The sequence below is a fragment of the Gossypium hirsutum genome, chromosome A03 (assembly GCF_007990345.1).
Source record: "Gossypium hirsutum isolate 1008001.06 chromosome A03, Gossypium_hirsutum_v2.1, whole genome shotgun sequence".
Classification (NCBI taxonomy): domain Eukaryota; kingdom Viridiplantae; phylum Streptophyta; class Magnoliopsida; order Malvales; family Malvaceae; genus Gossypium; species Gossypium hirsutum.
In genome coordinates, this window is record NC_053426.1 from 95713957 (window position 1) to 95786045 (window position 72089).

The 72089-nt window shown below is 35.6% G+C and overlaps 1 protein-coding gene, 1 long non-coding RNA gene and 1 pseudogene across 2 annotated transcripts; all 3 read right to left on the reverse strand.

Moving 5' to 3' along the window:
- Nucleotides 1-23242: 23242 nt before the first annotated feature.
- Nucleotides 23243-25798, reverse strand: LOC121219820 (uncharacterized). The gene is made up of 3 exons (XR_005916762.1): nucleotides 25570-25798; nucleotides 25322-25446; nucleotides 23243-25125 (listed from the first exon to the last, which is right to left on the reverse strand). It is a non-coding gene; the product is annotated as an uncharacterized lncRNA (long non-coding RNA).
- A 7151-nt stretch (nucleotides 25799-32949) lies between these two features.
- Nucleotides 32950-35674, reverse strand: LOC107888206 (E3 ubiquitin-protein ligase RGLG2). Its single transcript, XM_016812318.2, has 11 exons — nucleotides 35371-35674; nucleotides 35115-35199; nucleotides 34872-35012; nucleotides 34666-34779; nucleotides 34475-34572; nucleotides 34140-34219; nucleotides 33958-34063; nucleotides 33707-33834; nucleotides 33445-33610; nucleotides 33237-33293; nucleotides 32950-33109 (listed from the first exon to the last, which is right to left on the reverse strand). The coding sequence occupies exons 1-11, from the start codon at nucleotides 35632-35634 to the stop codon at nucleotides 33029-33031; spliced, it is 1320 nt and encodes a 439-aa protein (XP_016667807.2). The 5' UTR covers nucleotides 35635-35674; the 3' UTR covers nucleotides 32950-33028.
- Nucleotides 35675-65274: 29600 nt separating this feature from the next.
- On the reverse strand, nucleotides 65275-67396 carry LOC121203488 (equilibrative nucleotide transporter 1-like; annotated as a pseudogene).
- Nucleotides 67397-72089: the final 4693 nt, after the last annotated feature.

The window sequence follows — 72089 nt, forward strand, 5'->3', positions numbered from 1 at the left end:
AAGAGAAAGACGATACAATGAGAATGTGCATAGATGATCGTCAGTTGAACAAAGTGACTATCAAGAACAAGTATCCTCTGCCTCAAATTGATGATTTGTTTGATCAGTTGAAAGGAGCTACTGTGTTTTCGAAGATAGATTTGAGATCAAGCTATTATCAGTTACGAGTAAAAGATTCAGACATTCTGAAAACTGCATTCAAAATGAGGTATGGCCACTATGAGTTTTTGGTTATGCCTTGTGGAATAACAAATACACCTGCTATCTTTATGGATTTGATTAACAGAATTTTTAGACCGTATTTAGATTGATTTGTTGTTGTATTTATTAATGACATATTGAATTATTCGCGTGATGAATTCGAGCATGACGAGCATCTGAGAATAATATTACAGACTTTGCGTGATAAGCAATTATATGCGAAGTGCAGTAAATGTGAATTCTAGTTATGAGAAGTCGATTTTCTGGGCCATATTGTATCAGCATCAGGTATCCGAGTTGATCCAAGTAAAATTTTGGCTATTCTGGATTGGAAGCCTCCAAGAAATGTTTCTAAAGTCCGTAGTTTTCTGGGACTTGCTGGTTGTTACCGAAGATTTGTAAAAGGCTTTTCTATGATTGCAACTCCATTAACGAAACTACTTTAGAAAGATGTAAAGTTTGAATGGTCTGAAAAGTATTAGAAAACCTTCGATTAATTGAAAGCCTTATTGACTGAAACTCCAGTGTTAGTTAACCCGAATCAGGTAAAGAATTTGTGATCTACAGTGATGCTTCGTTGAATGGTCTAGAATGTGTTTTGATGCAAGAAGGCAAAGTCATTGCTTATGCTTCGAGACAGCTAAAGCCACACGAAAAGAATTATCCTACGCACGTCCTTGAGTTAGCTTCGATTGTGTTTGCTTTGAAGATTTGGCGCCACTATCTGTTCAGTGAGAAATGTCACGTATATTCTGATCATAAGAGTTTGAAATATCTAATGACTCAGAAATATTTGAATCTACGATAGAGAAGATGGTTAGAATTGTTAAAAGACTACGAGTTTGTTATTAATTATCATCCGGGAAAGGCAAATGTTGTTGCTCATGCTTTGATTCGAAAATCACTGTTTGCTCTACGTACGATGAATGCTCATTTGGTTCTGTCCGATGATGGTTCGGTTTTAGCCGAATTAAAAGCAAGACCGTTATGCATTCAACGAATTATTGATGCTCAGAAAGTTGATAATGAGATAATAGCAAAACAAGCTCAGTGTGATTTAGATTCTAATTTAGAATTCAGAGTTGATAAAGATAATTGTTTGAGATTCTGAGATCGAATCTGTGTTCCAAGAAATCTAGAGTTAATTTAGATGATTTCGAATGAAGCTCACAACAGTCGTTTATCTATACATCCGGGTAATACAAAAATGTCTAATGATCTGAAACAGCTTTATTGACGGTCTGGTATGAAGCATGATATCTCTGAATTTGTTGTAAAATGTTTAATCTGTCAGCAAGTTAAAGCTGAACATCAAGTGTCTTCTTGTAACACCCCGAACCCGAGACCGACACCGGAGTCGAACACGAGGTGTTAACAAACTTTAAACCCCTTATAAAAAAATATTTCCCAGACACTGCCAATCTGTGTACTAGTGGCTTTAAAAATCATATCTTGAGTTTCACAACTCGAAAATCAGTTTCGTGATTTTTCCCTAAAACTAGACTCATATGCCCATCTACATATTTTTTTCTAGAATTTTTGGTTGGGCCAATTAGTACAGTTTATTAGTCAAAGTCTCCCATGTTACAGGGATCGACTACCCTGACCTTTGCGCATTACGACTTGGATATCTCCTTGTAAAGGGCTCCGATACTGATGCCGTTTGTTTCTATAGAAACTAGACTCAGAGAGGAATCTATACATATATGGTATGACTCCTAATTATCTCTGGTTAATTTATAATGAATTTTCAAAGTCGGAACAGGGAATCCAGAAACCGTTCTGGTCCTGTCTCACGAGAACCTGAATATCTCTTAACATACTGTCCGTATGATTGTTTCGTTACTTTCCTATGAAAGTAGATTCATCAAGGTTTGTTTACTTAATTTATTCACTATTTAATTCCATTCCTACTATTTTTAGTGATTTTCAAAATCTACATCACTGCTGCTGTCAACATCTGCCTTTAAGGTAGACTTTACCTATTTCATGGTTTCCATGATTCAACTAGCCCTTTTTGCATAAATAGCACAATTTATGAAAGTGATTAACCATCCCCGTGGCCAATCCTTGTCAAGCATATCCACACCAAATGATTATAACATTATACTCAAACACATATAAGCCATTTTCGCATGGCTATCCAAAATTTATACAAGTCCAAAGGGTCCACGACCCACAACAAACGGGTAGTCCTATACATGCCATTTCGAAGTTCAACCAAAATTGTACCAAAAGGGGGGGCTTTGATAGTGTGGGCGACTTTGACTTCAAGATCCCGAGTCCGATAGCTGGAGAACCAAATCTATAAAACAGAGGAGCAATGAAACGGAGTAAGCAATTTATGCTTAGTAAGTTTTGAGCAAGGAATTCCAGCACAACAAAAGTATAGCATTCATATAGCTAAACGGATAATTTCATATGCACAAATTTACGATATCGTACTTGCTTCACATTCTCAACCCTTATGTACATACACAAAAGATCAACTCAGCCAAAGGCCGGTAGCTCATTTATCAACTGAGCGAATACTTATTTGTAAGGGCTCAACTAAATTCAAGCACATACGAAACATACCTCAATGTTGGGATGTTTCGAGAGTATTAACTGGAATTTTACAGCAAGTTCATTCATTCCCAAATCACGTACCTTCGGAATTTAACCGGATATAGCTCCTCGTTCAAATGCCTTCGGGACAAAGCCCGGTTATAGTAATTCGCACAAATGCCTTCGGGACTTAACCTGGATTTAGTAACTAGCACAAATGCCTTCGGGTTTAACCCGGAATTAGTATCTCGCACAAATGCCTTCGGGACTTAACCCGGATTTAGTATCTCGCACAAATGCCTTCGGATCTTAGTCCGGATATGGTCACTTAGCACAAAGCCTTCGGGACTTAGCCCAGACATCATTCAAATAACCATGCACATTTAACAATAAATCATGGCACATTCGTATTTCGTTTTCGTTAGCAAAACTCAAACACAAGACATTTATCATTCTTGCAATTTCGGCTCAATAGCCACACACAAAGAGCATGATTTTGTTTGCTTAGAACATGATTTAATCAAATCTTAATTTAAGCTCTCTTACTCAAGAACTTACCTCGGGTGTTGTCGAACGATTCCGATAGCTATTCGACCACTTTTTCCTTCCCTTTATCGGATTTAGTTCCCCTTTGCTCTTGAGCTTAATTAAACAAATAAATTGATTTAATCATTTGAGCATCGAAAAGAGGAACACAAGGCACTTAGCCCATATTTATACATTTGACATTAAAGTCACATATGTACGGAATCATGAATCAAACTCAACATTTTAGCTAATTTTTCCCCCTTGACCGAATATGCATGTCTATTTTGGGGCCGATTTCAACACTTAATACATTCTACAAGTATGGTCACTTGTATTGACTAAACACCCTTTTGTTTCAAGTTCAAAACTTGGCTAATACACACATATACACACTAGTAAAGCATCCTCTCCCTTTCCATCAATTTAACACATGCATTGCTCATTAACATGCAAAAGTTATATTCGGCCTTAGCACACAACTTGCTAGCCGATTCTTCTCCATTTAGCAACCAATGCACATATGTGCTCACTCAAAAATGCTAAAAAGGAGGTTCAAGAATCATCAAGCCACCATCACATGCATCATTAACAAGCTTCATATTTAGCATGCAATGGCATTAACACAAACTCCACCTAGGCCGAATCTTAACTCATCCTCATGCCTCATCACCACAACAACAAACATCAACCAAGAATGATGCATCCATGGCCGAGTGTCATTTCCATCACATAGCAAGATTTAGACCATGGGCTAGGTAGAACTCAAGCTAACAACTAAAACATGCATGCATCTCATGGAACATCATCAAACATACCTTAGCCTAGCTACATGCATGGCCGAACCTCTTCAACCTTTCTTCTTCCTTCCTCCTTAAAATTTTTGGCCAAGGATGAACCAAAGGATGAGCATTTTTTTTCTTTGTTTTTTTCTTTCTAGTTTCGGCTAAATGAAGATGAGAAAGGATGAACAAAAATTTTCTCCTTTCTTTTCTTTAGCTCACGGCAATGGGGGGGAAAACAACTACACGCATTTTTTTTGTATTCGTCATACTCCTTTTCATTATTTTATGCCCATGCCCCTTATTTTATTTTTTTCCTACATACCTCACTAGGCCAACATGTTCCCAACATGTTTCCACCCATAGCATGGCCAACCACTAGCTCAAATTTTGGGTAATTTGACATGCAAACCCATCATTTTCACAACATGCATTAATAGACCATTTTAAATTAGCCTATCATATTTTCACCATGTCTCATATCAATCCCTATTTAATAATTTCTCATGCAATTGGCAAAATTGGAGAATGAAACTTCCACATACTCATGTACACACATAATAAGCATAGAATATGGAAATCAATTATTTTTATGACTCGGTTTTGTGGTCCCGAAACCACTTCCCGACTAGGGTCAATTTTGGGCTGTCACAACTCTCCCCCACTTAAGAAATTTTCGTCCCCGAAAATCTTACCGGTAAATAGGTTTGGGTATCGTTCTTTCATCGAGCTCTCGGTTTCCCAAGTAGCTTCCTCGATCCCGTGTTTGAGCCATAACACCTTCACTAACGGAACCCTTTTGTTTCGCAACTCCTTCACTTCACGAGCTAGGATATGCATCGGCTCTTCTTCATAACTCATATCGGCTTGAATTTCAACCTCTGATGGGCTAATTATGTGCGATGGATCAGATCGATAGCGTCGAAGCATCGAAACATGAAAGACGTCGTGAATCTTTTCAAGCTCAGGGGGCAAAATCAATCTATACGCAACCGGACCAACTCGTTCAGAGATTTCATACGGCCCAATGAATCTCGGGCTCAACTTGCCCTTACGGCCAAACCTGAGTACCTTTTTCCAAGGCGAAACTTTAAGGAACACTTTATCTCCCACCTGATATTCAATGTCCTTTCGTTTCAAATCCGCATACGATTTTTGACGATCTGTGGCTGCTTTCAGACTTTCACGGATTACCTTTACTTTCTGTTCAGCATCCTTAATCAAATCAACTCCGAAAATTTTACTTTCACCGAGCTCGGTCCAAAACAACGGTGTACGGCATTTACGACCGTACAAAGCCTCGTAAGGTGCCATCTTAATACTTGATTGAAAACTATTATTGTAAGCGAATTCAATCAAAGGTAAATACCGTTCCCATGAACCACTGAACTCGAGGATGCAACATCTCAACATATCCTCAAGTATCTGAATTATCCGCTCAGATTGACCATCGGTTTGGGGATGAAAAGCAGTGCTAAAATGCAACTTGGTACCCAAAGCTTCTTGCAATTTCCTCCAAAATCGCGAGGTGAATCTCGGATCTCTATCCGACACGATAGAAATAGGTACCCCGTGTAATCTCACAATCTGAGAAACGTACAATTCAACTAGTCTATCCAATGAAAAATCCATACACACGGGGATAAAGTGAGCCGACTTAGTCAGTCTATCAACAACAACCCAAATCGCATCTTTCTTACTTGTTGACAATGGCAGTCCGGACACAAAGTCCATTGTGACTCGATCCCATTTCCACTCGGGTATCATGATCGGCTGAAGTAATCCTGAAGGCACTTGATGTTCCGCTTTCACTTGTTGACATATTAAACATCTCGAAACAAAGTCGGAGATGTCTCGTTTCATGCCATGCCACCAAAACCAACGTTTCAAATCGTTGTACATTTTCGTACTCCCCGGGTGACTTGACATTCGGCTACAATGGGCTTCGTTCAGAATCATCGAAATGAGTTCCGAACTCCTTGGAATACACAAACGACTTCTGAACCTCAAACAATCATCATCATCAATTTGAAACTCTGATTCCTTGTTCGGAGCACACTCAGCCCGTTTTGCAACCAATTCATCATCAACTTTCTGGGCTTCACGAATTTGATGAATCAATAATGGTTTGGCTTTTAATTCAGCTATTAACACATTGTCGGGTAGAACAGACAAGTGCACATTCATCGCTCGTAAAGCAAACAATAATTTCCGGCTTAAGGCGTCCGCAACCATATTAGCCTTTCCCGGGTGGTAATCAATGACAAGCTCGTAATCTTTCAACAACTCAAGCCAACGTCTTTGTCGCAGATTTAAGTCTCTTTGAGTCATCAAATTTTTGAGACTTTTGTGATCCGAAAATACATGGCACTTCTCACCAAATAAGTAATGTCGCCATATTTTTAAAGCAAATACGATGGCAGCTAGTTCAAGATCACGGGTCGGATAATTTTTCTCATGTGGATTTAATTGTCTCGACGCATAGGCCACCACTCGACCTTCTTGCATCAATACGCAACCCAACCCAAGTAGGGATGCGTCACCTATAAATGACAAACTCCTTGCCTGATTCGGGTTGCACTAAAATTGGAGCTTCAGTCAAATAAGTTTTTAGTTGATCAAAACTTTTCTGACATTTCTCCGTCCATTCGAACTTAACATCCTTTTGAAGTAGCTTCGTCATTGGTGTGGCTATCATCGAGAAACCTTTAACAAATCATCGGTAATAACCGGTGAGTCCCAAAAAGCTCCGAACCTCAGTAATATTTCTCGGAGGTTTCCAGTTAAGTATGGCTGAAATTTTGTTCGGGTCAACTCGAATACCCGATGCGGATACCACATGACCCAAGAAGCTAACCTCTCTTAACCAGAACTCACACTTACTGAACTTAGCATATAACTGCTTATCCCGCAAAATTTGCAACACTAGCCTCAGATGCTCAGCATGTTCGGTCTCATCTCTTGAATAGACCAAGATGTCATCAATGAACACAACTACGAACCGATCCAAATATGGTCTGAAGATCCGATTCATCAAATCCATAAATACCGCAGGGGCATTTGTGAGCCCAAACGGCATCACTAAGAACTCGTAATGACCATATCCCGTTCTGAAAGCAGTTTTGGGTATGTCCGAATCTCGAATTCGCAACTGATAATAGCCCGATCTCAAATCTATTTTTGAGAACATTGAGGCTCCCTTCAGTTGGTCGAACAAATCATCGATACGCGGTAACGGATATTTGTTCTTTATCGTCACTTTATTCAGTTGACGATAGTCAATGCACAACCTCATGGTTCCGTCCTTCTTTTTCACGAACAATACTGGTGCACCCCAAGGTGAGAAACTTGGTCGAGCAAAACCTCTATCCGTCAATTCTTGCAACTGAGCTTTCGGCTCTTTTAACTCGGTTGGTGCCATACGATACGGAGCTATCGAAATCGGCGTAGTCCCAGGTACAAGCTCAATACCAAACTCTACCTCCCGAACAGGTGGTAAACCCGGTAATCCTTCAGGAAAAACATCCGGGTATTCACAAACCACCGACACAGATTCGGGTTTCTTGTCTAATTCTTTGTCATCCAGTACATACGCAAGGTATGCTTCGCACCCTTTTCTTACATATTTCTGGGCCAACATTGCTGATATTACAGCTGGCATCCCCTCCAAGTCCGTAGACTCAACTCGGATTACTTCGTTATTTGCGCACCTCAAATCAATAGTCTTGCTTTTGCAATTCACAACCGCATCATGCGCGGTCAACCAATCCAAACCAAGAATAACATCAAATTCATCAAACGGCAAAAGCATCAAGTCCGCCGGAAAACAGGAACCTCGAATTTCTAGGGGACATTTCTTACACACTTTGTCGACAAGCACGTAACGACCCAAGGGATTTGACACCCGAATTACGAACTCAGTAGACTCAATAGGTAAAGTCTTACTGGATGCTAAGGTTTCACATATGTAAGAATGAGTAGAACCGGGGTCAATCAAAGCAATTACATTAGTATCAAAGAGAGTAAAAGTACCGGTAATAACATCAGGCGAAGAAGCATCCTCGCGGGCACGTATAGCATAAGCTCTAGCAGGCGCACGAGCCTCGGATCTGGTCGTAGCATCTCTAGATCCTCTCTGACCACCACTAGCATTGCCCGTATTTCCAGATGGTCTACCTCGAGCAGTGGTAGCACCCGGTTTCCCACTCTGATTTTCATTCTGTTCAAACAACCTCGGGCAATCTTTAATGAAGTGGTCAACTGATCCGCACTTGTAACAGGAGCGGTCAGGGAATCTACAACTCCCCGAATGCCATTTACCACAATATCGACATTTCGTTCTATCTCGACGTTCATTCCCAACACTGGCGACCGAAGTGCCTCGTGTACCCACAGGGGGTCGATCACGATCTCGTCTAAAAAGGCCCGAAGTGCCTCTAAACTGGCCCGCATCATCTCGAAATTTCTTCGATGCCTGTTGAAGAGACTTTCTCGAAGATCTTTTACGAAACTCTCCAGTTCCCACATCAACTTTTTGTTTTTCTTTTCTAAGCTCTTCGGCTTTACAAGCTCGCTCAACCAGTACTACGAACTCTCGTATTTCAAGAACGCCAACGAACATTTTTATATCTTCATTCAGCCCATCCTCGAAGCGTTTACACATGATAGCCTCGGACGAAACACATTCCCGAGCGTATCTACTAAGTGTAACAAATTTTCACTCGTAATCAGTAACTGACATGGAACCTCGCTTAAGCTCAAGAAATTCCTTCCGTTTTTTATCAACAAATCTCTGACTGATATACTTTTTCCGAAACTCAGTTTGGAAAAACTCCCAAGTTACTTGCTCTCGGGGCACAACAGAAGTCAGAGTACTCCACCAATAATAGGCAGAATCATGTAGCAAGGAGATAGTACACTTTAGGCACTCATCGGGTGTACAAGATAGCTCATCGAGTACCCAGATAGTGTTGTCCAACCAAAATTCAGCTTGCTCGGCATCGTCGCTATCCGTAGCTTTAAATTCAGTAGCCCCATGTTTTCGGATTCTGTCAACTGGGGGCTTATTTGACCTTATTTGGTCAGTTACCGGAGGTATTGTAGGTGCGGGGGTGGTATTAGTTGGGAATGGAGGTTGTGGGACAGCCATATTAGTTCGAATGTATTGGTTGAACCAATCATTCATCACGCTATAGAAAGCTTGTCTAGCTTCATCATTCGGGTTACTAGCATTAGGTTAAGAGTCCGCCGGCGCTGTCCCTTGTGCGAGAGCAGGCGCTACACTCTCAAGATCATCAGCTACCTCTCGGTTGGGATCGAGATCCATTACTATAAATAAACACATTTACAATTGTCAGAAATCACCACACTATCAAGTAATCACATAAAATGGCATGTATAGCAAGACCCAACGCATTACGGTAGTCCTAGAATCGACTAAACCGTAGCTCTGATACCAATCAAATGTAACACCCCGAACCCGAGACTGACACCGGAGTCGAACACGAGGTGTTAACAGACTTTAAACCCCTTATAAAAAAATATTTCCCAGACACTGCCAATCTGCGTACTAGTCGCTTTAAAAATCATATCTTGAGTTTCACAACTCGAAAATCAGTTTCGTGATTTTTCCCTGAAACTAGACTCATATTCCCATCTACATATTTTTTCTAGAATTTTTGGTCGGGCCAATTAGTACAGTTTATTAGTCAAAGTCTCCCATGTACATCACTGCTGCTGTCAACATCTGCCTTTAAGGTAGACTTTACCTATTTCATGGTTTCCATGATTCAACTAGCCCTTTTTGCATAAATAGCACAATTTATGAAAGTGATTAACCATCCCCGTGGCCAATCCTTGTCAAGCATATCCACACCAAATGATTATAACATTATACTCAAACACATATAAGCCATTTTCGCATGGCTATCCAAAATTTATACAAGTCCAAAAGGTCCACAACCCACAACAAACGGGTAGTCCTATACATGCCATTTCGAAGTTCAACCAAAATTGTACCAAAAGGGGGGGCTTTGATAGTGTGGGCAACTTTTACTTCAAGATCCCGAGTCCGATAGCTGGAGAACCAAATCTATAAAACAGAGGAGCAATGAAACGGAGTAAGCAATTTATGCTTAGTAAGTTTTGAGCAAGGAATTCCAGCACAACAAAAGTATAGCATTCATATAGCTAAACGGATAATTTCATATGCACAAATTTACGATATCGTACTTGCGTCACATTATCAACCCTTATGTACATACACAAAAGATCAACTCAGCCAAAGGCCGGTAGCTCGTTTATCAACTGAGCGAATACTTATTTGTAAGGGCTCAACTAAATTCAAGCACATACGAAACATACCTCAATGTTGGGATGTTTCGAGAGTATTAACTGGAATTTTACAGCACAATGCCCGGTTATAGTAATTCGCACAAATGCCTTCGGGACTTAATCTGGATTTAGTAACTAGCACAAATGCCTTCGGGTTTAACCCGGAATTAGTATCTCGCACAAATGCCTTTGGGACTTAACCCGGATTTAGTATCTCGCACAAATGCCTTCGGATCTTAGTCCGGATATGGTCACTTAGCACAAAGCCTTCGGGACTTAGCCCGGACATCATTCAAATAACCATGCACATTTAACAATAAATCATGGCACATCCGTATTTCGTTTTCGTTAGCAAAACTCAAACACAAGACATTTATCATTCTTGCAATTTCGGCTCAATAGCCACACACAAAGAGCATGATTTTGTCTGCTTAGAACATGATTTAATCAAATCTTAATTTAAGCTCTCTTACTCAAGAACTTACCTCGGGTGTTGTCGAACGATTCCGATAGCTATTCGACCACTTTTTCCTTCCCTTTATCGGATTTAGTTCCCCTTTGCTCTTGAGCTTAATTAAACAAATAAATTGATTTAATCATTTGAGCATCGAAAAGAGGAACACAAGGCACTTAGCCCATATTTATACATTAGACATTAAAGTCACATATGTACGGAATCATGAATCAAACTCAACATTTTAGCTAATTTTTCCCCCTTGGCCGAATATGCATGTCTATTTTGGGGCCGATTTCAACACTTAATACATTCTACAAGTATGGTCACTTGTATTAACTAAACACCCTTTTGTTTCAAGTTCAAAACTTGGCTAATACACACATATACACACTAGTAAAGCATCCTCTCCCTTTCCATCAATTTAACACATGCATTGCTCATTAACATGCAAAAGTTATATTCGGCCTTAGCACACAACTTGCTAGCCGATTCTTCTCCATTTAGCAACCAAGGCACATATGTGCTCACTCAAAAATGCTAAAAAGGAGGTTCAAGAATCATCAAGCCACCATCACATGCATCATTAACAAGCTTCATATTTAGCATGCAATGGCATTAACACAAACTCCACCTAGGCCGAATCTTAACTCATCCTCATGCCTCATCACCACAACATCAAACATCAACCAAGAATGATGCATCCATGGCCGAGTGTCATTTCCATCACATAGCAAGATTTAGACCATGGGCTAGGTAGAACTCAAGCTAACAACTAAAACATGCATGCATCTCATGGAACATCATCAAACATACCTTAGCCTAGCTACATGCATGGCCGAACCTCTTCAACCTTTCTTCTTCCTTCCTCCTTAAAATTTTTGGCCAATGATGAACCAAAGGATGAACATTTTTTTTCTTTATTTTTTTCTTTCTAGTTTCGGCTAAATGAAGATGAGAAAGGATGAACAAAAATTTTCTCCTTTCTTTTCTTTAGCTCACGGCAATGGGGGGAAAACAACTACACACATTTTTTTGTATTCATCATACTCCTTTTCATTATTTTATGCCCATGCCCCTTATTTTATTTTTTTCCTACATACCTCACTAGGCCAACATGTTCCCAACATGTTTCCACCCATAGCATGGCCAACCACTAGCTCAAATTTTGGGTAATTTGACATGCAAACCCATCATTTTCACAACATGCATTAATAGACCATTTTAAATTAGCCTATCATATTTTCACCATGTCTCATATCAATCCCTATTTAATAATTTCTCATGCAATTGGCAAAATTGGAGAATGAAACTTCCACATACTCATGTACACACATAATAAGCATAGAATATGGAAATCAATTATTTTTTTGACTCGGTTTTGTGGTCCCGAAACCACTTCCCGACTAGGGTCAATTTTGGGCTATCACACTTCTGGTTTGTTACAATCGATTATGATTTCTGAATGGAAATGGGATAGAGTGACAATGGACTTTATTTCGGGTTTTCCCCTATCTCTGAGAAAGAAAGATGCAATCTGGGTTGTAGTTGATCAATTGATGAAATCAGCTCATTTTATTCCAGTACGATCCGACTACTCACTTGATAAGTTAGTTGAGTTATACATTTCTGATATTGTGAGATTGCATGGTGTGCCATTATCTATTGTGTTAGACAGAGATCCGAGATTCACATCACGATTTTGGAAGAAATTGCAAGATGCTATGGGTATGAAATTGCACTTCAGTACAGCTTTTCACCCACAAACGGATTATCAATCTAAGTAGATTATTCAGATACTCGAGGATATGCTGAGATGTTGCATTCTTGAGTTTGAAGGTTCGTGGGAACAATATTTGCCTTTGATTGAATTCGCTTACAATAATTAGTTTTCAATCGAGTATTAAAATGGCACTGTACGAAGCCTTATATGGTCACAAATTCCATACACCTTTATATTAGACTGAGTCAGCGAGAATAAGATTCACGAAATTGATTTGATAAAAGAGACTAAACAAAAAGTAAAAATGATTCGAGATAGTTTGAAAGCAGCTTCTGATCGTCAGAAATCTTACGCAGATTTGAAATGAAAAGACATTGAATTTGAGATTGGCGACAAAGTGTTTTTGAAAGTATCCTCGAGGAAGAAAGTACTTCAATTCGGTAGAAAAGGCAAATTGAGTTCGGGGCTTATCGAGCCGTACGAGATTACCGAGCCTATCGGGCCAGTTGCTTATAGATTGTTGTTGCCACGTAAGATAGAAAAGATTCACAATGTATTTCACGTATCGATGCTTCGACGATATAGATCCGATCCTTCACATGTAATTCCTCTATCTAAGATTGATATTTAGTCTGATATGACCTATGAAAAAGAACCGATCCGTATCTTAGCTCGTGAGATTAAAGAATTGAGAAATAAGAAAATTTCGTTAGTAAAAGTAATGTGGCATCGATACAGTGTTGAAGAGGCTACGTAAGAGCCTAAAGATGCTGTGAGATAGCAATATCTGAATCTGTTTAATGGTAAGATTTTCGGGGACGAAAAATCCATACGGGGGGAGAATTGTAACAGTCCGATTTAGACCCTAGTCAGAATAGTGGATTCGGGACCACAAATTCGAGTCAAAAAATATTTAAATATTATTTTATGTGCTTATGATTTGTGAATTAGTATGTGTGAAAATTATGTATGAAAAGTTTATCAATTGTGTGCTTAATTTGCAAAAAGGACCTAATAGCATAAAATGTAAAAGTTGCTTGCTATATGTTAAGTGTGCCTATTTGTTATGTCTTTGTAAATGAGAGGTCCTTATGTGGTTAATATGTCATTTACATGGTTAATGGACATTAATGGCCATAATATAAGTGATTTTATAATGGTTTATTAAAGGGTAATTTGGTAATTAGTTTATTAATCATATGTTAAATAAAACAAAACATTAAATTGGCTATCATATTCATCATTTAGCCGAAATTGAAGAAAAAAATTAGGGTTCTAAGCCTTTAAGCATTCGGCACTCACTTTGGTTAATTCGTAAGTGATTTTTGATTCGTTTTTGATCATTTCTACGTTTTTGTGATCATTGCTTTGTGTTTTACTAAGCCCATGTCTCAATTTCTATTTTTGTGGATGATTTTGAATTGAGCTATTGATGAAATTATGAGCTTTGTGATGTTAGTTGTTGGAAAATAAAATATATGTGTTAGGTTAGTATATTTTGTCTTTGAATTTTTGATGAATTTGAGTAATTTGGGCTAAATTGTAAAAATGAGATTTTGAGGGACTAAAATGTGAAAATGTGAGTGCTAATTTTTAAAATGCCTTAAATGTGTGTTTTTGGATTTATTGGAATAAATGTGAGTTTGAATAAGTTAAATTTAAATTTACATAGATCAAGAATTAAAGAAAACAAAATTAGATCAAAGAAAGTTGAAAGTCGTCGAATACCCGATTCCGTCTATCTGAATCCGTACGAGGTAAGTCTATATACAAATAAATGTATTTGAAATGGTTTATTTATGCTTATATTTTATTGAACAATGATGAATGGCTATATGCTTTGAATATGAGACATCCGAGAAAGTATCGAAAAAGTTCCGACGTCTGAAAAGCCCCGTACGAACCTTAGGAATAGTTAGGATACATATGTCATGACATAGGATCCGATATGTGTTATCGTGTAAGACCATGTCTGGGACGTTGGCATCAACTTATGATTTACGTGTAAGACCACATCTGGGACATTGGCATCGTATTTGATTTCGTGTAAGACCCTGTCTGGGACAGTGGCATTGATATTGGATTACATGTAAGACCACGTCTGGGACGTTGGCATTGTACGAGCTTTCTGAGCTATCTGGGTATCCTTATGATTCCAAATGGTTCAATGGGCATTCTAAGAAATTAGATGACTATGTGAATTTGTATCCTACTCAGGTATGTTTGATTTGCATATCATGTTTGAGTATGAAAGGTAAGAATATGTACCTTGATGAATATATGATATAAGTATGAGCTACTATGAGAATGAGTTATGATATGTATATGTAAATTATGTTCAAATGAACTATAAGAGATATATCGCTAAGTGAATGAATATTGCCTTAAATTTTATGAATGAATTGATGTTATTTGTTAAGTTTATTTGTATATGGCTTACTAAGCTTTTGAAAGCTTACTTTGTGTGTGTTTGCATTTTTTTATAAATATCATAGCTATCGAGAGCTCAGGGATCTTCGAGGATCATCACCACACTATCGAACCTTGCTTTGGTACCTTTTGAAAATGTATATATGTAAGTATGGCATGTATAGGGTAGAAGTGCTTTGATTATGTTTTGTGATGTATATATATCTAGCCATGTGACTTGCCTTGATTATGTTTATGTATATGAATAAGTTCTTGGTATAAATTATGTGATGAAATTATGCTACTATGATATGTTCTTTAATGGGCATGAGAATAGGTCATTTTGGGTAAGTTTGTGGCAAGTGTTTATTTTGGATTTTGTTAAGTTTTTGGCATGATTTTAGCTCATGATTTGTTATGTTTTGGAATGGTGAATAAGCATGAATTTGGTTGATGATTATGGCTTAATTGATGTATGTAATGGTTGTGAAATAGATGAGCATTTGGTATGCATTTGGTGCCTAATTGTTGATTGTAGGAAGGACCCTTAATGGGTGGTAATTTGGCCTTGTAAATGGCCTATTTTTGCCCACAGTGGCAAGGACACGGGCCTGTGTCTCAGCCATGTTGCTCGAGGGTCATTTCGAATTGAGCCTGAGCAGACTACACAGTTGCACACACGAGCGTGTGCTAGGCCGTGTGGCCAAGTCAATTTTCACTACGGGCTATACGCATGGGCGTCTGACTAGCCGTGTGATCCAAGTCAGTAACCTCCCTAATTTTCACTCAGCTTGGCACACGGGCGTGTCTTGTGGTCGTGTGGACAAGTCAGTATGTATGCCCTATTTTGACACGACCTAGACACATGGGCGTGTCTAAAGCCGTGTGAAGCACACGGCCTATTGACACGAGCGTGTGACCTGTAAAACTTTGAAAAATGTTTAATTTTCAAAAAATTTTGTATGTGCTCGGTTTAGTCCCGATCCCTTTCTAAAGCATGATTAAGGTCTCAATGACCTATATAAGGGACATTATAATCATGATTGATTATGATTGTAGATAATGTATATGAATTGTTTGTAAAATGTTTTCGATTGTCCAGAAACGCTTTTAACCCTAATTCGGTGATGGATACGGGTTAGGGGTGTTACAGTAAGACCATACTTGGGATATGGCATCGATATAAGACTTTTTGTAAGACCATAGCTGGGATATTGGCATCGATACAAGATTACATGTAAGACCATATTTGGGATATGGCATTGGTATGGTACTGTGTGAATGAGATTCCCAAGTATCCTTTAGTATTCCAAGTGGTTCAACGGGTAATTTAACGAGTATGTCAAAGATGAATTGTGTGTAAATCAAATTCGAGATGACACAGGTATGTACGTAAAACTCATATGTAACGAGCTCGTTATGTGATGAACCCTCGGTAAGGTTACGATTGTGTAAGTTATGATAATAAGATCTTAACAATATTTTTTCCAATTATCATCAAGTTCATTGTATGTTAAATGTTTGGACGTGATGCCTATTATTTGCATAGGAACTTACTAAGCTATATAGCTTAACCCCCTTCTTTTCCCATGTTTTATAATGCCGTCAAGCTAGCTCGGGTTGGAGATTGCCAGAGATCCTATCACACTATCAAGCTATCGTTTTGGGTATTGATGAATTCAAGTATTTTGAGTTATGGCATGTATATTGAGTTGGTCATTTTGTTATATGTGTCATATGATTTTACTCAATGCAATGGCTTATAATCGTCAAAGGCTTGTTTTACTATTTGGCCATGTAAGTTGGCTTATATGGCTTGTAATCGTCAAAGGCTTGTTTTGCTATTTGGTCATGTAAGTTGGCTTATATTGGCTAACATGGTTGTAAGCCTAAGTATACTCATATAAGTATACTCATATATGGTGATATGATCATGGTATGCTTGGTGAATGTGAAATGTTTGGAAATGTGATTTATTACATGATTGTGTAATTTTTGGAAATGTGACCTATTGATGAGATGAGGAATTTGATTATAATTTGGTAACTAGAAAGTAATTGAATGAAGTCTAATGAATGTGAAATTTGTATGTTTGATTTAGGGCTTCATAAATGTAGTGATGTGTTAGATAAATACATTGAGTTGATATGTTTTAACCATGAATGTGGATGTTTTGGTTGCCCAAGTATGTATTGTTTTGTGCCTTTGAATTAGGGTAAGTGTATGTGTGAATAAGGGTGGAAAAATGGCTTGGTAAATATCCTTGCTTTTGTCCACATAGGCATGTGTCTGGGCCGTGTGTGACACACGGTTAGCCCCATAGGCGTGTGATCAAGCCGTGTGTCCCCAGCACCTAAATTGTTGCAAAACAAAATGCTCAGTATCAAGCACACGGGTATGAGACACGGGCGTGTCTCTTAGCTGTGTGAAGTACACAGCCTCGAGACACGAGCATGTGCCATGGCCGTGTCACTTTAATTTGCTCTTGGGTGAGAAACAGAGAGTTACACAGGTTAGGAGCACGGGCGTGTGTGACCACATGGCCTGCCCACACGAGCATGTTCCAAGCTACACAGGCATGTGACCCCTCGCAAAAACTTTCTAGGTTTCTCGATTTAGTCCCAAACCACTTCCAAATCACGTTTTGGGCCTCGTAAGCTTGTATCAGGGACCTTATGATTAAATGCAAAAAAGTTTGAATTTGATGCCAAATGTTATGGCTCGAAAATGTATGTTTGCTTGTATTTAAGTCTGGTAATGCCTTGTACCCTGTTCCGGTGTCGAATATGGGTAAGGGGTGTTACAATGTATCTACCCAACCCTCAATATGTATGGATAGATGCCTATAGTCGTGCAATGTAAGACCAAAGAAATGGGGCAAATACAAATTATCATTTCAGGCCTGGGCTTTGTACTAAGGTTCATCAAGAAGTGTTTACAAGCTCAAAATAGGTACTAAGGTTGAATAATTACATGTCAGGTATTTGGCTCTAGATGTGTTCTAAACAATGCCTTAGGTCATCCCTTAAATATCTCAATATGAACATGTTCCTTGATGTCCACAATGCCCACAATGTTCATACTATCAACCTATACTTAGATAATGAATATGATTCGAACAAGTTTTTAAACCACTCATTGAAATCTGTAATTGCTTTTGTGTTAGGGCAAACCCCTAAATTCTCCCATGTCTCCTTTGCTGTAGGACACTCCCTAAGTAGATGTTCCTGTGTTTCCCCTCCATGTAGGCATATTTGACAGTTGGCTGATCCTATCAAGCGTCTATAATGAAGGTTACCGAATGTAGGAAAATAGTTATTAGCAATCCTCTAGTTTGTAATTTTAATTTTTGGAGGAAGATTAAGGTTCCACAATCTCTTGTAAATTTTTTTGTAGATTGGTTGTATTTGAGTCTGTCCATTATGTAAAAGGCACCTACGTCCACTATGAACAGTATACTCCCTATTCGGCTCACAGCTCCAGATTAAGAGACCCTCATGCGGATGCATAGACAGTGGGATACATAAAATCTTTTCTGCATCCACCTCCTCAAAGGTATTTCAAATCAACTCAACTTTCCACTTTCTTGAATTAACATCAATCAAAACTACTACTGTCAGAAGCCCTGAATTTACATTCATACTCTGAACTCTGAAATCCTCACTGCTAGGTACCCACGTGTCACCCCAGATAGAGACATTTTTTCCGTCCCCAATCCTTCAGCCCAAACCCTTTAAAGAAGTCCCTTAGCAGTCCAAATGCTCTGCCAAGTAAGAGAAGGTAAATTTCCTAACCTAGAATTCAGGAAATCTGAATCTTTAAAATATTTAGCTTTCAATGTACACGCTAGTAAAGAATTAGGATTACGTAAAAAATGTCACCCCTGTTTGGCAAGTAAAGCAATATTAAAAAAATTCAAATTACGAAACCCCATACCACCCTCTTCCTTAAGAAAACATAGCGACTTCCAATCATACAATTCATCCCTCTCTTACCAAAACTTTTTTGCCACCAAAAAACACCCATTATGTTTTCCATTTCCACACAAAAAGTTTTTGGCAAAAGAAAACAAGACATCGAGTAGGTTGGAATAGCTTGTAAGATAGTTTTTATAAATACCTCCCTGGCACCTTGTGAGATATGCTTAACACTCCAGTTATTTATCTTCTGCTTCAATCTGTCCTTCAAGCTTTGGAAAGCCATTTTTCTTCTTTTTCCCACCATATTTGGAAGCCCTAGATATTTTTTAGCCTCTGTCGAACAGCGAACATTAAGCGCCTAGAACGTCATATTCTTATCATGATCATCCATATTTGAACTGAAAAACTGTGGATTTTTCAAAGTTAACACATTGCCCCAAACAAACTCCGTACTCTCTAAGAATATCTGTAAGCACCATGATCCCACTATCAGAAACCTCACCAAACAATATACAATCATCTGCAAACATAAGATGGGTGATTAGGGGGAAAGGTCCACAAACCTTTGCTCCTAAAATTATTTTCTCCCAAATGCTAATGTCATTAATGCAGACAGGCCCTTCCCACAAAGCAAAAATATATAAGGGCTAAGAGGATCCCCTTGCCTCAGCCCTCACGAAGGAGTAAAGCATGGCCCTTCTTCACCATTGATTAAAATAGAATATTGGACCGATCCAATGCAACGGAGGATAATATCAACAAAAGAATCAGCAAAACCCAATTTTGACATCATACCTTTAATGAAAGGCCATTCCGCATGATCATACGCATTACTCATGTCCAACTTTAGGGCCATAAATCATTTTCGTCCTCCTCTCTTATTCTTGAAAGAATGAAAAATCTCATAATCCAACAGCATATTATTAGTAATAAGTCTACCAGGCACTAATGCACTTTGAGCATCATCAATACAGTCGTCCATCACTTTCTGTAATCGAATCGCCACCGTCTTTGCTATAATCTTATAAATCACAGTACAGAGACTAATCGGGCAAAAATTCTTCAAATTAAGAGGATTGGCAGATTTTGGAATTAAAACCAATTGAGTACTATTGATTTCAACTAATGATCTTCCGCTGTTCAGAATATCCAAGTAGAAAGCATTAGTATTATTGCCAATAATAGACCAATACTTTTGGTAGAAAACAACAGGAAATCCATCCAAACCAAAAGCTTTTGTAGGTCTCATACCTTTCTAGAACTTCTCAATTTCCTCTTTTGTATAGGTAGCCGTAAGACTTTGATTCATACTGTCATTAATACAGCACGAAACCCTCGAAAGAATATGATCCAAATTGTTGATACCTCTAGAGTCAAATTGTGACAGCCCAAAGTTGACCCTAGTCGGGAAGTGGTTTCGGGACCGCTAAACCGAGTCACCGAAATGTTTGAATGTGATACTTATTGTCTAGAATATGTAATTATGAATGTGTGAAAATTTCAAGCTTCGATTTGGTTGATTGCATGTGAATTTAGTCAATAGGACTTATGTGAGAAAATTCTAAAATGTGATAGGTCAATGTGTGAGGACCTATTAGTGCATGTGGACAAAGGGGGGACTTGCATGTCAAATTCCCCCCCCCTACTAGTAGTGGCCGGCCATGACAAGCATGGTAGACCAAGTTTGATGGCCAAGACATGTCATAGACATGTCTTGTTGGTGCATCATAGGTGGAAAAAAATAAAATAATGGGCATGGAAATTAAATAATGAAAAGGAGTATGGTGAATACAAAAAAAAAGAAAAATGTGTGTAGTTGTTTGTTTCCCCCCCCCATTGCCGTGAGCTAAAGAAAAGAAAGGAGAGAATTTTTGTTCATCCTTTTCTCATCTTCATACTTGCCGAAACTAGAAAGAAAAACAAAGAAAAAAAAATTACTCATCCTTTGGTTCATCCTTGGCCAAAAATTTTAAGGAGGAAAGAAGAAGAAAGGTGAAGAGATTCGGCCATGCATGTAGCTAGGCTAAGGTATGTTGATGATGTTCCATGAGATGCATGCATGTTTTAGTTGTTAGCTTGAGTTCTACCTAGCCCATGGTCTAAATCTTGCTATGTGATGGAAATGACATTTGACCATGGATGCATCATTCTTGGTTGATGTTTGATTTGGTGGTGATGAGGCAAGAGGATGAGTTAAAATTCGGCCTAGGTAGAGGTTGTGTTAATGCCATTGCATGCTAAATATGAAGTTTGTTAATGATGCATGTGATGATGACTTGATGATTCTTGAACCTCCTTGTTAGCATTTTTGTGTGAGCACATATGTGCATTGGTTGCTAAATGGAGAAGAATCGGCTAGCAAGTTGTGTGCTAAGGCCGAATGTAACTTTGCATGTTAATGAGCAATGCATGTGTTGAAATCGACCCCAAAAATAGACATGCATATTCGGCCAAGGGGGAAAAATTAGCTAATATGTTGTGTTGATGCATGATTTCACATGTATGTGACTTTAATGTCTAATGTATAAATATGGGCTAAGTGCTTCGTGTTCATCTTTTTGATGCCTAAATGATGAAATCAATTTATTTGTTTAATTAAGCTCAAGAGCAAAGGGGAAATAAATCTGATAAAGGGAAGGAAAAAGTGGTCGAATAGTTAGCGGAATCGTTCGACAACACCCGAGGTAAGTTCTTGAGTAAGAGAGCTTAAATTACGATGTGATTAAATCATGTTTTAAGCAAATGAAAATCATGCTCTATGTGTGGCTATCGAGCCGAATGTGCAAGGATGATATGTGCCTTGTGTTTGAGTTTTGCAAATGAAAATGAAATACGAATGTGCCATGAATTATTGTTAGATGTGCATGATTAATTGAATGCTGTTCGGGCTAAGTCCCGAAGGCTTTGCGCTAAGTGACTATATCCGGACTAAGATCCGAAGGCATTTGTGCAAGTTATTAATTCCGGGTTAAGTCCCGAAGGCCTTTGTGCGAGATACTAATTCCGGGTTAAGTCCCGAAGGCATTCGTGCGAGTTTTAAAATCCGGGTTAAGTCCCGAAGGCATTGTATGAGTTACTATAACCGGGCTATGTCCCGAAGGCACTTGAACAAGGAGCTATATCCGGTTAAATTCCGAAGGTACGTGATTTTGGTAATGAATGAGCTTGCTGTAAAATTCCAGCTAATACTCGAAAAACATCCCAATATTGGGATATGTTACGTATGTGTTGAATTTAATCGAGCCCTTACAAATAAATATTCGCTCAGTTGATGAACGAGCTACCGGCCTTCGGCTAAGTTGGTCTTTTGTGTATGTACATAAGGGTTAACGTTGTGAAGTAAGTTTGATATCGGAAAAATTGTGTATTATGAAATATTCCGTTTAGCTAAATGTGTGCTATGCTTTCGTTATGCTGGAATTTCTTGCTCAAAACTTACTAAGCATAAATTGCTTACTTTGTTCCATTGCTCCTCTGTTTTATAGATTTTTTGGTTCTCCAGCTATCGGACTCGGGATCTTGAAGTCGAAGTCGCCCACACTATCAAAGGCTCTTATGGGTACTCTTTTGGTTGAATTTTGATATGGCATGTATAGGACGACCCATTGTTGTTTTTCGAGTACTTTATGTAATGTATAAGTTTTGGATAGCCATGTGAAAATGGCTTATATGTGTTTAAGTATAATGTTATAATCATTTAGTGTGGATATGCTTGACAAGGATTGGCCACGGGGATGGTTAATCACTTTCATAAATTGTGCTATGTATGCAAAAAGGGCTAGTTGAACCATGAAATAGGTAAAGCCTACCTTAAAGGTAGATGCTGACAGCAGTAGTGACGTAGATTTGGAAAATCACTAAAAATAGTAGGAATGGAATTAAATAGTGAATAAATTATGTAAACAAACCTTGAAGAATCTACTTTCATAGGAAAGTAACGAAACAATCATATGGACAGTATGTTAAGAGATATTTAGGTTCTCGTGAGACAGGGCCAGAACAGGTTCTGGATTCCTTGTTCCGACTTTGTAAATTGATTATAAATTAACCAGAGATAATTAGGAGTCATACCATATATGTATAGATTCCTCTCTGAGTCTAGTTTCTATAGAAATAAACGGCATCAGTATTGGAGCCCTGTACAAGGAGATATCCAAGTCGTAATGCGCAAAGGTCAGGGTAGTCGATTCCTGTAACATGGGAGACTTTAACTAATAAACTGTACTAATTGGCCCGACCAAAAATTCTAGAAAAAAATATGTAGATGGGCATATGAGTCTAGTTTCGGGGAAAAATCACGAAACTGATTTCGAGTTGCGAAGCTCAAGATATGATTTTTAAAGCGACTAGTACACAGATTGGGCAGTGTCTGGAAATTTTTCAAAGTTTGTTAACACCTCGTGTTCGACTCCGGTGTCGGACTCGGGTTCGGGGTGTTACACAAATAGGTCTGAAAAATAATCGCGAGCAATTTCCCCAATCTCGATGCGCTCTATGGCTATCGAACCATCACTCCTTTGTAATCCACGAATGTGATTTGTACACCTTCTTTGAGAAGTAAATTTGTGAAAAAATTACGTGTTCTTATCCCTATTTTCAACCAATTCACCCTAGCACGTTGTTCCCAATATTTCTCCTCCTTATCCATCTCCATGTTTAGGTATAATTTGACATCAACTAGCTCAGCCAAAGATTCATCCGTAACCTCAGAACAATTTAACTCCAAATTTTTTTTTAATCTTTTGAAATCATAGCCTCTTCTTTGTTTAATCTTACCCCCTAACACTGCAGTCCCTTAGAAAAAGATAAAAGCCGATTGAGAAAAGAACCCAAACTACCATTCCATAACCTTCTTATTTCACTCCCGCACTACTCTTCCAAAACCTACCATGACTTAAAATGAAACATTCTTGATTTTTTTGTGCAAACCACCAACCTCCGTTTCTAGAAGCAATGGACAATGGTTCGAGATAGAATGAGGAAAGTGCCTCAAAGAATAATTTGGAAAGAGTTGAAGCCATGCATCTATGGCAACTCCTCTATCAATTCTCTCTCTTATGTTATTTACCAACAGACGACCCCTCTCCCAAGTAAACCATATTCCAGAATATCTAATATCCTCCAAATGACATTCCTCCAAAATTCTCCTAAAAGCCTCCATTCTAGCTTCCTCCATAAGAACCCCACCCTATTTTTCATTAGCGAAAAGAATGTCATTAAAATCACCTCCTACTAACCATGGTAGCAAATTGTTTCTCCCTAAGCAGCGAAGCAAATCCCACATAGCAGATTTATCCCTTACATTCGGCGCCCCATAAAATCCCGTAAATTTCCAGCGTGGAGTATCTTCCTCTTCTTGGATTTCAACATCAATGTGATTTTTGGAGAAACTCTTCAAATTACCTAATTGACCCCCATTCCACCCAATACTAAGACCCCCCGAGTCCCTTCCGCGTGTACATCAATACCATTAAAGAAACCACACCTTCTCCCAAAAATTTCTATTTTATCAGCATTCAATTTTGTCTCCATAAAGAAGACGATTTAGGGATAATAAATTTTTAGCATATCCTGAAGTCTTCTAACTGCTCACAGGCTCCCTAATCTATGAAACATTCCAACAAAAAAAAATTCATTTCTTCCGATCGGCATACCCACTGGCAGCCGCCGATAATATTTTAAAATGGGTAGATTTCCCACAATAACTTCCAACGAATCTGAAATAGTGGAAATATTAGAAGTCAAAGAGTCAAACCTTTGTTTTTTTTTCCTTCATCACTAGTAATTAAAGCATCTTCCAATTCATAACCCATTTTTGTCAGATCCACCCCATTAGCAGTTCTCACCTCATCCGACCCCTTAATTAATTCCCCGCAATTCAAATTGGACTCCATCTGTTGACTTTGCATAGCAACAAATCTCCCCCACTAATGGGACGTGATTCCTGCCTTTATCTGTAATCATTTTCAAAATTGGATCCTTCCAGATTAATTCAAAGAATAGAATTGTAATCGACCCATGATTTTCTCTCTTTATTGTGCCTTGAATTTTGGCCCAATTGCTGCTAAACTTGTTTCTTTCCAAAAAAAATTATTTTCTCCCTCCCCATTAACCAAATGCTGTTGACCGTGGTGGCACTCCGTGGCGGCACTCCGTGGATGAGCCGTCAATGTCAGATCCCATTCCATTTCCATTTCCTGCATTCCACATTGTAGCCTCATCGAGCAGAAACTATCTCCATGGCCAAGACATCCACATAAAAAAAGTCAACTTTTCATATTTGATTTTTGCATATGTGAATTTGGACTAAAAAATCATAATTTTTTTCATCGTTTCAAAGGCTTTCTAACATCAATCTGAATACGAATGCAAAGAAAATTTTTATAGCCATTGGTCAGCTGCTTGATATCATATTCCAGAAATTTACCTATGAAATTTCCAAATTGCACTGCAACAGATTCCCTAAAAAAGCTTGGTGGAAGATCATGAATCTGAACCCACCAATCTGAGTAAACCAAAGGAATAGACATAAGATCCTCATTCTCCTGCATCCTATGAAAATTCAAAAGATGATTATTAAAGGTCCAAGGGGCTCATGAGAGGACCCTATGGATATCCACTTCGTTAAAGAATTTAAAAAGAAAGCGTTTTCTCCCAAATCAGAATTTTTCACACCTTCCAAGGGGTTCCAAATGTTTGCCAACGTATTTCTCATGGCTGGGAAATGAACAACACTAGCTGTTAAAAAACAACCCACCAAACAAAAGCTATACGCCGAATTGTGCGCTTCAACCACATCAGGGATAGAAAGAGCCTCCTCTTCACCATCCTCCAAAGTCAGATTTGCCAATCCCCTTTCCATTCCTAACCCTCACCCAACAAAGAAAACAACCTACTCAACAGATTACCAAAACCAGTACAGAAGAAACATAAAGACAAAAGAAAACAAAAGGACAAAAACAGAGCGTGCCAATCGACAGATAAAGGCGTGTCAAAAGACAGATTTTAGGGTTACACATGAATTATTTTTAAATATTAATAAAAATAATACTTAATACACCATCAATACATAAGCCTGATCGACTTACGTTACATCTTCTGATTATGAAAAAGTCAATTTTTCTTATGACAAATGACCCATGGCGACGTTCAGTTTTCATCAATAATGTAATGCCAACAAAAGGATATCATTTACCCTTTATAGGGTTATGAATTCCACTGTTGTGGAATGATGCTACATCATGTAAAAGTCGTATACTTAATGCAACAACTTTCAGTTCCTTATCTATTTGAACTTAGACTTTCATTTACATCAAAGTATATGAGTCATGCATACATAATTCATCATCCACTTAGGATTAAGGTATGTCACACTATAAATGTCACAAGTGAATAAATCCATAAATAGATCTAGAATAAATTTAATTTGAGTGTTGTCTGATGTATTGTCAGTCCAGACAAGGACATCTATGTGTCTATTTTTTGGGAGTCAACCACTCCAATGCCCAAGATAAGACATCTCTGCAATTGGACTTGATAGACGACATAATAGTCTTTTAGTAGATTTGCTCAATTTCAACTAGACTATAGATTGTTTAAGTTATTTACTAATATAAGTTGTCTACCTGCACTAGGATCTGACCATACAATACAACTTAATATTAATTAAACATTAGATACTCAATAAACCAATATTTTCTTACATTTTACTTTGCATACAAAAAAACTATTAAGGACATATACAAATGATATTAATATATAATAGAATTTTATTTAAATAAAAATTATAAATATAAATTAACGAATATACTACACTTAAAAACATCAAATCTAAATACTCATATGTTTTACCCAGATGATATTGTTTCTAGTTGGTGGCATAATCCCCCTATTTTTATTCGTCATTGGTTATGTATTAACAATCTTTAATTCGAATGATAGTTTTTAGATGCACTCTTTTTCCACTCGTCATCTTGATGAATGATCTTTTAATGAGGCATATGTTGTTTTATCAACAACAAAAAAGAAGTTACAAAATTACATAATAAAATAGGTTTACAGCTTTAAAATTTTGAACTGTACTTGTTCATAGGCTCAGCCAAATTGTCCAAGCTTACTCTAATTCAAAGTACAAGCTTCATCGCTTATATAGTTATAATTATAGATGGTTAATTCATACTTGTTTTAGGACTGTTGATATTTAAATAAAAATAAAAAAATAAATCTATACTATTTTTAATTCAACCTTCAATAATTTTATTTTTTATTTTTTTAAAATTTTAGAATTTTAAAATATAAACAAATTAAAATATTTTTTAATGTTTGTATTATAATATTACATACTATAAATTTAATTTTTATGAGATATAAATTATATAATATATAAAAATAAAATATTATCACCACTACAAACGAGTTAAACTGAACTGAGCTTGAACAAAACTCTGCTCATTTTAAATCATTCTTTTTCCTTTTTTGTCCAAACTCTCTGCTTCAAACCATTCTAATGTCTGATGTGGGAAAATGGTGGGAAGGTAGCATTCTAACTTTATCTCGTTTTCGTTTTTCTACCGAGTATATGTTGGAACTTTTTCCATTGTGAAAATAAGTAAACAGTACTATATATTTGCTTCAACAGACTTTATATGTATATATCAATGACACCCAAAGGAAAAAGCATTGAACCCCCCCCCCCAAAACAAAAAAAAAACCAAAAAACAAAAAAAGAGAGAAAAACTCATCAAAAAGAGACAATTATAACAATCATAAAGCAATCAAAAAAGAATGAAAGCGATCTCAATCCATTTGAATTGTTTAATCTCCCTGGATATTGGAACTCCATTCCCCACAGACCTCCCCTGTACATGTTGCAATTTCTTAGAATTGTAAAATCTCATCAATGGATATGTATATTGTTGCGGAAAGGATCGATTCGAGAACTCCGATATGACTACAAGTAAATTGACCGGAACGAAAAATAAAGTGAACACAAGGATTTACGTGGTTCGGCTTTAATGCCTACGTCCACGGGCAGAGGCGAAAAGAAATTTCACTATAACAAGATGAAGATTACAAGTGTTTTACACTCAAGACACAACCCGAGAACCTCACAACTCTCAACCCCTATAGAAAACCCGAAAGCTAAAATCCTAGCTTTCAAAGAACAAGCTTTGCTCTCTCTTGGTTTGGGATGATGAATATGGCTAATGAACCTCTCTATTTATAAGAGAGTTCAAGGACATAATTGTCCAAAACTTTGGCAAAGATTTGTGGTTGAAAATGGACACCAACAACCATCCACTAATCCACTACCACCAACAACCCACTACCAACAACAACAATCCACTACCAATTTTAAGCCATTTCTTAACAAATCTCCACCTTGGCTTGAAATTTACCAAGCTGAACATCATAGTGAATTCCTCGAACTGGATCACCTCTTCCAAACGCCTCTCTGGCGCTAATCAATCCCGAATACCTATCAAGTCCAAGCAATGCTTGAACTTATATGCAGGGATCACCTTAGTTAACATATCTGCAGGATTCTTCTCGGTAGCAACCTTGCTGATAACAATGTCACCTTGCGTAACATGTTCCCGAACAAAATGATATCTGACATCAATGTGTTTGGTCCGTTCATGAAACATCTGATTTTTAGTCAGATGTATGGCACTCTGGCTATCGCAAAATACAACAGTGAAATCCTGTTGTAAACCCAAACTGCTTACTAGACCTTTCATCCACAATGCTTCTTTCACTGCTTCTGCTAACGCCATATATTCCGCCTCAGTCGTAGATAAGGCTACGGTAGACTGTAACACAGCTTTCCAACTAATGGCTCCTCCAGAATAAGTGAAAACATAACCCGTCAGAGATCTTCTTTTGTCCAGATCTCCAGCATAATCAGAGTCCACATAGCCCGTGACACTGCTAGTGCAGTCACTCTGATCATATACCAAGCATAAATCTGCAGAACCTCTCAAGTACCTGAGAATCCATTTCACGGCCTGCCAGTGTTCCTTGCCAGGACAACTCATGTATCTGCTGACCACACTAACTGCATGTGAAATGTCTGGACGAGTGCAAACCATTGCATACATCACGCTTCCAACTGCACTCGAGTATGGAATGTGAGACATTTGCTGCTTTTCTTCATCAGATTGTGGTGACAACTCTGCAGAGAGTTTGAAATGTGGTGCCAACGGAGTACTCACAGTTTTCGCTTTATCCATGCCGAAGCGTTGAAGAACCTTTTCAATGTAGTTCTTCTGCGACACACGAAGCTTGCCCGCCTTGCGATCTCTGTGAATATCCATGCCCAAAATTTTCTTGGCAGCACCCAGATCCTTCATCTCGAACTCACCACTCAACTGCGACTTTAACTTGTTGATTTCCGACATGTTTTTGGAAGCAATTAACATGTCATCAACATACAGCAACAAATAAATGTGCGAACCATCTGAGAGCTTCCGATGATAGACACAAGCATCATAGTCACATCTTGTGTAACCATGCTGAATCATGAAGCTATCAAACCGCTTGTACCACTGCCTTGGGGATTGTTTCAATCCATATAAAGACTTCTTTAATAGACAGACATGGTCTTCTTTACCAGGAACTGTAAAACCCTCTGGTTGACGCATGTAGATTGTTTCCTCGAGCTCACCATGCAAGAACGCCGTTTTTACGTCAAGCTGCTCAAGTTCTAGATCAGACTTGGCCACCATGGCAAGTAATACACGAATGGAAGAATGCTTTACGACTGGGGAGAAAACTTCATTGTAGTCAATCCCCTCTTTCTGAGTGAAGCCTTTAGCAACCAATCGTGCCTTGAATCTAGTTGCTTCAACCCCTAGGATGCCTTCCTTTTTCTTGAAGACCCATTTGCAACCAACTATCTTCTGGTTACTTGGCGGCTTAACCAACTCCCAAGTATGGTTCTTGTGAAGAGATTCTATCTCCTCACTCATAGCAATTGCCCACTGTGCCGACTCATCACACGTGACAGCCTCATTATAACTGGAAGGTTCTATACCAATGGACTCCGCCACACTGAGCGCGAAAGACACCAGATTAGCGTAACGCGGATTTGGTTTGATTTGTCTCTTCGTTCTTCCAGTGGCAATGCTATATGGTTTTTCTTGAGGTGACTCATCTTCATCGGAATCTTGCACCTCAACTTGATCATCCTGGACTGAAGTACCTTCCGTAGGAATTGGAGCGTCCACCTGACACTCCACCTGCTTCTCAACACCGTGATCTCCCATTCTATCTGACTCCTCCTTTTCCCGGGAATTTGTGGTGGATCGAAGCATGGATGACTCATCAAAAGTCACATCTCTGCTGATGATGAACTTGGACGAAACCGGATCAGGACACCACAACCTGTATCCTTTCACCCCTTGGCCGTATCCAAGAAATATGCATTTCTTCGCCCTCGGTTTGAGTTTTCCCTCATTTACATGAGCATACGCAGGGCAGCCAAACACTCTTAAACCAGAGTAATCAGCAGGAGAACCAGACCATACTTCCTCAGGAGTCTTCAGCTCAATAGCTGTTGACGGAGATCTGTTAACCAAATAACAAGCAGTATTAACAGCTTCAGCCCAAAATTCTTCACCGAGCCCAGCATTTGATCGCATGCAACGAGCTCGCTCCAAGAGAGTTCTATTCATGCGTTCTGCAACTCCATTTTGTTGTGGTGTTCGACGAACAGTGCGGTGTCTCACTATTCCTTCATTTTTGCAGAACTCATTGAATTCACCTGAGCAAAACTCCAAGCCATTATCCGTCCGGAATCGCTTGATCTTCTTTCCTGTTTGATTTTCGATCAAAGCTTTAAATTGCTTGAAGTTGATGAGAACCTCATACTTGCTCTTCAGAAAATACACCCAAACCTTTCTCGAGTAATCATCGATAAAGGTAAGCAGATATCTGTAACCACCTTTAGAAATTGTCGGAGAAGGCCCCCAAAGGTCAGAATGGAAGTAATCCACTGTGCCTTTTGTCTTGTGAATCCCAGTGCTGAACTTTACCCGAGTCTGCTTACCGAAGACGCAGTGCTCACAGAAATTCAACTTTCCTGTACACTGCCCAGACAATAATCCTCGTTTGCTTAGCACCGATAAGCCTCTCTCGCTCATATGCCCGAGCCGCATATGCCATAACTTCGTGGTGTCAGAATCTAGATCATCTGATGATGACACTCCCGCAACACCTGTAACCGAGGAACCATCGAGGAAGTAAAGGCCCCGCTCCAAATTACCACGTATCACAGTCAAAGCACCCGAGAATACCTTGAGAACTCCACCTTCAGCAGAGTACCGAAAGCCTTTCTTGTCCAACGTACTCAAAGAGATCAAATTTTTCTTCATTTCTGGAATGTGCCGAACATCAGTTAGAGTTCTAACAATACCGTCAAACATCTTTATACGAACTGTGCCAATCCCCATGACTTGACATGCGTGGTCATTTCCCATTAGTACTGAACCAGAATGCTTCTCGTATGTTGAGAATGCATCTTTCGAAGTACTTATATGAAATGTAGCTCCCGTATCAAGAATCCATCTCCCACCAGCGTAAGAGTCGGATACTGCAAGAACGATCTCGGCATCACTTGAAGAATCTGCATCAGCTACATTCGCACGATCATTTTGTTGCTCCTGTGATTCTGATTTCTCCTTCCTTTTCGGACAATCTACCTTCATGTGCCCGTACTTCTTACAGTAGTAGCACTGTATTCTCTTCTTGGACTGCGATCTAGGATGGCTTTTACTTGAACTTCCACCCTTTGCCTTGGATCTTCCTCGAGCAACCAAGCCTTCGCCTTCATTGTTTTCGACCACCTTACCAGTGATTTTCTTCCTCAACTCACTGGAACTTAAGGCATTTTTCACCTCCTCTAGAGTCAGGTCATCACGACCGTACATCATTGTATCAACAAAATTCTCATACGAGGGAGGCAAAGAACACAAAACAATTATTGCTTGGTCCTCATCATCGATTTTGTTATCGATATTATTCAAATCCATGATAATGGAATTGAATTTATCCAGGTGCTGGGAAACAGGTGTACCTTCCTCCATCTTCAGGGCATAGAGTCTTTGCTTGAGGTAGAGCCGGTTCGTCAATGACTTCGTCATGTACTTGCTCTCTAACCGGAGCCACAAACCGGACGCGGTTTTCTCATCCGCTACTTCTCGTAGCACTTCATCTCCTAGACATAGCAGAATAGCACTATGTGCTCTTTCTAGCATGTCATCCTTTTGCTCTTCCGAAAGCGTGCTTGGTAATTTATCTTTACCAGACAATGCTTTTAGCAATCCTTGTTGAACCAGCACTGCCCGCATCTTGATGCGCCATAAACTGAAACTATTTTTCCCGGTAAATTTCTCGACATCATACTTAGTCGATGAAACACTTGTAGCCATAATTTGGAACCTTTGAATGAATGATAATATTTTCTTCCTGATGTGAAAGATCAGACAAAGCTGCAGTCACAGGGCAATTCAGAAAATATTATCACTCCTTCAACTACGCTCTGATACCAATTTGTTGCGGAAAGGATCGATTCGAGAACTCCGATATGACTACAAGTAAATTGACCGGAACGAAAAATAAAGTGAACACAAGGATTTACGTGGTTCGGCTTTAATGCCTACGTCCACGGGCAGAGGCGAAAAGAAATTTCACTATAACAAGATGAAGATTACAAGTGTTTTACACTCAAGACACAACCCGAGAACCTCACAACTCTCAACCCCTATAGAAAACCCGAAAGCTAAAATCCTAGCTTTCAAAGAACAAGCTTTGCTCTCTCTTGGTTTGGGATGATGAATATGGCTAATGAACCTCTCTATTTATAAGAGAGTTCAAGGACATAATTGTCCAAAACTTTGGCAAAGATTTGTGGTTGAAAATGGACACCAACAACCATCCACTAATCCACTACCACCAACAACCCACTACCAACAACAACAATCCACTACCAATTTTAAGCCATTTCTTAACATATATATATATATATTCAGGTTAGAATGACTGAATGGCTGACCTTTCCTTTCTTTTGGAATTTGAAATACCGGACTCAGCTGTAACCCAAATCAAAAATGCTGTTTAAGAGAAGGGGTGCAGATCAATAGAGTCTGATTCGCATTTGGATAGTTGTACGACATATGGGGCAAAGTTGCAGATGTTCTCCACAGTCACAGCAAGTCTGTCAAATTTGAAGGATTAATAAAATGAACCAAAAAGAAAAAGAAAAAAAAAAGAGAGAATTAATGATATCAGTACTCGTTATATTGTATGATTTTATGAAATGAGAAATACAGAAAGTAATCAACCTGGTGTCCACAACCAATGGCCATATCCTTGGGATTAACAAGACAAATGGGGCAAACCTGTCAAATTTGCAGAAGCAAAAGGGAAAAGAAAAGGATTAATACCTTATGGTAATCTCTTTGTTACTTAAGACATCTTTACTTTGTTTTAAGTGCTCGTATTTAACGCTCATAACTGAGTCCGAGTGTTATTTTCATTGGAATGGTGTACCTGGTGATTGTCGAGGGAGCTTAAAGATGGAGCAGTGGCTGAAGTATGATATCCAGAATAAGGAGATACATTCTGCTGGAAACTGCTTGCGCGTGAATAAGGGTTTGGGGTACCATAAATGGGAGGTGGGAGGGGAACTCTCTCTGTAATATCTCCCTTCCTTCTTCTGATTTGAATGGTACAAAGATAATCAAAAAGATACTAATTAATACATTTAAAATAAATGATCATGAATGGAGGTCAAACAACATAAATAAATTACCCCAATAAGCCAAGCTCAATCGTTGCTTTATATTGAAAAGGTATTTCCATCAAGGCTGACAGTGCAAATTCTGCCTGCTTTCTTGATGGATTCATGATGTTCGACGTTATCTCGGTGAAGTTCACAAACTAGCATGATCGAAAACAAAAAGAGTTGCCATTCAACAGACCTAAGTTCCACTTTATTCTCTTTTATGCCAAAAAAAAAAAGTTACAGTTTGCAACAATTACAACAGATAAAATATTGTTCACCTGAAAATTGTCAAAGGCACGAGCAGGGATGTTATCATCGAACTCCCTCATCATGTCCCATGGTCCATCACCTACCCCAACTAGGACAATTGACAAAGGGAGTTCACTGCAACCAAATGACCATGAGGATATATATTTGGTGCTAGGCAATTTAAAGCATATAGGAAGTTGATGAGACTTACCTTGCTTTTACAATTGCATCAATTGTGTTTTGCTCCTGGGGGCTAAGTAGACCAGGCTGTGTGTCAACACTTCTAGTCACCTAAAATATACGTAAAGATAAGACAGAAGAGTTGGAGAGCTGAGATCATCTGTGTTTTGGATGATTCATCGTAAGAGTAAAATCAGAGTTCTATCTTTTACTATCAATTCTTATTCCAATCTCATTTATTGCCCAAACCAATGATGATTAACATGATCTACTTTTTAATGATGAAATTTTGTTACTCTAATCTAGGCTTTTGGAGTGAATGCCATTAATATTGTACAAAAACTGTAAGTTCTGTTGTGAATTTACCTGCCCATCAGCAATTATCAGCAAAATATGGTACTGACCACCACTTTGCTCAACAATAGTCATCGCCATTTCAATGATGGGTGCCAAAGATGTCGGTCCTGCCATAAGAAAATATAAAGGATCGCCGTAAGAACCAACTGCTTCGACTTGTACAACAAGAATAAGCTAATGAACCAAGTAAAACAGGGCACCTGCAAGTCGAAGTTGAGGAACAATTTCTCTGTATCGTGCGAGCACCTCCTCAAATCCTTCACAAAATATCTCTTCTGGATAGAAACTGAAGACGTCTTGATCATGTGTTGATGCTGGCAAATATATGAATAGTGTCGTCATATAATCCGAATAGCAAAATCAAATCAATGTAGAATGGTGAGAAAACAATTTGGATGAACCTTACCATCTCCAAATCCATAACAGGGAATTAAGTTATCCTCGTCAAAAGCGGATAAGCTCTGTCCAATAATCGATATAGCTTGTTCGTAGGGATTTTGACCATGTCCGATGTGATGCAAGCTTCGGTGGTTGAATGACGTCGCTCCTGGTTTTCCATGACAGTTTAAGCATGGTGCATTGCAGATCATTTTGAAAGAAAAAAACAACAATGAATTTATAGGCATCTGATGGTGTTAATGAGCAATACCTGTCCATTCGTTGCTCTTTGTGAAATCAATACCAACAATAAGATTAGAGGACTCAAGGCCAGCTTGTGCAAGAGCAGCAGTAACCTGTAATCATCAATTCCTTAAATGTCATTTCTATATAATTCGTTAATCTGTTTGCTTTCCAGGGCTTTCATGTTTGACAGTAAACAATAATCACACCATTTCTTCATATTAACCAATACAAAAGAACAGAACAGATAAAAACTCAAAAGAATAGCAGAACAGGAAGCTAACCTGGTCCAATGTCTGGTAGTTATCATCTATCCTTGAGTATTTCCTCTCCATAGTCCTATGTACACACCCAGGCGTTTGCGGTACATAATTATATGACGGCGATGGTGCATAACTAGGATGGTGCGGCGTGTAGTAATTATTTTGTTGAGGATATGCAGATTGTGGTGGCGTGGGGTATCCGTAAGGACTCCATGAATCTGTACCACCTGACCTGCTAGTTCGAGACCTCCTTCTGCTACAACCCTTTGAGATTTTGCTTCCCATAACTAAATATAACCGACAGATTAAGCTTACTCCAATGCTTCCCCTCCTGCAAACCAAAGTAAAGTCCATTAAAATCATTGTTACTATTGAATAGGCTGAAAATCTTGACACTCGTGACAATATACCTCAAAAACCTGTTAATGTACCTTTGAGGGTTGAACCAAGAGTTGGGAAATGATAATGGTGAAGGATACAAAAAGGTTGTACGCTTATTGTACTCTAATTCTATTAAAGTATTTAAATGTTTCAGATAAAAACAAATTACCATGGGAAATCAAGAAAATGCAGAAAAGGGTGGGGGATAATTAATGACCGGTTCAAAGGTTATGCAATCAATGGAAAGTTCTTGAAATGAAAAAGTGGAAATTTAAAAATTAAACACCTCAAGGAACTCCAAGAAAAAACAGTAAGAGAAGAAATTCTAGCTGACTTTTTTCTTTTTCTCATCCGGTGATGAACACGCAAGTGATAGTTACAATCTTGCGGATGAAGTATTTTACTACATTCAAAGTATTTGATATTTTTAATCCAAATTTCGTCAAAATTAATGAAAGTGAAAGTGATGCATATACATGTAAAATTATATATAGGAACCATATCTATTAGAAACCTCACCTGCAAGAAATTAATCCGCCTATCGTATTCAACCAGAATGGTTAGAACTCAGGGACATCACTATAGTTAGTTTTTTTTTTTTTTTAATAAGAGAAAGGAGTAGGAATTACCGGACATTAAATCCGAGACTTTTTCTATTTCACCTATAGCTTTAGTCAACATCGATGGATTTTAATAAAAGATGAATAAGTAATTATCTCTATCAAAAATAAAATCAATTGGACATATTTTATTAAGTGAATTATATTATTATAAGATTATTTTTTTATATTTTATAAATCAATTAAAAATTGCATTGTTACACTCCCATCCTTGTGAGGACATTTGACAAGCCAAAATGATACCCAAACAACAAGCTAGTCTACAGTGAATCAGATAGTCATTCACAAATCCTACCTTCCGGGACAACCACCCAAACAAGTCCAAACCATCTAGTACTCGACCTTTCAAGCTTTCATTGGGAATGTGATGTTGTTAGTCGCCAAACATCACATGGGTTCAATTGCTCTATACTGTTAAGCCAGACTGAATGACAAAATTTGTCCCATCATAGACATCCTCATCCCATCGAAGATCCCGCCCCATGTGTTCTGCAATAATGGCTAAATGACAAGCTCAACACGTTGACATCACCTTACACGGGCCCTGCCTATAAATACCTCTAGGAATGCAAAAAGAGAAACGACTCTTAAAAGAGGCCAATTCAATATTCTGTCAACTTACCTTCAGCTTCCAACTTTACCACTTTCCTCACTTTCACTCCTTACTGCTTCTGGCTCTCCATCCCAATTGAGTGAATCGACCTTCGCAGAAATCACCACTCTCTTTCATACCTCCTCCTTGTTGTATTACCATATCAACATTCACATAGTAAAATTTGTAAACCAAAGACACTCTAAATTCAAAATCTTTAAGTTTAGTATTTTGATTCTTAAATAAACTTTTAATGAATATATTTGTTATTTTAAAAAATAAATATTTTTATCATATAAAGTTTTCATCAAAATGATTGTACCATAATTTAGTTATATATAAAAGTAATGCTCTAAGGGTTTCCCTCATTGATGGGTGTCCAACTCTCCTTGTCTTCTTTCCTTTAATCATGAGGATGGTTAAATTGTAGTTTTGATCCTTCTACTATGTTCATATTTGAAATTTAATTTTTATATTTTAATTTATTATAATTTAGTTCTCTATTTTGATCTTGATTTTAGTTAATTCAAATAGTTAACACGAAAAAAATCTATTTCATAAGTTAGAATTTGTAATTTCATTTTAATTGAAATAAGTTATGTTAACTAATTAAATTAGCTAATAACAACTAAATTATATTAAATTTTAATTTTAATTTTAACATAATAAATATATATATGTAGTAATATATATGTTAGGGTAATATCTATGTTAGGGTAATGTTCAATTTAAGTATGATATATTCATATATATGCATATAAAATATTATATATAAAAATGTAAATATTTGTTATACTGATAGTAAATAGTTTTAAAAAATAAATATATTAATATTTAATTTTAAATATTTTATTACATCTTAATAAGACGTATGTTAACTATTGATTTTATTCGTAAAGACTAAAAACTTCACTAAAATTATACCAAATAATTTCCTATATAAAAAACATTTGACTTTCACTATTGCCTAGATGACGAATTTGCATGGAACTCACTTCGGTGCCAAAGTCAGGTGGAAATTATAGGCACCGTTCACACCGGTAGTTCCACGTGCCGCACTCTCTGACCTTCCTTTCAAAAGTTTGCTACTTCGCTATTAGGGTAAATACATAACCACTTCGACATATTTAATTGGAAACAAAAATACTAATACTTTATTAAATTAGATGATAAATGAGTATGACTCACAATATAGCTTTTTTTTTTACTTAATGATAAATTTAGTTATTAACGTTTATATGTTTTGTCAAAAAAATTTAATTGTATTTTTTAAGCCTTTTTTTCATCAAATTTTATTCTTTTTTAAATTACTTTTTTAATAGATTTGATGAAAGTACCATTAAAAAGGTTAACAGGATGATGTGGAATTTCATATGTGAAATATTTTTAATGAGATGTAATTTATTACTTAGATAACCCAATAAAATAATTACATGTGAAAAATAATAAAATAATAAAATAATTCATGAAGTTAAAAATATAAATCTTAATTAAAAGAAAATAAATGTAAATATCTAAAAAAAGATTTCAAAATAAATGCACACATTCAGTATTTCCTGTTTGATTTATTAATTATCTTTTTGGAGCCTCTTAATAAACAAACATTTTGAAACATTATTCTTAGATAATTACGTTTATTTTTTTAAATCAAGAGTTATTTTTTAATTTCATGTATGATTTATTTATTTTATTATTTTTCACATATAATTATCTTGTTGGGTTACCTAAGTAATAAATTATATCCCATTCAAACAATTCCACATTATATCCGTTATATTTTTTTACAGTACTTTCATCAAATCTATTAGAAAAAATAATTGGAAAAAAAACAAAGGTTAATGGCAAAAAAAGGTTCAAAAATACAATTAAAGTCATTTTGACAAAACAAGTAAACGTTAATGGCCAAATTTGTTATTAAGCATTTTTTTAATAATCTAAATACCCGTCACTATTTTGAAGCTTCTTCTATATATTTTCGACATGATGAAAAGTTTAGTCACCAATGTTCATACTTTTTAGGTTAATATGATTTTTTTTAGTTAAATTTGACTGTTGGCTTTTCAAAAGAAGATTTAAATCGTTTTTCTTTAATGGAGTAAATACTAATTAAAATATTAATTTTTTAATGATGTTGGCTGACACATATACTTTATATTGACAAAACATTATTTATCTTATATGTGAAATCAACAAATAATTTAAAAATCATAAAAATATTAAAATAAAAATAAAAATTTCATAAAAATTAAATTCTATCATGAAAATCAGACATGAAACATAGATTGTAAAATAAAATGAAAGATAAAAAATATAATAATTAATTTTGGTCATGTTTTAAACATATATGAACTAAAAAACATGTTATACAAGTTTTAGTTAATTCAAAAATAAACTAAATTAATCCAAGTTAAAAATTTTAGATTTAAGGGTCAAAAAAGTCCTTAGTAAAAAATTAAAAAATTAACTGAGTTCTTATAAAAAAAGTGCATCCAATTGAACTCTCTGTTATTCAAAAAAAAAATTAACCCTTTCTGTTTTAACAAAAACTTTTAGTTGACCTGTTTGACCATCAACCTTGTTGACATGGTTGATAGAAGCTACCAAAAACTGCCCTGTGGCAATATGCTAATGTGACCTACTAGCATATGGCCTGCAACATTAGTAAAAATAAAAAATATATATATTTTTTAAAAAATAATTATAGTGAGCATATATACTAAATCGGGATAAATAGTTATCTAGATTCATTTTGGATGAATACAAAACTAAAAAAAATTCAAAAATTATGAAAAAAAAATTAACTGGTTAATTTTTTTAAAAAACTATAGATTCATTTTCAATAATTTTTTTTATATTTTTGAAATTTTTTAGTTTTGCACTCATCCAAAATGGATTTGGACAACTATTTGTCTAGATTCATTATATGTGCACATTTTAATATTTTTAAAAATATATATATTTGTTGACGTGGTATGTGGCAATTTTTTATAACTTCTGTTAGCCATGTCAGCGAGATTAACAATCAAATCAGTTAATCGAATGCACTTTTGGATTACTAAAGGCTTAATTGAGTTTTTTCTTACCTTTATCGAGAGTTTTTTGACCTTTTTAAGTCAAAATTTTATAAGTTTGATTAATTGAGTTCATTATAATTTAGTTTGGTTGAGCATTTGAGCACTCCTATTTGTGAGTAGATTATGTCATAATTGATCAAAGGGAAAAGTACACTAACGGTCACTTAACTTTGGTTAAAATAACATTTCAGTCGCTAAACTTTCAAAAGTGACAACTCAGTCACTAAAATTTATGAAAATTACAAACTAGTCACTAACAGCTATTTTCCGTTACAAACGTAACAAAGAGCTGATGTGGCCCGTTAACTAGCTACGGTGGAAACCCACCCATTTTAGAAGAACTTTACCTGGGGCAGTAGGTGAAGAAGAAGAGAAGAAAAAGAAAAAAGAAGAAGAAGAAGACAAGAAATGAAGATACCCACTGCGATTTCGATGTGCTATTGTGGAAATCCTACTAATTTAAGGACTTTTTGGTCCAATGACAACCAATGTAGGAGGCTTTTGGGGGTGTAAGAAGTATAAGAGTGGTTTTCAAAATGCATGTCGCTTTTTCGCTTGGCTTGATCCACAATTGACGCCCCATTCAAAAATTACGTTGTTGGGTGTTTTGAAAAAAGTCAGGATAATAGAGGATGCAATGAGGGAGAGAAAAACATGGTTGATGGTGCTGTTGTTTGTAATTTTGTTGTGGTTATTGAAATGAAAAACCAACTTATGGTTTTTTTTTGGATAAGTGGTTTTAGTGATGGTTAGTATTATTCAATAACCAGCTTATGTGCAAGAAGGAGTCAATGTTAAATGGTTGAAGTGGTTTAGGGTGTGAGTTAAAAGTATGTTATCTGAAATTTGCTTTATGTAATGGATGTTGGAAAGTTTAATTTATGAAATCTTCAATTTTGTTTTATGGAATGGATTAAAAAAAACCTACTTTGTACTGATGAAACAAAAGCATAAAACATTGCAAAACATTGTAATTCATTCATTAATAAAGGCACTATTTACAAAAACAATATCATACTATATGACTTGTAACTACATATGTTTAGAAGGCCAAATTGTTTCCAAATTTGCCTATAATACAATTGATCTTAGTTGAATTGTAGGCAAATTTACAAAAAAGAATGTAACTATCATGTAACTATCTGCTTAAGTTTAGATATCAGTAACAATAATATGAAAACTTACAAAAAAGAATATGCATAAGTTTAAAAATCAATAGCATCAATGTAGCTATCTGCCTAAGTTTAGATATTAGTAGCAATAATATGCAAATTTAAAAAAAAAACAAACAAAAAGAATATGCCTAAGTTTAAACTTCCATCTTCCAAGTTTGGTTCACAGTCATCAATGGGTCTAAGACAGATGACTCTTAAATATAAGGAATCCATCTACATATAGTTGGTTGTCCATTTGGTTTCCTCTTGAATGGAAGCTTTTCTCTTCAGGCAGCTTTTTGATGAGTTGGGGCAACAGGTTGATAAGTTGGCAACATATGTTGGTTATAAACACCAACTGTGTGTATTGTGACTTACAAGAACAAGTAAATGTTTGAAAAATCATATTTGAAAATGGTTTTCTTGAATAGGGGAAAATTAAAAATTTGAAAATCGTCCCGGTTTGTGATATTTATAGCAATAAACCTTAGACTAAAATCGTTTATGTGTTTTCGGATAAGCAGATCCTAGATATTTTTGGCTTTCAACCAAATGATCTTCTCTGCTATTCTCACACCACAAAATGCTTCGAGTGTGGGCTTCAACTAATTGAATCAAAACATAGAACTAGAAAAAGTTGTCTTTCTTTTTTTAGGTGAAAACGAAAATTATCTATTCTTTAATAAAAATTGGTAAAATTGTTATTTTGGAAAAAATATTTAATAATTGAGAATAAATTCTCCCTATTTTTCAACAGAGTGAGAATACTGCATAAAAGATATAAGATAAGTGGTGTCCGCAAGTATATAGGTCAGGTTGTAATATAGTTACAACAAAGTAGGTAAGTACTCCGAAGATCATACCCAAGTACTAAATTAATTCTAATCTAAACATAAATAAATCTAATTAGTACTTTAAATAAATCATATTACGATAAAATATAAATAGAAATTTTTGGGGTTTTATAAATAAGGGAACAAAATAGCATAAATGAAAAGAACTTTAGAAAAATGCTATGAGTGATTAGCTCGCTTTGGTGATCATTACTAATTCCTATTTTTGGATTTCTATTAAATCAACTCGTTATTAACCTAGCAGGATCTCTCAAACTTCCACTAAACTAATGAGTCAGCAAGAACTACTTATCTCTTGACCTCACAGTATAAACTAGTGTGGGGCTCAGGTGTTCACGGATAGGCCATACCAATTTGGGTTAATTCTCACTTAAATAACTTTCTAGGGTCGTCAAGCTTAGGGTTTAAGTTTTTCCTCTCTTAAATAATTGATTCATTAAGAAAACCCTACATAGTAATTAGTTAGTCACACCTCCACTTGCTAATCCCCCATAAGAGGATTAGTTCCTCATGGATCTCATAAACACAACAAACTTAACAAATAATATATGCATAAAGAATAAATCAAGAATAAGGTTTAAAGAATCTTGAATTTTATTGATTGATGTAGCACAAAATCCACAAGATTTGGTTCGAATCTACAAATCAGCTTCTTCAAATAACTCAAAATAGAAAAGAACTAAAATAAACCTAATGCCTAAAAGAAAAGAAAAACTAAAGACAAAATTTATAAAAAAAAAACTTAGAATATCAAAAGTCATTTTTAACAAGTGTTTAAGAGCCTATTTATAAAGTTAGGGTTGTCGTTGTCCTTAACCCTAGTCAACTGACGCTCACGTATTTAACTTTTGATTGTGTGAACCAAAACACCCCTAGCTCATAAGTGTTTCTTGTACAGGACAGATGTTACAATACCCTAGTGTGTGTGTCGCGACATCGAATGCAGTAAGCTCAGGTTCAGGGTAGCTTCAGGGATGTGTCGCAACACCAAAAGCAGTCTCGAGATTCTTGCATTTTGCTCCCTATGTTGTGACATCGAAATTCCCATGTTGCAACACAACAATCAGTATTGAGTTTATATGCCCTCAAATGATCTCCTGCACACTCACCAAGTCCATTAGTCACCTTTAAGCCTTATTCGGCCCTAAGGTCCATAAAAGACTCAAAATACACTTTTTTATTGAATTTAAACTAAATTATGAAAACTTAGCTAAAACATAATGAAAATGCTTGTATTCAAGCTCCTCAAGTGCTAAAATTAGTTTACTTTGTTACACTATATTACGGCAAATCAAACTCCCCACACTTAAGTCATTTCCTGTCCTCAAAGCAAAGCAACAAAAATAGCAAATTAAAAGATGACCCTTGAGCAAGTATAGTACAAATTTTGGTTTTGGATTACATAACTAGGCATTTGATATTTACACATAATCTTAACATGATATATAACTGACTTACTACTTTTGATATCAAACACCTAAGTTCAGTATATTACGAGGTAGACAAATGTTAAGGTTTTCAAACGTTTGAGTCCATCAATAAATCATATGGGTAACTTGTTTATTCTAGCAGAATACAAATAGCCGATAATGCAATTGTTTAATATAATGTCAATTCATAAGTATGTCTACCTAGATCACATAGGAATTTTTGGCTTGTAAAGTTCTGGAGCTTGGGACAAGTATGTAATCCAAAAATAGTAAGCATCAAAATAGTTTCAAGCACGAAAATAGTTTGGCACATCATATTCTTCCCTATTCTTCCCCTTAGTGATCCTTACCCGCTTACCGTCTTATTTCTCCTTCTCTCACCTTCATTATTTCTCCACATAGGAAGTCACAACATAATATAACAATTACGGCTAGCTCACGAGTTTTAGTGCACTAATGAACGAGCTTTTCTACTTTTGTGACTTTGTCACATTTTTTTTCTTTTTCAATATATATCACTTATAAATGCTTTTACTTTTTAAGAACTTTTTTTACTCATTTTGATTTTCTTTTTGAATTTTTCTTTTGTTGCACATATCGTCTAACCTATAACCACTATATCACATCGATCCTTCCCGTTTCACTTTACTTTTAAAAAAATCCATCGTAATGTATCTATTTAACCCTTAATATGTATGGCCAGACATCTATAGTCATGCAGTTTAGGACCAAAGAAAAAGGGTAAGTACAAATTGATATTTTGGCTCGAGTTTTGTACAAATATTCATCAAGAAGTGTTTTTTAGCTTAAAAATAGGTACTAAGGAGGAATAAATAGGGTTAGCTTTTTGGCTATAGGTGGATACCAAACAAAGCCTTAGGTCATCCCTAGGTATCTCAATATTCACAAATTTAATCAATCAAACAATCACAAATTCAACAATGTATCATACTAGCATGCTTCCTTGTACTCTATATCATTTGGTACATTCAATTGCTCAATGTCTATTCACAGTGTAATATATAGAACTTAGTAGTCTAATAATAAAAAAATTTAAAATCATTTATTATCATGCCAAGCTTATAGTAATTACAATTAACCTACATCCATACTCCTAACCAATCACTTATATTTCCACAAGCTCAAGCACACAATTAACAATAAAAATGAAAGAAAAGAATAAAAAAAACTGATAACACGTTGTCCTTAATGTATAGCCCTGAAAGGATAAGGAAATAAATTACCCGATTGGTCATGGTAGTTCTGTAATCTCTTGGTCGATGCTCCCTTCCATTCTTTGCTGAAAGCTCTAACTTGTTATGTTTCTTTCATGTTAATCTTACTCGTAAAAATAAAAATTAAAAAGTATCCCAAATACAGTCTTTAAACAATAACAGTTAAAAAGTTCAATCGTCCTCCTCAAAATCCATCTTATCAACCTCTTCTCCTTCTTCATCCCCGCTCTCTTCCTATTCCTCACTTTCCTGCTCCTCTTCTTCTTTCCCCATATGTATTGGACCGAACATATCCGACGAATAATTGGGTACTCTAATGTTGTTCTACTGTGCAAATGCTTGCAAAACTGTGCCCAAATCTTTCATCCAGTGTATCATCTAATCTAACTTTTTATGACTACTCTCTCCAATTTCTTGCCAAGTTGTCGACTTTACTTTCCGTTGAGATGAGGCTAGAGTAGTCATTTTCTCTTGTTGGTGTTTGTTTCACTCCTTTATTTGTTTCGTACGAAGCTCTATGTACTACGTATACAGTGTATCTCCTATGATACTTCTGGACAACTTCATAAATTGTCCAATGGACATCAATGAGACTCTTACTCTTTTGCACAAGGCTGTTACTAAGTGGGGAAAGAAGATCTGACTTTCTGGCCGTTGATGCACCATTTCATATATTAATATATTCATGTTCTAATGTATACCTATTTTTTCTACAAAACTACTCGAAAAGTATTGACATTAGAGACATTTAGAGCAGGAGCAGTTAGGGTGTATACAATTGGATCCACATTTTTGCAACAGGAAACATTATCGCTGGATTAAAAGATATAGGAATATTGGTACCTGTGTGACATTTCCATTCACCCTTCCCTTTTGTTAGGTAATTTATAACATTGTCCATATTTATATCTTTCAATACTCTAAGTCTGTTTCTTCCACAAAATATTTTTCATAAAACGAGGCGTTATAAAATTCAAATATAACTCGAGGGGTGATTCTTACTTTTTTCCCTCGCAAAGGCACCGTTTCCCACATGATACCTTCAGTCTTTTTAGACTCTTGGTCCTTAAGAGATGCGTAAAATTTTTGAACCACTGGGACCACAAAAAAGTCTTCTGCGCTCACATAAAAGCGTTCCTATTTATGATATCAGACCAATGGCCTAATTTTTTGACATAGTGTCATCGACGATTCAAACCCTCATTCTTGAATAAATGTTTTTCCTTGAATCTCTAAAAAGTATTTTTCAATGTTTTGATTTGGAAAATTCGAAGGGTTTGAAACCATTGATGATTCTTGTTCACTAATTCTCCTAGATTTTCGTGGAGGCATTTTCGATAAACTTTTCTATCTTGGAGCCAACAAAATATCAAGCAATATATCTAATGGAACAGTAGAAATAAATTAGAAACTCGTAACCTTTAATGAAGTGCGTCAAATTCCTTTATAAAATTACTATGAAGAAATCCCATAAATGTTTTTTCTTAGTCCCTGCACTTTAAGGAAATTCACACACAAAAAAAAATTTGTTGCAATGGAATAAAGGGGAGTTTAGGGTTTAAGGAGACTTTGAGGGATTTGAAAGAGTTTAGAAGTTAAGAAAGATCTTAGTCTTAGGTTAAAATAGTTTTTAGGTTTTAATAGGGTTTTTTAAGTTTAAAAATTGAGTTAAAACATGGATTATGCAGTCGGGTTGCATAATCAGGTTGACTCGACCTTGCAAAAAATTGCAGCGATATCATGACACAAGGGTTCTATGTCGCAACACCAGGGTTCGTTGTCATGACACGCTTTGAAAATTTTGAAAAACTGGGTAAACTGCCCTTTGTGTCACGACACAAGAGTATTGTGTCGCAATATAAAGATGATTTTCTCGATTATATTGATTCTGGTCTAGGTGTCACGACACTGGAATACCCTATTGAGACACCGACCCATTTTCACCCAAACTTCCTATTTCCAGAGCGTTTCTGTTTGTATTAAAAAAATTTAATAAAAATTAAAGTCTAAACTACCGATTAATTAAGAATACAATAATATACATAAAATTAGAACTTAACTAAAATTGTCAAGTTTTGTTGTCGAATTCATCCATCAGATCTGTTAGTTATCCGTGGACGCTTCTTTGGTTCTATCAGTATTCATCCAGCATTTGTTCTGCAACAACCCATTTTTAGTGAAGTCGGAACAGTGGTTTTAGGACGACAAATTTGATTTAGAAAGAAAAAATTATTTTAATAGTATTGCATGGTCTGCATTATGATAGGAATGATGTATGAAAATTTCGTTAAGAAAAATTTACCCATTACATGTTTAATTGATAAAAGGACCAAATTGCATAAAATGCAAAAGTTGAATTCTAGTAGTAAAAGGATCAAATAGCTATGGAATTCAAAATTTGAGGTCCTTATATGGTAATTAGACCAATTAGCGGGGTTAGTAGATAAGGATGATTAGTCATCCATGGAAATTTAATTAAAGAAAATGATGAATTGGAAATTAAAAGATGATAAATAAATAAAATAAGAAAATATCATCTTTCTTAAATAAATTCTATGGAAACCCTAGCAATGGACACTTGAAGAAAGAGAAAACTTATTTAGCCAAATTAGATCCAGATAACTCAAATACAAAGTTAGATCGAGGGAAAGAAAAAGTTTCATATTAGTAGATTTCAAATATACGAACACTTGTCGAGGTAAGTTCGTGTAACTAAATTGTGTACATTTATATGTTTGAATTAAATGTTATATATATACAGATTGTGTAATTATTATATACATGAAATTGATTATATATATGAAAGTGTCTGATAAATGTTAAGTCCCATTTGAAATACTGAAATTCGATGGATACAGGATTTCTCGTATTGGTTGTGGTTCAGCATATGTTGCGAACACACCATAGCTCTTACCAGCGTCCTATTATAAGCCCTCTCAAGCTTCCAGTTACATGCTTCCTGCGAGCATACTGATCGGTATTGATCCTGCATGTGTTGTGGACATACAACAACTCTTTGTGAGCATCCTATTATATGATCGGACATACCATAGCTCTTTATGAGCGTCCCTGTATATGGCTCTTAATGAGCTTTCTGATATGGCTCACTTGAACTTCCTGAAATATGGCTATCCAGAGCTTCTTGATAATAACTCTTTGAAGTTACCTGTTAAGCTCACATGAGCTTTCTATTTTAAACTCTTATGAGTTTCTTGTTATAGCCCGGATAAGCTTCCTAATACATAGCTCACATGAGCTTCCTATTATATGGCTCAAGAGAGTGCTTCCTGATTATGTGCTTTAATGAGTACATCCAGATATGAATTGACGGATTTCAGTTTTGTACACTTTAAGTGTACTACATGAGTATCCATCGATATTTCAAATAAATTCAACAGGTAAAGTTCTAACATGGCTAAACTGAACTTGAAATGATTCATCATGGAATTGTACATGTAATATGGAAGTATGATATGGAAACCATATATATATATGAAAGTTATTATATGATGAGCTCATCTCAATGTTCTTGGTATTTAAGTGAGTTACTTGACTAACATGATTGGTGAAGTTGTGTGTTTTAAGCTTTAAGCCAAATTGCTTGGATGCCATTTATATGTTTGTTTTAAAGAAAATGAATGGTAAGTTAAATTTCCAGTTATGCGAACTTATTAAGCATTAAATGCTTACATTGTTTTATTTTCTCTATTTTATAGTACTCAGAAGCTCAAAAAGGTTGGAGTGGGTTGGAACAAAATCACACTATCCTTCAGCTCGTTTTGGTATAAAATGGAAAACTTTATTCTGGATATAATGACATGTATAGATTAACTAGCTAATGTTGGCACAATAATGCTTTGGTTGTAACTAGTCATTGGAATGGCTAGTGTTTGGCATATTTTGATGTAATTATATAAGGCCTTATCATGTTTGTTATGTGTATTGAAATGATTAAATGATGGAAGTTATATAAGTATGTTAAGATTGTCATGAACCGGTAAAATATATATATAAATATATATGTTTATATGGTCAATTAGGTAAGATTGAATACTTGGATAAATGTGATGATATTTCATGTAAAAGACTTAGATTTTTACTTGGTTTGAGAGTTATGAATTGGCTTATGAATGTGCTTAAATGATGTTGTAGGTGAAAGGAATTTTGGGAGAGAAAAGTGGCCTATAAAATGGCTTATTTTGTCCACACAGGTAGAGACATAGGTGTGTGTCTCAGCCATGTGTAACACACAGCCATGCGCACTGACGTGTGGTTTGGCCGTGTATCCCCTGCATATTAAAAATTTCAAAACAGAATGCTCAGGTATTTTCATATAGGTAGAGACACAGGCGTGTGTCTTAGCTGTGTGTGTCACACGGCCTGGCACACAAGTGTGTGACTTGATCGTGTGAACCCCGCACCTTAATTATGCAAGACAGTATGCTCACTCAACCTAGCACATGGGTGTGTGGCTCGACCATGTGACCAAGTCAGTATACGCCTCTAAATTGGCCATGGCCTGGGACATGGGTGTGTCACTTGGTCGTGTAAGCCACATGACCACATGGGCATGTGTGCCCTGTACCTAAGGAAAAATTTTGAAATTTCACGAAAAATTCTCTGAGTTCCCAATTCAGTCCCGACTTGTTTCTAATGCATACATTGGGTCCCGAGGGTCTATTTAAGGGACAATATGATTGAATATGTTTGATTTCTGACATGAATAGTAAATGATATAAATTAATTGAATGTGTCCTGTATATTTTCAGTAATGCTCCATACCCCTGTTTCGGTGATAAATACAAGTTAAAGGTGTTACATGTCATGCCACTCAACCTTCCTTCGCTTATCTCGTTCTCAAAACTTGTTCTTCCAACTTGCACTTATTACAGAGAACACTTTCCTTGGCTCAAGGTGTTTAGGCCTTTGGATAGATATTTCATAATAATGTTTTCCTAACTTTTCCCTATCTCCCCCACTCTATTGGTGACCATATTTAAAAGTTTATATTTCACCATTGATCTTCACTATTAATTTGTTTTTCTCTAGGTCAATGGTGGACCTTAGTGTAGCTAGAAAAGGTCTACCCAATAGAGTGGGTATTTCAAGGTCCTCTTCAAAATCTAATAGAACAAAATCGATCGGGATAATAAAACTCCTCACTTTAACTAATACATCTTCAAGCACTCCTTTAGGTTGTACTGAAGACCTATCTGCTATTTGTAGTGTGATCTATGTATTTTTTAGATCCTCTAACTCAAGTCTTTCATAAATAGATAAGGGTATTGAATTAATTTTGGCTCCTAAATCACATAGAGCCTTACTAAAAATGGATGTTCCCTATCTCTATAGGTATCATAAAACTTCTAGTTTTGGGGATGTGTTTTGAAATAATCGCATTACATGAGGCGCTTATGTTAACTTACTCTCCTATTTTTACTTTCCTACATCTAGAAATAATTTCTCTTAAGCATTTGGCGTACTTAGGGACTTTCTCAATTAAGTCAATTAGAGGCAAGTTAACATTGACGGATTTAAATAAGTTTAGAAAACTTACAAATTCTGCCTCATCCCATCTTTGTTTCTCTTCCAACTGTGAAGGGAATAGTACCCTTGTCAATCCATATTCCTCTATGGGTTTATCTTTCGACTCAACTGTTGACTCAGCTAGTTCTTCAAGTTTCGGTTCAACATCAACTACTTAAGGGTTTTCTTGATGATCTTCTAAATCCTCCTTATTTTCCTCTTGAGTGAGTTTTTCTAGGCTACTCAGTACTTTGCTTGAACGAAGCATGATTACTTTCACTTGCTCCTTCCCCTCTCTTCGAGGATTGTTCTCTGTATCATTAGGGATTTCAGTGCCAATTTGTCTTTTTATATCTTTCATCATACTCACCAATTACTCATTTGATCTTCCCATTTAATCAATATTTTCATTGTATTAGTGTACTCAAATCTCACTTGTTTTACTTTAGTTCTTATTGACTACATCTCCCACTCGATCTGATCCAAGCGTTGACCACATACAGTACTGTCACACCCCTAACCCATATTCTTCGCCAGAATAGGGTTATGGAGCATTACCGAAATTTATAGATCAGAAACAGACATTTAATTTCATTTGTCAATCATATTAGAAATCAATCATATACATTCATATTGTCCCTTATTTAGGCATTCAAAGCTCAAAACATACATTAGAAATAGGACGAGACTAAATCAGGTACTTAGAGAATTTTTCGTAAAACTTTAAAATTTTCCAAGAGTGCAGGGGACACATACCCTTGTAACCAGGCTGCATGGCTCACACGACCAAGAGATACGCCAGTGTCTTAGGCCGTGTGGGCATTTGAAATGGGGCACATAGTCGTGTCCCAGCCCGTGTCTATACCTGTGTAACTCTCTGACTTGTGTCACAAGGCCAAGTCACACGCCCGTGTACTAAGCTATGTGTAGGTGTAGGGTTCACACGACCAAGTCACACGCCTGGCCGTGTGATCAATTCTGAATATTCTATTTTGAAAGTTTAAAGATGCAAGGGACACACGGCCAAAACGCATGCCCATGTGCTAGGCCGTGTGTCACACACAGCTAAGACACACGCCTGTGTCTCTGCCCATATGGACAAAATAAGGCCATTTCCAAGCACACACGGCTAAGACACACGCTTGTGTCTCTACCCATATGGACAAAATAAGGCCATTTCCAAGCCTTATTTCTCACTCAAACTTGTCTTCCACCTACATTAACACTTAAACATATTTACAAACCAATATAAGATATTCAAATCAAGCCAATAGCAAGTCTTAAACTTAGCATTTTATCACACAACCAAGTATATAAACTTACCTTGTTGGTCGATTTATCATATGCATATTTAATTTACATTTCATTTCCATTCATTCACTCAAACATATATCTATTTGATGAGGCCACATACACATACATATATAAATAAAATTGTGCCAACACAAGCCATTCCAATGCTAATTATAACCAAAACACATATTTGTCATCAATGACCCATTTGCACCTACACATGCCATTATACCAAAATCTAGTTCTTTACATACATAATGTGATGATGCTCTGACCAGTTTCCAACCACTTCAAACTTTTGAATTACTATAAAACAGGAAAAATAATACAGGGCAAGCATATTATGCTTAGTAAGTTCGTATAACGGGAAATTAACTTACCATTCATTTACATTTAAAGTAAGCATGCAAAATTAATCAATAGAAATTTGGCAATTTGCCTAGACACATAATCTCAAGAAACATGTTAGTCATGTTATTCATGTGAATATCAAGAAACAAAGATGAGCTCATCATGTAACAAATTTTCATGTACATATGTTTTCTACATCATATATTTATATAACATATACATTTCCATAATATTTTATCTCAAATTAAGATTACCCCATGTCAGAAACTTTGCCCATTGAATTTATTAGAAATATCGATAGATACACAGGTAGTACAATTGAAGTGTACAAACTATAATCCGTCAATTCATATTTAAGAGTGCTCTTAGAGCACATAATCAGGAAGCCCTCTCTCGAGCCATATAACAGAAAGCTCATGTGAGCTGTATAACGAGAAGCTTATCCGAGCAATATAACGAGAAGCTCATAAGAGCCATAATCGGGAATCTCATGCAAGCCAATAATGGGTAGCTCCAAAGAGCTATTAAACAGGAAGCTCCGAATAGCCGTGTACCGAGAAGTTCAAGCGAGCCATTAATTAGGAAGCTCACAAAGAGTCCTTAATTGAGAAGCTCACGAAGAGCCATATAACAGGATGCTCATAAGAGTTGCAATGTACCCACAACACATGCAGGATCACGACCGATCAAGATGCTCCGAAGAGCTATTAACTGGAAGCTCACAAGAACCATATAAAGGAAAGCTCGAGAAGGCCATATATCGAGATGGTCATGAGAGCTAATAATGGGATGCTCTTTCGAGCTATGTGTGTCCACAACATATGCAGGACCACAACCAATTCAGGAACCCTGTATCCATCGAATTTCATTTATACAAATGAGACTTAATATTTATCGGACATTTTCGGATATGTGACTGAATCTCATACATGTCAATTACACAACACACATACATAATATTCAATTCAAACATATAGTTCTACAAATTAGTTACACGAACTTATCTTGACAAGTGTTCGTGAATAACAATCTACTAATTCGATATTTTCTCCTTCCCTCGATCCAATTCCATATTTGGTCTATCTGGATCTATACGAGTAAATTTAACTCAATTTAATATAATTCATATTCAATTCAATCAAATTCACATATTAGGTAAAATTACCATTTTGCCCCTATACTTTTAATAAATTCTGATTTCATCTCTAGGCTTGAAAAATGAAATTCATGCAATTTAATCCTTATTCCAAGCCTAGCCGATTTTTACATGTAACAATAACAGCCCATGTATTTCACAAAATTCAGAATTTTTTTTGTGAATTTTACAACTTTTCAATTTAGTCCCTAAATCACAATTTTATCAAAGTTCACTTTACAAAAGTTGTTTATCTATCAACAACCTTTCATTTTCTACCATAAAACTTCATAATTCATGCATACTCATCCATGAAAAAACCCTAGTACTTTGTTAACTTTACAAATTAATCTCTGAGATAACTAGATTAAGCTATTACGATCTCGGGAATATAAAAATTAGTAAAAACGAGACAAGAATCCATACCTAATTTAGCCAAAACAACTTGTTTGAACTCAGCACCCAAAAACTAGGGTTTCCATGTCTTTTAATTTGGAGAGATGATATAAAATGATTATATTAGATATTTATTTTATTTATCATCTTTTATTTATATACTTTCCAATTAGTCCTTTTATTTTCTTAAATTTCCATGGATGAATCATCGTACTTATCTACTAACTCCTCTTAATGGTCTATTTTTCATATAAGGACCTCTAATTTTGAATTCCATAGCTATTTGATACTTATAGCTACTAGAATTCAATTTTTGCATTTCATGCAATTTGGTCCTTTTATGAATTAAACATGTAATCGGTAAAATTTTCCTAAAAAAATTTTTACACGATATTTCTATCATAATTCAGACCATAAAATAATATTAAAATAATTTTTCTTTTCGGACTCAGATTTGTGGTCTCGAAACTACTATTTCAATTTTACTAAAAACGGGTTGTTACAACTATGGTCATTTGGGTTGGCCCTTTCTTGAGGCTTTTGTAAATAAAGAGGTTGATAGTTAGCATTTTTAGGTTGGTTAGAACTACTAACTCCTTTTTAGTTTCCTCTCCATCTAAGGTTCGGGTGGTCTCTCCATCTGAGATTATAAGTATTTGAATAAGGGTTTCCACCCTTATTTCCAAAGTAATTCACATCGTCAGTGGGATTGTTGATGTAATGGAAGGGTGGTTTATCTCTTCCATACATTCATGATGCACTAGTTGAAGACTCTATACGGTGGAGTCTGTCCACAATCTGTTGGTATCTATCATCCTCCTGGACAGCTTTTACCATATATGGTTTGTAGCCGTATGTATAACACTCAGTTGGCCACTGGCAGGAATTCATCTGTAACACTCTTAACTTGTATTCGTCGTCGGAACAAGGTTTCGGAGTATTACCGAAACTTTCATATCATTTTACAAAAATATTTCTAAAAATTACTATTTATTAAACGAGATCATTCAAAATGTCTCTTAATTAGACCCTCGAGGCCCAATACGAGCATTAGAATTGAGTCGAGACTTAATTGGGAACTCTAAGAATTTTTCGCGAAATTACAAAAATTTCCCAAGATGCAGGGCTCACATGCCCGTGTGGTCTAAGGGACATGCCTATGTGACCCTGTGACATGATGGTGCTGTAGGCCGTGTTCGACCCCATGTAACTCTCTGACTTGTGCACACGGCCATGCCACACATCAGTGTGCTAGGCCATATAGTTAATTTATTTAATTCAAAATTAGGAGCAAGTTTCACACGGCTAAGACACACGCCCATGTTCTAGGCCATGTAGCACACACGGCTGAGACACACGCCCCTATCTTTGCCCGTGTGCTCAATTCTGAGCATTCTGTTTCTCAAAATTACGGTGCAGGGGACACACAATCTAACCACATGCCATGTTACCAGGCCGTGTGTCACACATGGTCTAGACACACGCCCGTATGGACAAAATGAAGCCATTTCTAGCTTTACTTCTTACCCAAAATTTCACTCAAGACCTGTACTTAAAACATACATCCAATACCAAGCATTCCAAGCATTCAAATTTAATAAATTCCATCATTCATCATGGCATAACATTACATGCATACATACTTACAATCTTACCTTGATTAAATCCATATATTAGAAATAAATTGATAAACTACTTAACATATATTTAACTATCATAACATGACATTACAAGTATATCAAAACAACCATTACTAGCCATTCCAATGGCTAGATTACAAGCATCATTAACAATCCACTAATGATCAAGTTGTCCTATACATGCCATTATACCAAAATAATTCTACTATAAATACCCAAAATAGCTAGTTGATAGTGTGACGATGCTCTAATAATCTTCCAACCTTCGCGAGCTTCCGAGCACTATAAAATGGGGAAAATAAAACAGAGTAAGCATTACATGCTTAGTAAGTTCGTATAACGAAAACTAAACTTACCAATCTCGTTTATTAAATCTAAGCATACAATATCATGTTTTCTATCCATTTGGCTAAATTGCCTAAACACATATATTCCATCAAACATTTTAGTCACCAAAATCTTCTTATCAATCAAAAAAACATAGATGAACTCATCATACAATATTCTTTCAAGTCATTTCCATTTCATCTCATAATTCTCATGCCATGTCAAGAGTTTTATGTTCGTTGAATCATTGAAATTTTGATGGATGCTCAAGTAGTACACTCGAGGTGTACGGTTCCATAATCCATCAATTCTTATTTGAGGGTACCCATTAAGGCATTTAATCAAAGAACACACTCTCGAGCCACATATCATATAACAAGATTACCAGTCCAAGCTAAATCCTTTATATAATGTATGTTCAAAAGAGTTCAATTAGGATTACCAGTCCAGGCTAAACCCTAATCATAATGTATACTCGAGAGGTATTATATTCGAATTACCCGTCCGGGCTAAATACTTTCTATAACAAGGTTAATAGAATTACTCATCCGAGCTAAATCCCATCCGTAACAAATGCAGGACCTTATTCGTTTCGGGGAAGCACATATATTCATCGGAATTCAATATTCAATCGGGACTTAACCCCTTTTTCACCATATCAAGCATGTATTAAATTTCTCATTATAGCATTCAAGTAATGTACACAATATAAGTCACATTCTATACAACACAACATTCAATTAAACATATTTACATACCCGATTAAGTTACACGAACTTACCTCGACACTTGTTCGCATAAATAATCTACTAATCTGAAATCTTTTCTTTTCCTCGATTTAGCCTCAAATTTGTATTATCCAGATATATATATAAATGAATTTAATCATCAATTTATCTCATTTCATATTTATTTGGACTCAATTTACGTCCTAGGCAAATTTACCATTCTGCCCCTAACTTTTTCATAAATTCCAATTTCGTCCCTAGGCTCGGAAAATGAAACTTGTGGAATTTATTCCCTATTCCAGCCTAACCAAAATCCTATTACAAAATTTGCAGCACATGTATTCATAAAAATTTAGAATTTTTCTTTAATTTCACAAGTTTACATTTTAGTCCCTAAATCATGTTTTAATCAAAAATCACTTCGTAAAAGTTGTTTATCTATCAACAACCTTTCATTTTCTACCATAAATTTATGACTTTAAACATATACATCCATGACCCATTTTCCATACTTTGATAACTTTTCAAATTAATCCCCCAAATAGATAGTTTAAGCTATCCCGGTTTCAAAAATATCAAAATTACTAAAACCAGGACAAGAAAACTTACCCAATTAAGCCTTGAAAGTTTCTTCTCTCTCTCCTAGGGTTTCCATAACATTTTGGGGTTGAATATGACAAAATAAGATGACATTTTATTTTTATCATCTTTTAATTAAGTAATTATTTCAATTTCCAATTTAGTCCCTACTCTTTTCTAATTTTTCCATGGATGAGACACCAAAAATATACATACTTTTATTTAATGCTTTAATTACCATATAAGGACCTCTAAATTTGAATTCCATAGCTATTTAATCCTTATAGCTACTAGAATTCAACTTTCACATTTTATGCGATTTAGTCCTTCTCGTAATTAAACACTTAATCGATAGAATTTTCGTATCAAAATTTTCACATGAAACGCCTATCATAATATGGACCATATAATAAAATAAAAATAAACTTTATTTTCGAGTCAGATTTGTGGTCCCGAAACCACTGTTTTGATTTCACTGAAAAATGGGTTGTTACATCATTGTCATATTTTCTATCAACTCATACATATTATCATATGTTATGTTTATTAGTGCTCCTCTTGTGGCTCCATCTAGTCCTGAATGCGCGTGTGCATCCAACCCGTTGTAGAACATTTGCAGTCTTAACCACTCAAGTAATCCATGGTGTGGGCATATCTGGATCAGCGTTTTAAAGCTTTCCTAAGTTTCATGAAAACTTTCTCCTTCAAATTGTTTGAATGTTTCAAACTCTCTCTTCAATTGGACAGTTTTTCTAATAGGAGAGAACTTTTGTAAGAATTTTCCTACGAGTTCGTCCCATGTTGTAATAGATCCTGGTGCCTACAAGTCTAACCAAGAGAAAGCGTTATCAATTAAGAAGAAGGGGAACAACCGAATATGAATAGAATCATTAGTGACCCTATTATATTTAAAAGCATCACAAAGCTAAAAGAACTACTTTAGATGTTGATTCAAGTCATTCGTTATTGTGCCTCTTAACTGTAAATTTTTTCGGATCATTTAGATTATTGCTGGTTTAATCTCAAAATTATTAGTCGTGATGGTTAACCTTGTTATACTTCCTTGAACCATCTCCACACTTGGTAGCACATAGTCCCTCAAGGTTCTTTCATTTCATGCCATCGTTACATTTGCGGGTAGCTACGGTGGTGGTGGTAAGTCCTCTAGGTTATTATTGTTAATCTCGTTAAATAGTGGGTTGTCTTATGGTGGGAAATTACCTACAGTAGGTGGTCAATTCTGCATTTGTTATTGTTGTTATTACTGTCAATGATTTCTACAAATTATTCTATTTGGACTGATGGTTGGCTCTATAGGCATTCCCCTACTACTAGTCAAACACTGAAATAAAAAAGAAAACAAAAATTGTTAGTAAAAATAAAAATAAAACTTGTATCTATAATTTAAATATTTCCTAATTATTCTATTAAATGTAAAGATAAAAATTAATCTAATGACATTGGCTCCACGGCAACGGCGTCAACAACTTAACCACCTCTGGACGTACAAACGTCCAAAGTGAGAATACTGTACAAAAGATATAAGATAAGCGTGTCTAAAGTATAAGGGTCAGGTTGTTCCAAGGATCTTATCCAAGGGTGGCGAGTACTAAATTAATTCTAACCTAAACACAAATAGATCTAATTAGTATTTTAAATAAATCATTTTAAGATAAAATATAAATAGAAGTTTTTGGGGTTTTATAAATAAGGGAACAAAATAACATAAATGAAAAGAACTTTAGAAAAGTAATTTATAAACTTTATCAAATCTAGCTATGGGTTATTAGTTAACTTTGGTGGTTATAACTAATTCCTATTTTTGCGTTTTTATTCAATCAACTAGTCATTAACCTTGTAGGACCTCTCAATCTTCCACTAAACTAATGAGCCGACAAGAACTGCTTATCTCTCGACCTCACAATCCAAATTGGTTTAGGGCTAAAGTATTCACGGATAGGCATACCAATTTTGGGTTAACTCCTACCTAAATGACTTCCTAGGGTTGTCAAGCCTAGTGTTTAAGTTCTTCCTCTCCCAATTAGTAGATCCATTAAGAAAAACCCTACATGGTAATTAGTTTGTCACACCTCCACTCGCTAATCCCCCATAAAAGGATTAGTTCCTCATGAATCTCATAAACACAATAAACTTAACAAATAATATATGCATAAAGAATAAATCAAGAGTAATGTTTAAAGAATCCTGAATTGTATTGATTGATGTAGCATAGAATCCACAAGATTTGGTTTGTATCTACAAACTAGCTTCTCTGAATAACACAAAAATGAAAAAGAATTGAAATAAACCTAATGCCTAAAAGAAAGGAAAAACTAAATACTAGATTTATAAAGAAAAACTTAGAATATCAAAAGTTGCCCTTCACAAGTGTTTAAGAGCCTATTTATAGAGTTAGGTTTGCCATTGTCCTTAACTCACGGTCAGCTAATGCTCTCGTGTTTAACTTTTGATTGTGCGGACCAAAACGCCCCTAGCTCATAAGTATTTCTTGTACATGACCGATGTTGCGCACCCTAGTGCTAGTGTCATAACATCAAAGGCAGTATGCTCAGGTTCAGGGTAGCTTCAAGGGTGTGGGCAATCTCGAGATTCTTGCATTTTGCTCCCTATGTTGCGACATCAAACTTCTCGTTTTGCAACACAACGATTAGTATTGAGTTTATAGGCCCTCGAATGGTCTCCTAGACACTCAATAAGTACGTTAGCTCACATTTAGGCCTCATTTGGCCCCAAAGGTCAATAAGACTCATAATACATTTATTTATTGAATTTAAACTAAATTATGAAACTTAGCTGAAGCATAATGAAAAATGCTTGTATTCAAGCTCCTCAAGAGCGAAAACTAATTTAATCTGCTACACCGTATTACGATAGATCAAGTAACAATCTCTCAAATTTTTGTATAATGTCCTACTCATGCCATCTATTTATATGAAGTGAAGGTAGAAACCTTGTTGAGTTGTAGAAGTTCATTTCAATAAGAAAAAAAACTTTTTACTTAGAGTAAGAGTAGGATGGACGGCATCTTATAGTATTCCTATTAGGGTTGTTGCCCCTTTCACATACCAAAAGGGGATTTTGGGCCTTTCTCACATCGAGTCTAATTACAAGTACTTCCCAGACTTTTGACCTAATACTTTATAATCTGATCCAACAAGATTTTGTTCTTCTATTTCCCAAAATAAACTTCAACATTTATATTAAATAATTTTCTCATCCCTATTTTACCCCTAGTAAAATTATGAAGATTTTACCTTAGTAAAATTTCGAGAAACTATGTTTAATATTTTACCACTTAACATGTTCACTATGGCTGAATGGTTTATTTTCATTTTTGGGTTTTCTTTTCAATAGGATAGATGTCATTATTTGCATTTATCCCAATAGTTACTAGTAGGTAATCACCAAATTAGCCCTTCAAGAAACATCCATATAAACTTATTATCCTCCTACAACTAGTTTCATACCCATATTTGCATGCTTGCAGACAAACATACATCCCTTGAAACAACCTGTTATCTAGATAAAAAATTGTTGTTGTTCCAACATATTGGGTCTTAACCTCCAACAGATACTCATAAATCTTCTTATAGTGTGCCTTATACCCTTCTTCAATTAATTACAGTGCCCTAAGTTTAGCCCTTTTACGCTTGGTTAGTGAGACAAGGAAAAGAAAATTTGTTTTCACATTTTGTTACAATGATGTCAAAGAATAATTAGGATAAAAAATGAACTTTTCTTTATAATTTTAACTCAGACAAGTTGAGATTATATTCCTATTTTTAAAGACCTTAAAGCATGGTTAGGGTGTAAACTCCTAATTTGCCAAGTGTGGTCACTAGGGTCAAGTGGGTTCATTCTAGAGGCCCATATGTACCATGAACAGTGTGACTTGTAAACTACCTTTAACCTCTTATGATCATTTTCTTTTGGGAACTTCACATTGTTATTATTCACCCTACCATACTGTCTAGCAGCTTCTTTTAGACTGTCTTTGTTGGGAAATAACAATCCAACCTCAAGTTTTGGGTTTTTCATGTTACTTTCTATGTTGAACTCAACCCAAGTTTTGTCATCTAAGTCTGATTCATGTGCACAATTTAATGTTTTAAAATCATCACTATCAAGCAATTCCCCTACTTCTACATCATCCATATTTAAGCCATCTAAATTAACCCTAACCTTATCACATACATTCATTCACCATTATTAAACACATCATCACCTATTTCACAATCAAATACATCAAAATCGCTTAGTTATTCTTCACTCTCATTAAATTAATCATCAAGTAAACTTACCAAATAAATTTAACATTAATGGAAAACAATACCACATGCATGTTTCATCACACAATACAAACATACATGCAAATGCAACATATTTGAACAAAGAAATCTAAACCTACCAAACAAATTTAACATCAATGGCAAACAATAATCAGTCACAATAAAGACAGTGGGGTCTTTGGCATACACAATCTAGGTCCACATGCCAGACAATTTAATACAAACAAATTTAGTTCTATCATAAACCCTAAACAAATTTTTAAACAAATTCAAATAAAAAAATCATAAACCCAAATTAGAAACTTACGCATTACAATGCATGGAACACCTTCGGCTGGTTCTTTTCTATTAACCATTCCGCTAATGTTCTCCCAGTCACTTTTCTCCTAAACAAAAATGACAATGGTTCTCCCTTTAACCTTGTCCTTTTCAATCATCCTCCAACCCTTTTCCTTAAAAAATTCAATTAGTTCTCCCTTTTCTCAAATTCCAATCGTCCCTTTTTCTCAAATTAGTTAATGGCCCACATCAACTATCCTGTTAGGTCTGTAACGAAAAATGGACTCGGGTGATTGATTTGTTACTTTTCGAAAATATTTGTGATTGATTTATAATTTTCGTAAAGTTTACTGGCTGAGTTACCACTTTTGAAAATTTAGTGACTGAAATGTTATTTTAACCGAAATTGAGTGATTGTCGGTATATTTTTCCCTTGACCAAAATTTCATCTAGATGAAGTTTTAGGGAGGTGCATGTATGTCAATTCATGCTGATAGAATACCAAAAAATATCAACCTTATGGGATGAAGATTTTCCAGGCTAGTACAGCGAAACAAGGTGAGGACTGTAGTCTATGTCCATGAATGAATCCAAATTCTTGTTCTCATTTGGCTTTGGAATGATTATAACAGCATGACTTCTCCGCTGCTCATAAAATTGTGACGAAGTCCACACATACTCTCTATTAATTTCTTGATTTCCTCAAAATACAATATTATTAATTCCTTCCTAACTTTCTTTTAAATTTCTAGATATTTTTAATGATTTAGCCTATAATTCTACTAATATTTTCATCTGCATAGTCAATGAAATTATTTCTTTAGGATTGAAGTTTTATTTATTTACAAGAATGTACCATTCCTTTGCTTAGGAAAAACTAATTCAAGTTTTCAACATCACAATTATATTAATTAACATACTCTAAATGCAACGATAAGATTTGTAAGTAAATGAATTTAAGTTTAAATTTGAAATAGTATGATAAACTATATGAAATACGAAACAATTTAAGATATAATAAAATATGTAAAATAATTAAAACACATTATATATTTATGAATGTACTAAAATTTATATAAAATCAATCATTAACGTATAAAAATTTATTTAAATTTATAAATAATGCACATACAATATAAACATATATATTTTATAAATTGAATTACTATCATAAATTAAGTAAATATGAGATTAAATAAAATATAACGCAACATTTCTTAAATTGAATAATTATGATAAACTATATAACATATAATAGGGATATGGAAACATTTAGTCCCTGAATTATGTAACTTTTTCCAACTTGGTCCTTATGGCAATTTTTTTTTAAATTTGGCCTATATGATAACATGGTACTTTGAGATTGTGCCACAAAATCGCCTAAATTTTTTTATTACAAATTATTTTTTTAAGTGATGATGTTGCACAATCTCATAACGTGGACCAAATTTAGGAAAAGTTATCAAGTTCTATGATTTATGTGGACCAAAAAATAGTTTAGGAACTAAATTGGGACACTTGTCAAATTTATTGTCAAATTTAAGAACTAAATGTTGTTTTATCCCAATATAATACAATACAATAATAACATAAACACGACACACACAATGTGCCTAAAATGAATGTAACGAATTTTTAACGTGTGAAAATTATAACTCAAATTTTGCTATTAGTTTTGTATTACTCGTAAGTTGTGGATTTAATTTTATTCTCTAATATGATTTTTTTTTTAATCTATATATATATTTTGATTTTTGAAATTTCAATCTTGCCTTAAATGGTTACCGTTAAATCTATTAACTACAATGTTATGATTTTATAGTGCATGAGACATGATATTACACATGTGATAATATGTTAGCCGCAAAAATTGTTGAAAACAACGGAACTTAACGAATTTAATAGCTACTAGTTAAGTTAAGATTGAAATTTCAAATTACATTATAAGAACTAAATACGTATCTTATATATAGTATAGGGATTAATAAAAAATTTTATCAAAATTATATATAAATACTCCGAACATATGAAAATAATACACGAACTTGATATGAAAAATAAAAACGAATATAACATTACATCATATAATGCCATCCATGAAATGCCTCGTGATATGACATAAAATTTTAAAATATTTGAAACAAATAATTTTATGAACAATAACATCAACACGGCACTAAATATATAAATATCTTAAACCTACATAAAATTAATAGTTAACATGTAAAAATTATATAAATTTACAATATTTTAAATACATGAAAATTTTTAAAAAATATAAATTATTAATTTGCAATATTTTTATCACTTCCATTTTAAATCATCTCCTTAGAATTACATTATTAACCTTAAATTAAGTATAATGTCAAATTTAACTTTTAATGTTTCATTTTTTATCAAATTTACTCTTATTTTTTAACTAAATTTAGACATTAACCTTTAAAAAAATTAAATATTTTTTTTACAAAATTCTAATTAAAAATTATTTTATAGTAATATTGGTGTGATAGTCCATATATGTTTTATGGTAACATGACATTAGTTGTCTTATATGTCACATTAACAAATATTTTAAAAAAATATAAAATTATTCAAAAAATTAAAATTAAAAAAAGAGATTGAGTACAAGTGAATTGGCATGCAAGTTACAATGTTTTAATCAATATTTCTATTAAAAGCAACAAGTTGCCTCTTTTTTGACAAGTTGATTATCAAATTCGACTATTTTAAAAGATTAAGGGTCAAATTTAACTAAATAAAAAATAAGGACTAAATTGACAAAAGAAATAAATATTGAGAGTTAAATTTGACATTATACCTTTAAATAAACCATAGATTTGTTGAGAGACAGCTTCTTTTTTATAGGGTTATAGATAGATTTGTTTTAGAAAGAAGGTTGTAGCTTGAGGATTGTAGCTAAGGTTTAAGCATGGGGCTATTGGATTAATTAAGTGGAATTCAATCAGAATTGGCGCTATTGGAGAGGGTTTGAGGAAAAAGAGAAAATGTCAAAGAGCATTTTGAAATTTGACTTTTGAGACATGCTCAAATGCCTAAGTCAAACCAGAAAAAAAATGAGGCAAATAGAATTATTTATGATGATAGCCGTTGGATTGGGTCAGTAGTCTTGATGTGCTAAATGGATGGATTTTAGAACAGCCTATGGGGACTAATGACAATATATTACTCTCTCAGTTGGTTGTTTTATTAAAAAATGAGAGATTTGATGATTTTGGTGGTGAGAGTACAATAAAAAAAACATGCAGAATACAAGTAAAAATGCAAAAACCCTTTAAAATTTGACAAATGAGGCAGAAAACAAGTCGGTAATATTTTGGGGCCAAGCAACATACTAAACTTCAGATAGTAGGTGAGCAGTGTCATTTTGGGCTAGCTAGGATAAAGACATTAGCAAAAGAATAAGAAATTTTTGTATATATTTGTAATAAATTAGAGATATCCTTAATAAAAATATTAGAGCACGTTTGGTTCGCTGTATTGGATTAGAGGTGTATTGGATTGGATTAGAGGTGTAATGGAATAGAGGTGTAATAGCAAATCAACTGTTTGGTTGAATGTAATGGAATAGAGGCGTAATAGTAAAACTGTGTTTGGTTGAATGTAATAGAGGTGTAATAGCATAATGGAAAAAACTAAAATGACTAGAATACCCTTAGCATAAATTTGTTTTGGTAAATGATTATTGTTATTGTTATTTAAATTTTAATAAGATTATTATTATCAATAATAAATAATTTAATCATATTTAAACATAATTATTATTAAATATATTTTAATTAAAATATATAATTTAATAAAATTCTTAATAATTAATATTCTTATATGAATTTGCTCAAATCATAATATATGATACTGTAAAATATAAATTAACATAATTATTATTAAATATATTATAACTATATTTGCTGCAACATCATAGAAATTCAATACCGTAGCTCACTCCAATTTTCCTATTTAAACTCTATAACTATATTTGCTGCAACATCCAATGGAAGCAAACTAGACTAAAAGCAGATAATAGCCAAATGTTTCTATTTTTTCTTTTTCATGTTTTTAAGATACAGGCATACATTGAAAGCAGATATGCACACTTCAGGCACAGTATTCATCATACAATTTGAAGAAAAACACTGCTACAAACAACGGCTTTTAGATAAACTTTACAAAGGTAAAAACATCATTAGCACAAATTCATAGCGGCCACCTGTTGGAGAGATCTTGGCTGATGATCAGATGACCCAGAACCAAGCTATGACTGATCCTGATGCCAGACCAACTACTAGAAACAACACCATAACGATGCCAGAAGTCTCTGCGTGTTGTATCTGGACAGATTTGGGAGCCATGATCATTAACACACTTGTCAAGTAGCCATTAGTTAGACTTAGAAGGCAAGTCAGTAACGAGACTGGAAACTCTGTTCGGAAGAGCTGAGGGCCGTGCAAGCAACCTATGAAGAGAGGAAAGAACAGTAACCTCACAACACAAGCGGAAATAGCAACCTTTGCATTTTCAAGGAGATAGACTGCAGTCAACGATTTGCCAACCAGGTCAAACACATTGTAGCCTGTTATAAGGAGGACCAAATACCAGTCCTTGAGAACCAATGAGTGCACATCCTCTGTGATGTATCCTGGAAATATTGATAAAGTTACAACATATATGAGGACGATCCTAAATCCATACCACTTGACTGTTCCTACTATATTCTACAAGGTTGCTCTCCAAACAGGCCCGGTCATGGGACTTTTCTCTACTTTTTCCTCCTTAACAGCCTCAGCCTTTAACTCCTCATAGTACTGCATAATCGGAAGTTTGTGTGCCACATTGTACAAGACTATGCATATGACCATAAACACAATGCTAGTAAAAAAGTAAAGGTAGGCACTCTTTCTCAAGCCATCAGCACATTGTGGAAATACAGCTTTGGTTAGGATCCTTAGCATTGAAACAAGGACCCCTGCGCCCAACAATTTGACAAATTAAAATTTCATTAGACGAGGAAGCAGCACAGTTCTTCATATAATATGATTCAATACAAAAGATAAAAAATGAAAGAAATGAATTTTGTATCCAGGAATATTCAAGTGAAACTACTGACCACATGGGTACTAATAGTAACTATGGTTTAATTTCTATTACACCATATAAAAAGCATAGCCATAGACCATGTGTGGTAGAGGAAAAATGTTACAAGTGGTTCAAGATTCAGAGTTCATAGTGTCATCAAGAGCTTTATTGCATACCTGGCGAATCAATGCAACTTTCAAGTACTAATGACTCCTTTAAGTACCTATTAGAATAAGTTCTCTCATTAGATTGAACAAAGATGAAATGGAAACAAGAAAAGGAAATTATATAAAAGGTAAAAGATTTTCATAACATAAATTCATCTTACCCAGCAGCAATAGCACCAGCGACTGCTAAGCCGAGTGCGGCTGATTTCCCACGACCACGAGCAGCAAGCAAAGCAACTGTGCTGCGCAGGCTCTTGTCCAAAATTGCATCAAGAAATGTAACAACAGCTTTTCCCTAGAAAAAAAAATATACCCATCAAATATTCCAGCAAAAGTTAGCCAAAATTGTTAGCCACATGCGAAAATAGTAAAGGAGATACAGTTCCTACCTGATCCAGTGTACAACACTTCTTTATCAAAGGACCAACAGGAAAATCCTCACTTAGTTCTTGTTTTAAATTCTTCAGGTCCCGCTCAGATTCTGACAGCCCTTTAGGGTCCTTTTGCCAATCAGAGTCAGAAAAAAGTTACAGGCATAAAAATGCCTTCACATTCCCAAGTGACTTTCCTAACTTATGTTGACAGAAATGTGGTTGCCAGCAAACAGTTACTTCAAAGATTTCTACGGCACTCACATTCTCTGGTAACTTTTCTATTGAATGTTGGAAAATGTGGTTGTAAACAAAAGGTTAAATTAAAGTTTCCTACAGCACTACAAAAAAATGTTTATAGTTTCTAGAATCATGATACACAGTACAAAACACCTGAACATTTCCAATCGACCCATACTCAATAAAGAAGTCAGATAGATACCTCATTAACTGGAACTGGGGTTATTGATTTTATATGAGATGAAATTGGTGATATATTTAGCTCATCATCCATGACCACACAGGCTTTGCATGATGCAAGAGATAACAAAAAACGTTCATTAAAGCGCCCAGCAGCTTCAGAATGGGACTCTGTACGATATCGCTCATGAACATCCTAAATCGACGGCAGTGATGAAGCTATTCCATGGGAGGAGAAAGCCAACACCCAAAGTGAAGTAGATGATGTAGCCCAAATTGAATTTGTCTTCTGGTTTTAGGAATGTGCGGAGGAGGAGGGCGGATTCAGAGTCGGGTTCCGGGCCTCCGTCGATTGCGGATTTGGGACAGAAGAGGAGAGGGTCGGGTAGGGAGGGAGGGTAAAATAGAGAGTTGGGGAGGGAAGCCAGACGTAATACCTATTACTCGATTAGGGAAGGGATTAGAAAAGCAGGGAATTTGGGGATTAGGTCGGGATTGTATTAGGCGCGTAATACCTATTACAGCGAACCAAACGCCGGATTAGGGGCGTAATGTAATAGGCGCGTAATCGGTCAGTAATGGATTACCTAATACATTGAACCAAACACAGTGTTATTCTTTTTTCTCATCTTGACAACTCAAAGAACATCAAAAGCGGCAAGCGAAGAAAGCAGGGAAAAGGTAAAATATGAAAAGAGATATGGCTAAAGAGACATATTTCAGCAATGGCGAAAATATTCAATGTCCCTGGAATGTATTTGCAAGTATTTCCCCTATTTAATACAAAAGTTGGACTCACCATTTTGCCAGATACTTTATCAAACATGATTTCTCGGATTAGGTCAGTTTCCTTGGTACGAACAATTTAACCTTTAAAAGAAAGAAAAAAAACATAAGAGTATCGTGAAAATTTTTGTATTAGGAGTCAAATTATAGTCTTTTTTATTTAAAAAATAAGTAATTTAATCTTTATACATTAAATCGAGAAGCAAATTTGTTCTTTTGTTAAAAATTTCATCTATTTTTACTATTAAAAAATCCATGTACATTAGAATAAAATACATATATGTAACTGTTTGGTTATTCTGTCAGTAATATCAATTTTTGGCAGTAAAAATAACTAATTTTTTTACTAGAAAAAGATAAATTTATTCTTTAATTTAATATATAAAAATTAATTTATCTATTTTTTTGAATAAAATAGATAAAATACAATTTGATTCTTAATGCATGCTGATATTTTTTCTGAGAAAAAAAAGATATCACTTTAAAATTTACCAATACCAATTGTTATGGATGATGTTGACTTAGATAGTAAAAATTATTTCTGGAAGATTCACCTCACGATATTTTCTTTTTTCGTTTCAATATTTATATATACATATATTTGGTTAAATTTTATTATTAGGTTCAGCATTATACAAACTTCTTTTTCTTTATATATACATATATTTTCAGATAGTATTAAACATATATTTTCCTTTTCGTTTTCGAGCCAGTAAATTTTTGAGGTTCATTATTTTCAACCGGGGAATTGAGGCTAACCCGAAAAAAATCAGGGCCATTTTGGATATGAATCCCCCACAAAATGCCAAGGAAGTTCAACAACTAACTGACCGAGTAGTAGCGTTGAATCGGTTTGTATCAAAAATGGCTGACAAATGTATGTCTTTCTTTAAGGCTCTGGAAGTTCCATTCCAGTGGTCTGAAAAGTGTCGGCCGTTATTTGAGCAGTTGAAGCAATATTTGAGTACCCTTCCATTATTGGCATCTCCCACTCCTAGTTGTTGCTTTGTTAATAAAAAAAGTGGATGATCAGCAACATCCAGTGCATTATGTCAATCGGGTTCTTCAAGATGGAGATTTGAACTATTCGAAGATTGAGAAGATTGTCAAGCCCACCTGATCATGGTATTATTTGACCAACCCCTCTGAGACATTTTGGGGAAAGTAATTCGCCGGGCCGCATAATTAAATGGAGTGTGGAGCTTATTGGATTTGGGTTGAATTTCTTGTCAAGAAAACCTATCAAAGCCCGGTATTGGCAGAATTTGTTGCGGATTGTTCTTTCTCCAAGCAGCATGTGCCTCCTGTTGCTAAAGAATCCCTTGTAGATCAAAATAACACTTTGTCTACACCTTCCGTTGAGAATAAACCTTGGAGTTCTCCAGGAAAGCTTATTCTTGAGCTAGTATTCTATTAGTTGATCCGGAAAGTAGTGAGTGGCAGAATGGTCTTTCTTCCACCTTTTCCATCTCTAAAAATAACACGAAGTACGAGGCGTTAGTGGCTGGTCTTGAGTTGGCTCTCAAGTTGAAAGTACAAAGCTCTATGTTCACACAAACTCTGTAATGCCCCAAAAATTTGTTTTTTTAGTTTTTGTAAATTTTGACACAAATCTGTATCTGCTTCAATGGTTAAGTGTTTCGAGAGTATGTGAGAGGTACCAAGTTCAAGCCCTGTTTTGGGAAAATTTTTGTATTTTTCTGAGTGAAGCCGTAATCTAGCCTGTAGGGCTTAAGTTTAATTATTGGTAGAATCATAACAGAATGGACCTATTGGTTTGGTCTTTAAGTAGTGTGTTGGCTTGCTGATGGTCTTGAGTTTGAATCATTGCGTGAGCGAGGGTAGTAATTTTTGCTCGTTTTCGTGAGGGTGTTTCAGGAGAGTTAGGATTCTAAGTAGTGGGTGAGTGATTGAGTGAATCTAGGAGTTTGAGTAAAAATGTTATTCCAAAGGAAATTCTCTGCAGAAAACTGATGTCTTTTCCCATTTTCTTTTTCCTTTTGCCGAAATTCTCTGAGTTTTTTCGTCTTTCGTTATCAATTTCTTTTCTTGAATTCTTTCCTGTCCTTTCGTTATTGGTATTTTTCCGTCCTTCCCTCTGTATTGTTGATCACACGTGAGTGGTAAGTGTATGGCGGTTGTTATCGTTCATAGATGTTGTTTGTATTCTCGTTAGTTTGATTTCGAGGTTTTGGCAGCAGTGTTTCATGGGGATCGAGGCTCTCATCGTACTATTCCGTAAACAAATCAACCGAAGTGTTGGGGGTAAGTTTTCATCGCTCAAGGAAGTAGTAGCTTGTTTCGGGATTGGTTAGTTCGATTGTGTAAATGATTAATTGAGTGAAATATTGGTCAATCTTAGGTACTGGAGTGCTCAGGAGGGTTTAGACATAAAAAGCGATACAGGTGTGTACCCGAAACGCAAAAAAGAGGGTTCGACAAAAAGCCAAAATAACTTTTTGTCGACACCACATGGGCGTGTGGTCACTTATGTGGTAGGCCGTGTGATAGAACACAGGCGTTGGTCAACGAGGCCAGGCCGTACGCACCAGACACGGCCGTGTGAGAGACACGAGCTTGACCAATTTGGTTCGTGTGGGCCACATGGGCGTGTGGACCCACACGAGCAAACCACATGGGCGTGTGGGATTCTGTGCCGGTCCGTGTGATCCACACGGCCAAGGCCAATTTGGACCGTGTAGGCCACAGGGCAGACAACACGGGTGTGTGAGCCAATTTTCACTGATTTGTTGCTAAGGTTGCACGGGTCGCCCGAGACGACTGTGAACCTACTATGGGGTCGGTAAGTTTACCTAGACCCCTAATTGTATGAAATGACAGGATGACTTTCACATGTATGTAAGTGTTTGAGCATGATAATATTTCACTGAACTGATATTGTATGAACTATTACTATGAGATAGCATGACATAATTTCATGTTGCATTGCATCGGGTTGGGGTTTGATATTGACCAGAGGAAGTGTATTGAAAGGCTTCGAGCCTAATTTACTGGCAGCTCAGCTGCAAATCACTGTCTAGTGCCGCATCCGATACTAATTTAGAGTGTAGGAATGGGTGGGTTGATTATATCCTCACATGGAGTGTAAGGTTGGACGGAGATGGAGTGTAGAGGCTGGTTGGGTAGGATTTTTTTGTATCTGCATATCTGTTACTGAGATGGGCTACGGCCAAACTGATACTGATATTAATATTGTGGAGGGCTTAGGCCTAGACTGTGATTATTTGTTTACTGCCTGATTGTTGTATGGGGATTACACACGTAGTTTACGTAAACTCACCCCTTTTGCTTAATCTGTACAGGTAACCCCCAGACATAGGAGGATCGGTGCGGTTGATGACTCAAGGGTGGCCACACATATTCTATTACGCTATCTATTACCTATTTATGAATTTAACTTTATTTGGGTTTATTTTGTTGTAATATGGCCTCTATGGATTTTTCCATAAATTTGGGATTTTACTAGTTTTGGATTATAATTGCTAAACGTTTGAAAATTCAGTTTTCAAAAAGGAAAAGTTTTCTCTAAACACACGATTTATACAAATTGACTTTTAAAAGCTTCCGCAACAAAATGTATTAAAGCGATTGACTAAATAAGTAACGATTTTGAGGGCAAAAAGTGCAAACAAATGAAAATTATTTTCTTGTGACAACTTAGTTTCAAACGCTATCATGTGACATCTCCAGATTTGGCCATAACGTTTAGGCTGAGTTTGGGGTGTTACAAACTCCCACTTGATGGCCAGACAAATCCTAGGAAAGTATGAGGTTAAGGAGCCCACTGTGGCCAAATACTACTCCTTAGTGATAAACTTGTTGAAACACTTCCAAAAGGCCCAAGTGGACAAGATCTCGCATGCCGAGAATGTTCGAGTCGATTCTTTGTCAAGGTTGACCTCCATAGTTGAGATCAGGTAGAGGGGAAATATACTATTGGAGCTCAAAGAACATCCCAATTATGAGATAGTAGGATAGGT

Excerpts from the sequence above, each read along its gene's own strand:
- LOC107888206 (XM_016812318.2), bottom strand. The coding sequence starts at position 35,634 with ATGGGAAGCAAAATCTCAAAGGGTTGTAGCAGAAGGAGGTCTCGAACT. Across the intron at positions 34,573-34,665 it reads TCCTCAACTTCGACTTGCAG|GACCGACATCTTTGGCACCC; the intron begins GTGCCCTGTTTT and ends TTCTTATGGCAG. Across the intron at positions 33,110-33,236 it reads CCATTGGTTGTGGACACCAG|ACTTGCTGTGACTGTGGAGA; the intron begins GTTGATTACTTT and ends CAAATTTGACAG.